The 72,089-nt window shown below is 42.2% G+C and overlaps 2 protein-coding genes across 2 annotated transcripts; both read left to right on the top strand.

Annotated features, from left to right (window-relative positions):
• The first annotated feature begins 47,711 nt into the window (after window positions 1–47,711).
• Window positions 47,712–48,169, top strand: LOC113176757 (myosin regulatory light chain 12B-like). Its single transcript, XM_026381290.2, has 2 exons — window positions 47,712–47,892; window positions 48,048–48,169. Exons 1-2 carry the CDS (start codon window positions 47,712–47,714, stop codon window positions 48,167–48,169), a joined length of 303 nt encoding a protein of 100 aa, XP_026237075.2.
• Window positions 48,170–53,548: 5,379 nt separating this feature from the next.
• Window positions 53,549–65,192, top strand: Ywhah (tyrosine 3-monooxygenase/tryptophan 5-monooxygenase activation protein eta). Its single transcript, XM_026381291.2, has 2 exons — window positions 53,549–53,865; window positions 63,735–65,192. Exons 1-2 carry the CDS (start codon window positions 53,779–53,781, stop codon window positions 64,386–64,388), a joined length of 741 nt encoding a protein of 246 aa, XP_026237076.1. The 5' UTR covers window positions 53,549–53,778; the 3' UTR covers window positions 64,389–65,192.
• Window positions 65,193–72,089: the final 6,897 nt, after the last annotated feature.

Here is a 72,089-nt window from a genome sequence, read left to right as displayed (position 1 = left end):
GTTTGGGGTTTTTTTTGACATCCCATATCTCTTGGATGTTTTGCTCGTGGTTTCTTACCAGCCTTTCTGCATTGGCTATAGTCTTTTCGATTCGATAAACTTTGTCTTTATTATCTGATGTTCTGACTTCTATTTGATCTAGTCTATTTGTAATATTCTCATTTGAGTTTTCGATTTGGTTTATGGTTTCCTGCATTTCTAGGATTACTGTTTGATTTTTTAAAAAAATCTTCTATCTCCTGGTAGAGTTCATGTTTTGCTATTTGAATCTGCTTATGTAATTCATTTTCAAAGCATTCTTTCATTGTTTGAACTTGCTGACTAATGACTTATTTAAGATTCCATTCCATCTGAGTCAGGTATGCCTTGAGTTCTTTCCCTGTCCATTTTTCTGATGCCTCTAGGTTCTCCTGTAAATTTAAGTTATCCTGCATTGCTTGTAATCCTTTTTTCCCTTGTTTTTTCTTGGTGCTCACGTTACTTTCCAACTCTGTTTGAATGCTGTGTTTCTGTTGTCTCCTATAAATTTTTTTTGGTTTTATAGCTCCAGGATCTCTCCTTTGTGTTGGGAGATAATGTTTAGAGATGTTGGATTTAATTGTGATTTAAGGTAAATTCATTAGTTTCATTAAATGCCTACAGATTTTGATGGCATATAGAGAATTGAGGTTTGAACTTAGGATTTTATGTTGAGGTCTGGAGATTTGATGGGATGGAGGTTAGTATATGTTAGCTTCTTTGGGGGATTGCTCAAATGCAGGAGGATATTAACAAGAGAATAGACAGGAGTACTTGGGGGTAGTTAAGGGCTTAGGCGGACTATAGACCTATTTGTAGTATTCATCTATTTGCATTTAGTAAATCAGGTGGTCATGCTTAAGAGGAAGACAGGGAAAAGGTAAGGAAGCAAACCAAGAAAGAGGGAGAGAAGAAAGAAAGGGAAAAATAGAAAAGAAAAAGAAATTATAAAAAAATAATAAAATACAGTAAAATAAAAATTACAATAAAAAATTAAAATTTTAAAAAAGGCACTGTTAGGCTTCTATTTTCTTCACTTCCAGTAGGTGGTGCTGTGCCTTCCAGGCCGCTCCCTCCTCCCCCACCTGGTGTCTCTCCAAACCTGTTAGCTTAGGTTTATTCCTGGTCTCTAGTCTCCTCACTTCTCCTGCCAGACAGGCCTTCCCCAGTGTGATACCTCTCCGAAATTCAAGCTACACTCTGGCCCTGCAGTTTCCTGGATGTGGAGCGAGGGTATTGGGAACCGGCCCCCTATTGTTTTGATTCCCTCCGATAGCCACTCCTCCTAGAGCTGGCGAGACAGGTTTCGTTTTCGCCGCTGGTGGGAGGGGGGAGTTGGAGGTCAGGTGCCTTTACCTTTCCCCATGCCTCTATTCACACTCATTCTGATAATCACGCCCTCGGAAAGCCGGGGAGAGATTTTATGCGCTTTCCCAGTTGTATGGGAGAAGGGCTAAATGTCACACACCTGTTCTATCGCTGAACTTGCTGAGATCTGTCGGAAACTGGCGATGGTGACATCAGCTCTCCAAGATGGTGGCCGCTGGCTTCCTCCGTGGGTTGTCCGGTGTGGAGGACAGATCTGGACTGTTTCTCTCCCCCGTCTCAAACCCAGAACTCAGCCTGGAGCACAGTGAAGGCACAGTTGTTAGGACCCACAGAGTCTGCAGCACCGTTTCTCTGTGTTGCTGGCATGCCATTTCTCGACTCGCAGTCTCTGGCTGCGGGGCAGGCCGCCGATCAATCAGCCTGGATCTCCAGGCGCACGGTTCACTCATGATTGAACCACAGTAATTGATACTCTGGTGCTGGAAATCCTTCCTCTAGGTTTCGGTGCACCCCAATTTTGCTGGAAATTCCTAACAAGATAGTTTTTGGCCGTTCTAACTCGTAATTCACCTGTGCAGTGACGCGGTACACGGGGGTGATGCACTCTATTCACCGCCATCTTCTCCCTCCCATGACCCATGTATTAAAGGTCCAGAAACAGATACAAAAAGACAGACAAGAGAGGATCAACAAAACCAGGGCTGACAGACAGGAACCATTAAAACAGACAGACCTGCATGTACAAATTAATTCCACTTACTTTACTTTTGACAGACCAACTCCAACTGCAAGTTTGTATAATAATCCAGAAAGCCAGACCATTACAATAAAACATTATCTTAGACAGGCTTATGCCTATAGGTATCCCTTTTGTTTTTAATATTTTGTTTATTTTAGTTGTAGTTGGACACAATACCTTTATTTTATTTTTATGTGATGCGGAGAATCAAACCTAGGGCCTCACACGCACTAGGCGAGCACTCTACCGCTGAGCCACAACCCCAGCCCCAGGTGTCCCTTTCTTAAACTCATTTACCTCTGTGAGACCAACTCCAATTGCAAGATTGTACAAAAAAGAAGCACAGAGACAGACAACTAGAGAGGACCTTATCTCACAACCCAAAATCATGGCCAACAGACAGGAACCTTTAAATTGACCAGGCAAGATCTTTCCCAGGAGACTATCTGTAGGATCAATTCAGTAGTGACCATGTCTTAAAAGGGGCAGTAACAGATACAAACAAAATGAAAACACAGACAAGACAACCAGAGAAAGTTCTCAAACCCAAAGCCAACAAATAGATGAGAACCTAGAACAGACCAGAAGAGAGTAATGTCCCTAGGTTTCAAATCCTGCTTAACTGTGACACCTACACCAGTGGCACCACAGATGTCCCCACAAAGAGGGACTATATGTTCCCATGAAGAAGAATCAGAAGTATAGAATCAAGGTTCTTGGCATGAACACTGAAGGACTTAACCAGATGGCCAAGAGTGTGGCAACTTTACGGAGTTCAGTTTCCTTTTTCTCAAAGTGGACCATGATGGAGTAACCTGTTCTTTTCAGGGAGAGAAGGCAGGAGTTCCCCAAAGCAAAAGGAGCTGTGGCAGCTGCTGAGATGGTCCCTCAGTCCCTCCCTTACTCACAGGAATAGCTCCTCTGGTTAGAACTGAGGCAAACTCATCAGTCTCCTAACTCTCCTACTGCTCTCAACAAGTTCACCAGCATCTTGCATCCTCAGCATGGAAGTGGGGTTCTTTGGACAGCCAGGCCTGCTCAAGAAAGCTGGAATGAGGGCTGATCTTGGGTCCCCTGTGGAGTGCCACATTTGTTGGCAAAAGCTTGGTCCTTGTCTCCAATAACAGAACATGGTTTTGAGAAAAAGGAAAAAGGTTTTGGCTTTGCTAGCAAAGGAGAAACACAGGGGACTCCTGTTTATGTGTCTGTGATTCTTAACCATCAGCAGTAACGGGGGGCTTGTAAAGAGGTGATTCAAAGGCTATTTTCTCTGTATTCTCTGATGTATTTGTTGATACTTTTTTTTCTTAAATTCTAAGTTTGACCAGTAGATACCTATTTTATCTTTGAATTGAAGTGGGGAGATTATATTCTCTGAAATTATGATTTTCAAATTGAATGATTTTTTTTTTCAAATTGAAGTTCATAATACATTAAATTAGGCATTTTAAGGGGAATTTGGTACATTTAGTACATGCACAACCACCACCTCTATCTAGTTTCAGACTATTTTCATCACCCCCAAAAGGAAAGGAAACTCTGCACTTTTAGCAGTCACTTCCAGGAAATCTCTTCCTCCAAGCCCTGGGCAACCATTAATAGGCTTTCTGTCTAAAGATTTGTCTATTTTGGACATTTTATATAAATGGAGTCATGTGGTACATGGCCTTTTATGTCTGGCTCTTACTTAGCATATGTTTTCAAGATTCATCCATGTTGTAGCATGCATCAGTGAGAAATCAACATCTGTGCTGAGGGATCCTTCTCTTCCCTCTACTTTTTCTAGTGGCTGTGCAGCAACCCACTGCTACCTGGCACATAGCAGACATGGATGACTTTGCCATCTTCCAGCACAAGTGGTTTGAGGTGGCCTTTGTGTCAGAAGAGCTCTTGCACTCCAAGATTACTGCCTTCCTCCTGCCCTGGCTGCCCAGCTGGCAGCCTCCTACACAAGCAGGCATAGCTCCTTTAGTCACAGTTTTGGAGGATGGAGCCAAGTAGTCACACTTTTGGTAAATGCTTGGTCCAGCTGGATGTGGGGATGTATCAAGAGGTGCCTGGGAAAGGGTAGCAGCTAACCAAGGGAATGATGCCATGCAAACTAGGATTAGACTTTTTATATCTCCATACCTGCCACTGGTTTTTTGGCACTTTGGACTCTTGTGCTCTCTTCACTGACTGAATTGATCCAACTTCATTGTTTTCCCAGCCAAGAGATATATTTAGCATTTCTCAAATCAGAGCATGGTGCCAAATTGCAATTATAGAAGGCAATAGAAAATGTGACCCTTAGGATACAGGGGTGTAAGCTGGTGCTCACTGCAAATTTAGTTCCTGCCAGATGCCTTCCCTTGAACTCTAGCATCTGAGGATCTCAGAAGAGGAAGGAACCTGAAAGGTCACCCAGTGCAGACACTGGATGCCTTCCTCCCCAGATGTACTTACCAAACTGAAAGATATCAGTTGGAAATATTTTCCCCTTTTCATGGTTCCTGAAACTCTTAAGATTTTAAGATAGGGGTGAATACCTGCTTATGAAAAGGAAATGATAATGACCTTTGATAGGAAATAGAGACTTCTACTCTGTAGGACCAGCCCAATGGGTTGTTTAAGAATCAAATAAATAGTGTTCTCTGGGTAAAGCACCATAGGACTTACCTCTAGATTAGGTTGGAGAGATCCTGGGAACCTGGAAAGAAGAAAGTAGCCATAAAGATCAAACTCCAATGAAATGCCTTGTTCTGCTTTATTTGCCTATAAAGGCCCAGCTAGTGGAATTCTTATCTGGCCGCTAGAATGGAAATGTTAATAGCCATCACAATTTCCAGAGCTTTGGATTTGCTGTGATCTGGGTGTGGCTCTGACCTTACCTCACAACATGTAAAGGGATAGGAGGACAGTGCACAGCCCTGAGAAAAGTAGCTTCTTCTCCTCTCACTCAGGCTGGCATGGCTTATCCTTCTCCCCTTTATTGTGTTTCTAATTCTCCATCTCTTAGAAATTATTTGGGATCAAAGAGAGGTTTATCCTGGGGAACTCATTTCAGCAACCTAAACTATGTAAAGTACTCTGAGGACTTGAGACCAAAGACCTGTGAGCACCTGGAACAGCAAGCAGCAGGCTAGTATGTTTTATCCCATGGAAGGGTCTATTAGAAGCAACAAGTTAAGGGGAGGAACTCTGATGTCAGTGGGAAACAAAGTCAATAGTCCAACAATAAAAAGGGAGGCAAGAAAACATAATGCAAATATAGCAAGTACAAGAACTTATTAAGTACAATTAGTCATTTATTTATAGCACTGGATTATATATGGGAAATATCTCAAGAAACCAGTTTTGATGCCGTTTTCCCATTAAATCAAGTTGATGGAGTCATGTTTTAAAGCCATTTTTTCTGTTTATATACAAATTAAGAATTCTCATCTTCTCAGAAAAGCAAGAGTTAAGCTAGAAAGCTAGTTATTTTTGGACATATACCAAAGAGAATTGAAAATTCAACTTCCCACTGTCTTCAAGGTTACTTTCTGAAACAAAGACACAATGAGTTACTTTAAATAAATATTGGACCATGTTTGGTGACATTGTGTTTACCTAAGAGCTGAAGGAAGCAAAAAAGTTTCTGAAGAGCCTAATAAAATAAAATGAGAGTCTCTCAACCAGCAAGAGCCTATTTACTGAGTTCCTTCAATTTTGGTTACAGGTCAGTCGATAATACCCCAGATGATAGATAGAGAATTAGTGACAAATGATGGCAGCAGGAGTACTAATCCATTTTGGCAAAATGTTTTTCAAAATATACCTATTACATTTCAGTCCTTTGAAGGTGGGAGATAATTTTCACTTATTTGGAAAATGTTCTTTTCTTGAACGTGATAAAATGAACTATTCCCATGTATATCTTCTCATGCAGGGCATACAAACCTTAGAGTAGGGTTTCTCAACTTTGGCACTACAATCAATTTGGACCAAATAATTCTTCATTCTTTTCTTTATTTCTTTATTGTGCTGAGGCTAGAACCCAGGGCTTCATACATGCTCGGCAAATGTTCTACTGCTGAGCTATACCCAAAGCCCCAGATAATTCTTTATTGTGGATGGGGTAGAAGGCTGTCCTGAACATTATGGGATATTTAGCAACATCCCTGGCTTTCCCCACCTGGCTTCTGCCCACTGGATGCCAACAGCACCCACCCACTGTGATAGAATGTCTCCTGATATTGCCACAGTGTTGCATGGGGGTTTCAGGATTGCCTCCAGTTGAGAATCCCTGCCCTAGGGTAATTGGAGGATTCCATGGAGGAAGCATGATAGAGAGCTCAGGATACCTGAGAGCTTTGAAGCACATCAGTAACTTCCCTAAGCAGGTATGTCAAGACAGCACATAATATGGGGGTGTTTTCAGAGCTTAAAAGTAGAATCAGAGCTGGGGCTATAGAAGGAAGCACTGTTCTCTGTTCCATCCTGGACCATGGGCTCTTCTTGTGTTTCCGTGGTGATATTTGTGGTTACTTCAGCCCTACCTGTAGGTAAATAGTAGTAACAGCACTAGTACCATATATATATATCTATATATATATCAGGCACTGTACCAAGCAGAAAATGATCTCATTTCAACTTCATCCCAGTTCTGTGACAGAAATTAGGGTGGTTTTGTTTAGAGTTTAAGGAACTGAGCCTTAGAAAGATGAAGTTGCTTGTCCATAATTCTATATCTATTAAGTACTAGAGTTTGAATTTATTCACAGGACTGCCTGGCCCTGAATCCTTAGCTTTAACCGCACTGTATCTAGCCTCAGGAAGACAAAAGTCAAGCCCATCTTTAATAAAGCATTCTCATTAAGCATTCCTGTCAGTCTACAACAGGCAGACTCTGTCCTTTTGGTCAAAGCCAAGCAAGACAAAACAAAAATGAGAAGCTCAAATTAGGTTCCACTCTATCCCTGCCTCTGGGACAGCCCTTCTCAAGCTTACCAGGGAGCCCCACATTGCTTAGTGTAGTGGCAAGTCCTTGGTCCTAGTTCTTTTGTCCTGTCAGCAGCATTTGTCTGATAACACTTGACTCCTCCTTCATATGATGTCTCCACTTGGCTTGTAAGATAGTCAGTGCTCCCTCTCAATTCTCCTTCTTGTCCAATCTCCTTTGCCAATTTCTTTTCAGTAACCTGATCTTTCAACATTGTAGCAAGCAAACCTCCTTCCATAGGCTGGTAAAGCCCTCTCTGGGCCTCCATCTCTATAGCCTAATATATCTTGTTCAGTCCAGTGTCCTTCATTACCCAGAGACTGACCACTCCTAAATTTCAATCTGTATCCCAGACATGCCATCCAGTTTGAGACATCTTTCTCCTTGACTGTCAGTTACATGGTGGATCTACAGTGTTCAAAGCTCTGCTTTACTGCCCTACCCCCATACATCTTCTCTCTTAACATTTCCTTCTCATTCTGATTACTTAGGCCAGGAAGCTCAGTCACCTTCATGTTCTTCTTTATCTCCTACCCTGTATCCATTCCATCATCAAGTTCTGTCTTCCTTTTATCTGCCTTTAATATAGACCCAGAATTGACCAGTTCTTTCCTTTGGTGTTTTACTAGAGCCAGCATCATCTCCTGCAGTTACCTTTTGACATCTTCATTCCCCATATTCTACTTTCCATGCACGAGCCAGAGAGACCCCACATTGTAAATGGGATCATGTGCCTCTTCTGGCATCATCCTCTTGTGGCTCCCATTTTACTGGGAATAAAAGCCAGTCTTAAGCAGCCCTCAGGCTCTACCCCATGTGGGCTACTCACTCTGTCCCATCTCCTGTGGACCTCTCATGCACTTTGCTATTCACACTGACTTTTATGCACATGGGCCAACACACCAAGCACACTTCTGATTCTAGCCCTTTCTTCTACTTGAGATACCAATCCCCTAGATGTCCTCAGGGCTCCCTCCCATCCTTCAAGCTCACATGTGAGACCTTCCATGACTCAACCCTATGCTCTTCAGGCCCCTGATACCCACCCTCTGTTTTGCTCTTATCAACTCTGGACATTGTGTATTTGTAAAGCTTGTGTGATTCTCTACTTCCACGAGGACTTAAGCTCTGTTATGATCTTTGTTTTATTCACTGGCTGTCCCCACTCCTAAAACAGTACTTGATGCATAGTCAGTTTCCATCAATACTTGTTGAATATATGAAAAAATATGAACAAATGTATTTTGTCAGAATTGGAAAAAATTGCATTTGGAATGTTAGGTTTAGAGTCTGCAAACCTTCTACATAAGCAATACATTCTCAGTTTTTCATAAAGATAATAGTAGTTCTGTCATTCATTCTATAGAAAACACTACCAGCCTGGGAACAGACAAGCTACCTATCCCCTAGATGTATGCCTGGTCCTTTCCCTGTGAACAGATAAGTAGAGAGGTGCATGGTTCCAGCCTGTTTGCAGCACTTGCTCCTTGGTTAGAGTTATTGCTTCTGGGAAATGCTTCCAATATTGCCACCTTTGCATCATTTAGGTTCTGGAGGCTCTCTTGACAGTGTCCATCCAAACATCCTCCTTACCAAAGTCCTCTCCCTTTTTTTTTAAATATTTATTTTTTAGTTTTAGGTTGACACAGTATATTTATGTGGTGCTAAGGATCGAACCTAGTGCCCCATGCGTTCTAGGCAAGCACTTTACCACTGAGCCACAACTCTAGCACCCAAAGTCCTTTCCTTCTGTAGGCTAGAAAAGTCCTCTCCTGAGTGCCACAGTCTTCTGCTCAAGACAGCATTCAGGTCATCTCAGATGAGCTTTGGTTCTTAGTGCTTAGAGAATGACAAAAAAAAAAAAAAAAAATTAAGTCACTATTCGAAACCAAGGAAGAGTAGGAAGGGAAAAGGATTTATCCATAGCAGTTAGTTGATTGGACAGGTATTGCTCACGGGGATCTATCAGTGAATCTGAAACTAGGCAGGATTTTGCATGTGTGTATATGTTTTCTAGGGATACATTCTTTTTTTTTATTGTTGGTTGTTCAAAACATTACATAGTTCTTGATATATCATATTTCACACTTTGATTGAAATGGGTTATGAACTCCCATTTTTATCCCGTATACAGATTACAGAATCACATCCGTTACACTTCCATTGATTTACATATTGCCATACTAGTGTCTGTTGTATTCTGCTGCCTTTCCTATCCTCTACTATCCCCCCCTCCCCTCCCCTCACCTCTTCTCTCTCTACCCCCTCTACTGTAATTCATTTCTCCCCCTTGTATTATTTTTCCCTTTCCCCTCACTTCCTCTTGTATGTAATTTTGTATAACCCTGAGGGTCTCCTTCCATTTCCATGCAATTTCCCTTCTCTCTCCCTTTCCCTCCCACCTCTCATCCCTGTTTAATGTTAATCTTCTTCTCATGATCTTCGTCCCTACTCTGTTCTTAGTTACTCTCCTTATATCAAAGAAGACATTTGGCATTTGTTTTTTTAGGGATTGGCTAGCTTCACTTAGCATAATCTGCTCTAATGCCATCCATTTCCCTCCAAATTTTTTGATTTTGTCATTTTTTAATGCAGAGTAATACTCCATTGTGTATAAATGCCACATTTTTTTTATCCATTCGTCTATTGAAGGGCATCTAGGTTGCTTCCACAGTCTTGCTATTGTGAATTGTGCTGCTATGAACATTGATGTAGCAGTGTCCCTATAGCATGCTCTTTTTAGGTCTTTAGGGAATAGACCGAGAAGGGCAATAGCTGGGTCAAATGGTGGTTCCATTCCCAGCTTTCCAAGAAATCTCCATACTGCTTTCCAAATTGGCTGCACCAATTTGCAGTACCACCAACAATGTACAAGTGTACCCTTTTCCCCACATCCTCGCCACCACTTGTTGTTGTTTGACTTCATAATGGCTGCCAATCTTACTGGAGTGAGATGGTATCTTAGGGTGGTTTTGATTTGCATTTCTCTGACTGCTAGAGATGGTGAGCATTTTTTCATATACTTGTTGATTGATTGTATGTCCTCCTCTGAGAAGTGTCTTTTCAGGTCCTTGGACCATTTGTTGATTGGGTTATTTGTTATCTTATTGTCTAATTTTTTGAGTTCTTTGTATACTCTGGATATTAGGGCTCTTTCTGAAGTGTGAGGAGTAAAGATTTGTTCCCAGGATGTAGGCTCCCTATTTACCTCTCCTATTGTTTCTTTTGCTGAGAAAAAACTTTTTAGTTTGAGTAAGTCCCATTTGTTGATTCTAGTTATTAACTCTTGTGCTATGGGTGTCCTATTGAGGAATTTGGAGCCCGACCCCACAGTATGTAGGTGGTAGCCAACTTTTTCTTCTATCAGACGCCATGTCTCTGATTTGATATCAAGCTCCTTGATCCATTTTGAGTTAACTTTTGTGCATGGCGAGAGAAAGGGATTCAGTTTCATTTTGTTGCATATGGATTTCCAGTTTTCCCAGCACCATTTGTTGAAGATGCTATCCTTCCTCCATTGCATGCTTTTAGCCCCTTTATCATATAAGATAGTTGTAGTTTTGTGGGTTGGTTTCTGTGTCCTCTATTCTGTACCATTGGTCCACCCGCCTGTTTTGGTACCAGTACCATGCTGTTTTTGTTACTATTGTTCTGTAGTATAGTTTGAAGTCTGGTATCACTATACCACCTGATTCACACTTCCTGCTTAGCATTGTTTTTGCTATTCTGGGTCTTTTATTTTTCCATATGAATTTCATGATTGCTTTATCTATTTCTACAAGAGATGCCGTTGGGATTTTGATTGGCATTGCATTAAACCTATAGAGAACTTTTGGTAATATTGCCATTTTGATGATGTTAGTTCTGCCTATCCATGAACAGGGCATATTTTTCCATCTTCTAAGATCTTCTTCTATTTCTCTCTTTAGGTTTCTGTAGTTTTCATTGTATAAGTCTTTCACCTCTTTTGTTAGGTTGATTCCCAAGTTTTTTTTTTTTTTTTTTTTTTGAGGATATTGTGAATGGAGTAGTTGTCCTCATTTCCGTTTCAGAGGATTTGTCGCTGATATACAGGAATGCCTTTGATTTATGCGTGTTGATTTTATATCCTGCCACTTTGCTGAATTCATTTATTAGCTCTAATAGTTTTTTTTGTAGACCCTTTTGGGTCTTCTAGGTATAGAATCATGTCATCTGCAAATAGTGATAATTTAAGTTCTTCTTTTCCTATTTTTATGCCTTTAATTTCTTTTGTCTGTCTAATTGCTCTGGCCAGTGTTTCAAGAACTATGTTGAACAGAAGTGGTGAGAGAGGGCATCCCTGTCTTGTTCCAGATTTTAGAGGGAATGCCTTCAATTTTTCTCCATTCAGAATGATGCTAGCCTGAGGCTTAACATAGATTGCTTTTACAATGTTGAGGTATGTTCCTGTTATCCCTAGTTTTTCTAGAGTTTTGAACATAAAGGGATGCTGTACTTTGTCGAATGCTTTTTCCACATGTATCTAGATGATCATATGGTTCTTATTTTTAAGTCTATTGATGTGGTGAATAACATTTATTGATTTCCATATATTGAACCAGCCTTGCATCCCAGGGATGAATCCTACTTGATCATGGTGCACAATTTTTTTGATATGTTTTTGAATCTGATTCGCCAGAATTTTATTGAGGATTTTTGCATCTAGGTTCATTAGAGATATTGGTCTATAGTTTTCTTTCTTTGAAGTGTCTTTGTCTGGTTTAGGAATCAGGGAAACATTCTTTTATTAGCTTTTCAACAGCTTCCAGGAAATAACTTTTTTTTTTCCTTTTAAACTTGATATGACCTTATTACAGCTAATTACGTCCAGTGACAGCTCTCTGTCCTTTGTGTTAGGATTTGGGATGTTTCTCCTAAATCTTTTTCCAGGTTAGAATATAGAGTTTACTTTGTCATTTACTTAAGTGAGAAAGATCTATTGTATTTATTTATTTACTGTGATGCTGGGTTTGAAACTCAAAAGCTCACACTTTAGGCAAGCACTCTCCCACTGAGCTATATCCCAGCCTAATCTATTGTCTTTAAATTGAGTTATCTTTCCTGGGGGAGGTGGGAAATAACATTATTCATGATAGGAAAACAGCCTATGTATCATATGTGACCTATTCATTTTTTTTCATGTGTGTTTATTTTTTATATCCTCCTTTTTAAATGCTTTTTATTCTCAATCGGCTCTTACTAGTGGAAAGTTGTTTTGAGATTCTTGATGTCAGCACATGGTCATCTCTGACTTCACCTGTGGTAGCTCCCACTTCCCTACCACTATGACCCTGTGTTGCTGAGCTGAGAAGCTCCAGGGGCATCTGACTCTTGATGAAGCAGCCACATGCCTTAAACCTACTCACGGGTCTTCTACTTCTCAATCTTTTCTTGATGACATGCTGGATATCAGGGTCAGGAGAGACTATAGAGTACCTATGTCCAAACCCTAACCTTGCTTCTTTTCCAAAGCACTCCAGGTTAGTGGGAGCTAGCTCCTCTTTGAAAACACCTTTGACATGGCACTCCTAAGACCACCCACTTCATTATCTGGTGGTTCTAGCAGTTGTACTGGGTTTCAGTCCCTTTCCCTGGATTATGTTCATTCTCCTCCAGTGACAGATCCTTTCCCTGAGTCATTAATAGCACCCTAGCTCTTACCTGGGTCTCAATCTGTTCTCCCCCTGAGTTTGCATATATTTATTGGACTGCACGTATCTCTATGTCCCCAAGATGAATAAGTTGGTTTCCATGGAACTTGAGGAATGACTTCATCTCAGGTGGTCTCACACCCTTGTCAACCCTGCAAACTTTATGGAAGCATCTGTACTGTCAGATCTAACCTCTGAAGAATGAAACCAGTGATATCTTAAACATATAACCACTTGGCTGAACAGTATACTGCCTTGGGCTTCTCTAGACCAGTCTGTGCTAAACTTAACATGCCAGATGAAAGAGAAGAGATATGTATGGTCACTGCTGATGATTATGGAGTATGCTTGTTTTTGATTGGTGCTTTTTACCTAAGGAGGAATACAGTGTTCAAGACTAGAGAGCAAAGATTTCTGTGCTTTGAACTTGAAATAAAGGGATACTCCAAAACAGTGTCATGAATCAGGAATATAAAGCAGAGACAGAGTTTAGCTTTGTTGAGCTTTTTAGAATCAGAGTGGCCAAGTAAATGTTCCAAGTGCCTTAAGTGTAATAGATGGTATTCATGGAGTCATGAACAGGCCTCACTGTGAACATTGGCAAGCTCCTGGCTTAAACTAGGAGCAGAGATAGAAGTGAGATGGCTGAAGGAGAAGGTAAGAGAGGACATCTCTAATCCCTTCTCTGCCATGTTTCACTTGGTCCTCACCCCTGCTCTGTGAAGCAACTGAGCTGTCACCTCTTAGTTTGGAGACAAAGAAATAAATCAGCGCTACATTTTCAGAAACATATGCAAGTAATTGGCAGGATTTTCTTCCAACTCCAAATCCAGATCTTTCCTCATTTTGTATGTTCTCCGTTTGAGGAAATGATAAGTGGTACACCTGACACTGAATATTAGTTTGACTAGGTGCTGTTCAGTGCCTTAGGTGACACTCTTCTGCCTATCAGCAGCAGCTCATTGAAACTGATGACTCAAGAGCTATTTTATCCTTGTCAGAGATAATGCCATTCAGTGCTTCTACCTGCAAAACCCAGGTCTAAGATGAGTTCTTCAGATGAGAGAAACCATTGAACACATGTGTATGGGGACAATGAGGGACAGACTTTCATTTATGTAAACCCTGGATGTGACAATGTCCTGGCAAGCAGAACAGAACCCTGGCCTTTTTTAACTTCTGACCTATTTCAGGCCTTTACTCTTGTCAGGAAGTTGATTTTGTGTCTCATCTCCAAAATATCACTATCTTGGGTTGAGCAGAATTTCTGAGCAGGGATCCCAGATAGGAGAGCAAGTTTGGTACTGAGTCAGAATCCTTCAGTGACATGTGGATGATGGAACAGGGTGTTAAACTTCAATATAATGTTTTACTTATTGAGAAAAGATTTTAGAACTGATGCCTTTCTGGTTGAAACCAAAAAAGCAAGACTTCCTCCTCATCAAGGCCTGAACTGATTCTCCTTGTGTTCTCTTATGGCTAACTGGAATCAGAAGATCTGGGGTTTCTGAGTTTCTGACTCCATAATTTTGGCCAAGGGATCTCCCCTCTTGTACTGCCGTTTCCTTCCTGTAAATGAAGGGATTGCATTGGAGTAAGTAGAGGCAAACTACAGCTTAACTAGCCAAATTTGGCTTACCATTTTTTTCTATAATTGCTCATTTTTTAAAGATGAATTTTAAAGCCACAGAAAATTTTCATATCTTTCCTACCTGCCTTCTTCCCTACAAGCAGCTTCCCCAAATATCAACATCCCCCACCAGAGTGACATTCCTTACAATCATGAACCTACATTGACAAATCATTATCATCTGAAGTCCATGATTTACATTAGGGTTCATTCTGGGTGTTGCACAATCTTCGGGTTTGGACAAATATATGACATTTATCTACCTTTATAATATCATAAAGAATGGTTTAAGTGCCCTAAAAGCCATCTGATTTTATAAATAAAGTTGGTTTTATTCCTAGCCATACTGGGGATTGAACCCAGGGTCTGGTGCATTCTAGGTAAGTGCTCTACCTCTGAGCTAAAGCCCCAGTCCTTTTTATTTTATGTAATCATTATCATTTTAATGCAATATCCACATTTATTGTGCATCAGGTTTTATAAAGATAAATATTTCCTAAAATAAAAACTTGTTTACTATCTTAGAAATTAATTTGGCTAAATCAGAGATTTTGGTTTTGTTGTTATGGTTGTATGTTTTATATTAGGAGGGTTTCTGGGAGGAAGAAACTAAAAGTAATTCCCTTCAGTTATTTACATAATCATATATAAGTCCAACTGCTTTTTTTGTTATTGCAGTGGTTCGTTTGGGTTTGGTTTGGTTCTTTCACAGATCTCACTATATTGCTCAGGCTAAGCTTCCAAATCCTGGTTCAAGTAATCCTCCTGCATCACACTGGGGACTGCAGTCATGAACTACTGTGCCTGCTTATATCTGTTTAAAATAATGTTGTACTTGTAGTTGTGAGCTACTTGGAGTCTGAGGTGGGAGAATTATTTGATCTTACGTATTTGAGACCAACCTGAGTAGCAACACACCCAGACCCTGTCTGAAAAATAAATAAACAAACAAACAAATAAAACATTTGACATAAATCCCATCTGTATCTTAGAGCCACATCCATATCCATCACTTTTTTTTGCCAGTACTATGGATTGAACCAGGGTCTCCAGGATGCTAGGCAAGCACTCAACTACTAAGCTATACCCACAGCCCCCACTTTTTCTTTTCTTTTTTAAGAATACATCAGTTTTTTATGTTATGTGCATGTACAAATATGGTATAATGAATTCAACTATTATGTACAATAATCACCATTACAAAAAAACTATACATCAGCTTTATGTTTAAAAAAAGTATCTCAAAAACTAGAAAATTGCCACTCTTCTGTAGAAAAATGATATTGATGGGAAGTTTGTCTTTAGGGCCCATTAAACTCTCGTTCCTGGTCTTCAGGCAGATGACTTTGGGAAGTTTCCTAAGAGTGGCTCTCATTCTGCATGTCAGTGCTGGTCACTTGTGGCCAGAGGCCACCAGTCATCTTCCACCCTATATCATGTTCTTCTCAGCAAATCTGAGTGAATTGTTTTCCTATTTGATGCATTGGACTTATTAAATTCCTGGTACAAGACAAAATTAGAAGGATGTAATCTGTATGCTATGATCTTCCTCCAACATCCCACAGAATATGAAGGGTTTCAGCTTCTCTCCAGTACGTTCTTTGCACAAGAAACACTGAAGTTGCAGAAATATAGGCCAGGAGGAGGAGCTTGTGTTCACCTCACATTTTTCCAAATGTTCATCAGGAAGTGAAACTGTACTTTTTTTCCTATCCAAGGCCTGTTTGGAGCCAGTGGACATGGATAAATGAATATGTCAATCACAATGCATGCCACTGCTCTCTAGGGTCTACTCCTTACAAAGTATTTGTCTTGTCTGAAAGAATTTAGAGATGGCACTGTTTCTGTACTTTTCACCAAGTCAAAAGTTGACATCAAAAGCCACTTCCGGTGGCTTTTTGTTGGTCCCAATTTTGGAGGGTCCTTTTGCACTGCCCAGTTACCTATATGATGATTCTCTTCTAGCCCAGCTCTTCAGCTACTTGCTCAAGGAGGGCAACAAGCCTGTTAGATACTAAGAGCTACTTCCCTCTGGAGGTTCTGTCTCAGTGAGTAAAATACTTCCCCCAAAGGATATCTCTCTGGGTATCTTATCAACACAGGCTAGTGAAAAAGGAGAGCCTTTGTATAAGGGCCCAGAGGCATCTGAATTTCCACTTTAGTTCTTCAATTGGTGGATAGGTAACCCCAGAAAAAAAAATCACAATATTTCTGAGCCTCGAATTCCTTATTCCTACAGTGAGATTAGCTAGAGCTGCCTTCCTAACGTAAGAAGGCCATCTTAAGTCCTGGAGCCATGGGTGAGAGAGGGTGTCACGCACTGTAACTCTGTAGCATTACTGCTGTCCTCCTACCCCCTCCCTTCATGTGCTCCAGCCTAACTGGTCTGGACTGCAAGGATTTGAACCTCCTGACAGGTTTGTATATACTGTTCAGTGAAAAAGGACCAACAATGGGGGTGTTGGGGAAAAAAAAACAGGAAATAGTGTCTTATTGTGCAAAGCTGTGATGTGTCAGCCCTTGAAATCCTGTATGTAGTTCAATTCCTGCATCTCAAGGAATACAAAGCACAGCAGGGAGGAGGCTCAGAAGACAGCAGGATCCAGTTCAGAATCATTCCCTCTGGAGCAGGGTTGTCAGTCAGAAAGGTGGCACATGGGGCCCATTCCAACCTATCATTCAGCCCTAGGACACCAGGTTTAGGACAGATCACAGGAGGAGCTCTGCTTTACACAGCACATCACTTTTTATATCCATGCATTCATTGCAGGTGAGCATATATATAGCTCCTAAAAATCCTCCAATGAGTTCATAGATTATATTTTTCAGAATGAAAAGTGAGAGTTGATGCTAATACATCAGAAGCCCTCAGGTATAAAAATTATAAATTTGAAATAAGTAACTTTTGATGTAAGGGATATGCTTTCTTCCTGTGCCCATGTAAGTCTCTGTCATGACTGGTAGCAGAAAACCAGCCCAGAAAATGAAGAGGTCTTGCCAGGTGGTGCAGACCAAGTTAAGTATCCCTGTACTTTTCATGAGACAGGCTGCCCTATAGGAGCAAACAGCTTTACTTCCAAAGGCCCATCTGTGTATATTCTTTGTTTACAACTTGGAAGACATTTTTGTATTCCAGGTGAGCCCCACAGACCCCTCCCTGCCAGAGACCATGGATTCTGAGATACATAGGGTTTATAGAATTTCCTTCACACCCAAATTCTCATTTAGCTTCACAACATGGCTGAGAGAAAACCATTTATTCAGTCCTGAAATGCAGGATGATTGTGTTCCTGTTAGACAATTTTAAGCCAGGCAGCTCCTTGTAATGTTATTAATATATTAGGGGACAAAGGATCTTCCCCCTATAGACCCTGGAGCTTCATCCCCCTTTAGACCCTGGAGCTTTCCACACTCAGTGTAACAGCACAGAATTGCTCACAGGGCTGGCAATAGAGGACATTTTTGTGCAAGTTGATTTTTTTTTCTGCCAGTTGTAACCCAGTCTTTAAGATCAGAATCCTCTGTTAGTTGCCATGGTTACAGCTGAAGAAAGGAGTCCTAGTTTAAAGGAATAAGAACTCAAATCTAAAAATCAATTTTCTTGCTTCTATAACTCTAATTCTCTATTTCCTCTAACAGTGAATTCAGAATTTTAAAAATCTGACAGATTTGTGTTCTGTGTGTATGTGATTTTCTATTAAATCTAAAGCCCTTTTCCTTTTATTCTTTACATGTCCAGAATCTTCAAATCTATATTAGATGGAAAGTTCCAAATATGGTAGAGTAATTGAGCCCCCAGAGGAATCCCTAGTCTTTGGGATGTCTGTGCAATAACCATCCCAGCCCACAGCATCTCCATCCCAAAGCAGCCCTGGCTCTGCTGCCTGTTGCTATGAGACAGCCTGCTCAGCCTTCTCACATCACTTAGCCCTTAGTCCATGGCAGCAGCCCTGCAGAAGGAGCAAGACAGAACAATGCAATGGGTGATGGGAGGAGACCAGCATGCTCTGTACCCTCCCCAAAAAAATTACTTGTCAAAAATTCATTTTGAAATTGAATTTGAATTTGAAACAAGTAGATTCAATTTGAAATTGAAACAAGTAAATTGTTTCAGTTTCCCTATCTATAAAGTGAAGCTTATAATATTTTTCCCTATAGGGAAATGAAAGATTGATAATATAAAAACATGCATAGTTGTTATTGTTGTTGTTGTCATTCCTTAGAAGCATTTAAGGTTTGTATTTGTACTTTAATATGCACCTTTCAGTTTTTGGCATAGAATGACATTACAGTTAGTCTTATATTGAATTCTGGCAGCTCACATTGGCTCCTGAGGACTCATTGCATATCTAAATCCTGCTGTAGCTTAAGGGAAGGGACGATGAACACACTTCTGTCCTTTCAATGACCTTGGGATGGAGGCTGCTCTTTCCCCAAGCAGGTAATGTGGGAAAACAGAGTATAGGCTCAGTGAGAAATAATTGCCAAGAGTAATGAGGGGTGCAGAAGCCCAGTTTCAGGCAGAATTACAAACCTTATGATCACAAGAATATTTTTTTTTCCTTTCAGGCTTAGAATCAGAAACTTTGGGATTGAAATGTACTTTTTTTCAGGAAGTCATTGCACACAGATTTGTTAGCAAGAAGTAATAGTAGGAAGGAATCATTGTTTATTGGATAGGAATAGCTGCTAACAAAGTGAAACCCTATTTGTTTTGTTCCTGGGGAAAGGATCTCTTCCACTGATGATAAATTAGCTGCTTATCTCCAACAGGATTCTTTGCCTTGGTTTCTGCCAGATTCTGTAGTTGTTTTTCAGACCTCATTGCCTTCTTCCCATTGAGGAAAGATTTTAGAGCTCTCTCCTTAGCCTTCAACAAGAGCCTGAGCCAAACTATCCAGAAGATAATGTGAAATTAAAATTTGTAAATTTTATCATGAGACCTTCAACCATATTGAAAAGACACTGAATGGTTAAAAAGCAATAGATGAACTTGAAGTTACTTCTTGACACCTAATGTGTGTCCCAGGGAAAGCCTTCCCTAAACTCAGCTGTCTCCCACAGACCAGACCAGCAAACCACACAGTCTCCAGGTTTCACCAAGTCAGTATCCAGTTGCTACTTCATATTAATCATGGTGAAAACAAAGCCTCCTATTCTTGCTTTAGTAGCCTTCTTGCTATAACTTCATCAATGTCATATCATCTTGTTCAGATATCTTCAACTGTTGTCACCCCTTACCCACACCCCTGCACTCACACAGCCACTCAATGAATCCAGACTCTTCAGCCTCAGTCTCAGTCTAAACCTTGGCTCTGGCATGCTTTAGACCTTATTCTGACTAGAATGTCTAAACCTAGTTCAGGTGCTTAGAAAAGACTGTGGGATGAATGTTTCCCTGACTTCCACCTTCCCATAAGAGGGTATAGATTTGCGGCAGAGCAGAAGGAGCATAGTGGTCAGTGGAAAAGGAACTTGAATTGGGAAGCAGACAGGCCTAGCCCATCCTCCCTTCCACCAGCATCTGCTTGAGCTGTGGAAGTTCCATAGCAAGTTCTGGAATTCAGAGCCTTCATTTTCACTCCCTGAACAAAATTATTGGGCCCACCTGTGAGACCGCAGAGAATATCAGTCATTAGGAAGACCCCAGCTCATTGAAGAGTTTGAAAGGAGCTTGACTGGTGCCTCATCAGGCAGTCATTGCACTACACTGATGATATCTCTGAGATGTGACCTCTGTGTGCCAAATCTGCCTCCCCCCCCCCCATCTTCACAATATTCTCTTCTGGGTCTCCCTCAGCCCAGATTCTGGTCATATTTTCTCTAAATTGTTGCCCTTTACTCTTCATCTTCATTGTCCCACCTCTGATTTCCCCATGTGTCTTCCAAGTTCCTTGTATTACTGTACCACTCTACTGGGTGTCACCTTGCACCTTGTAACCGAGCCCCTGTTCCTTCAACACCTGTCAGAATCTTCCCTCACCAGGTTCCTCCCCTCTGCATTCCTGCTTCCATTTCTCCCAGGCATTCTCTTAATCTATTACACTGACTTGAGGCTCCTAGAGGGCAAAGAGATACATTTTTCTCATTTTTTTTTTTGTTTCATTCTACAATGCTTAGCACAGTGCCTTGCCCAGAGTAGCTGTTTTTCTTGCCAGTTTTGCATGGAGTGGAACTCTTAGTGGGAATGTGGCTCTGAAATGACTCATTAGCCCATCCACAGATCTGAGGATGTAGACTGCCTACATCACTGACTTCCTTATATAAGCTCCTCATACACAGGTCCACCACAGACAAAGTAGAAGTGTCCATCTTCCCTGGATCCCCTCTGCTGTGCTCCCAGCTCCTTCATCTTCATCTGGGTAGTTATGTTTGATTGCTATAGCCTCTTCCCTGGCAGGAGCCCCTGGCCTTCATTGCAATCCTGAATTGCATTTTTCTCAAGTGGAAAGGGAGACAGAAAGTAATGTGATTAAATTATGTTGTTGTTTGTTTAAAATAAAAGATGTTCCTGATAATCTAACAAAGAAATGAGGGAAGAATACCCTGGTGAGGCTGATCCATGCTGAGTAAATCAGTAAGCTTGACTGGAAAGTAGACAGAAAGCAGAGACAAAATCCAGACCATTCCTATAATAATGGAAGCAGCCTGTAGATGAAGAAGTTTGCAGTGCACATTTGCCTATCCATTTAATTTGCACATTTGACTTCATGTGTTCTTTGGTAAATTCTTATAGAATATAAGAGTAATGCCAGCAGCTTGGATAGAGGCTACAACACACCCCCTCTTGGGGAGCTCAGCCCAGGGTAGGAGACAGGCAGTTTACCTCCTTTAGCTCTGCCTACATCACTGCCTTTGTTACATAAACTCCTCAGACTTAGAGGGCAGGAGCCACATCTGTTAGCACGTCCTTTTTACAGCTCTTAGCAGGTAGGTCTATAATAAATGTGCTTTATGGAAATAGAAGAACCAGGAATAGTACAAGCCATAGATGAGCAGGAGAACAGAACAAGTCACAGATGAATAATGGCTCCTCTTGCCCATTTCCAGAACACAGCAAAACTGATAGCCTCAAGTTGTTCTTCCTCACTTTTAAAGAAAGGATTTCAATTAAGATACTTCATTTCATTTCAGTTCAAGGCCTTTATTGAGAAACTTCTACATGTTAGCCTGAGAACAGTGGGAAGAGGGAGAGAGGTGTAGTTAGGTAAATTAAGATGAGGAATGTATGTGGGTGGATAGATTCCAGCAAGAGGCAGAGGGAAGGCCCGGGGTGACACAGGGGAGAATGCACAGTAGGGAGTGCTGTTGGGGCATCTGGGGAATATGGCAAGAGAGATTTGGCTGGATGAAGAATAGAGCAGGTAGGAGGGCTTTCATTCACTGAAGTGACACGGAGGACCCGGGAGATGAAAGGTGGTGAGCAGGAGAATCACAGTGTCAGAAGACGCAAAGGTTAGAGAGGGTAGAGAACAAAAATAAGCAGTCTGCAGAGTCATCTTAAATGAGATCATTCCAGATTCCTTTATCTCAGGCAGAGAGTCTGATTAGCCTATAATATGTGCCTTTCTGTCCTTCCTTTAGGACAAGATAAATATTCTACCTCTGCTTTTAACTTTCTGCTGAGGACAAGCCTTGGGACACCCATGTTACAGGTGAGGAACTATGGATAAAAAGTTGATTAGGTGGGACCCTGAGGCAGGTGCATGAGCCCTTGGGTGCCTGGGCCTCTTCACAGAAGTCTCTTCCCCTACACCAATTCTGTGGTGGAAGAAGCACCTCAGCCATCTGCAGGTGCCCTCCTGGTGTCCTTTCCCTTTAGGAACACCGTTTCTGCAGCTGCCCTACTCCAAACGTAGGTTGCTTGGTTGAGCTGCAGTGGTGGGACTTCACCATCTGCACCAACCAGAACATGTTCCATGTGGATAGGTCAGTTACAGCTGGAACTACAGAACGATGCTCACCAAGACAAATTGTTTTTGCCCCACAGGGACCAAGAAGTTTGCTGATAAGCTACTGAAGAAGTTCACTGACTTCTGCACCAACTGCAATAACTGGCTGGTTATGTTATGAACAAGTTGCCTGAACAAGATGCACACCAGTGCTCCATGAATCCAGGCCACTCGGCCCAAAAGAATCTGGGCCACTCAAGGGCAGAGGATTCCTGTCAGGCTCTAAGGATCAGGTTATCAGTTTCTCTCTGCTAGTTAGTGGGAGCCCTTGCTTCTTTTTGGCCCTCCCACAAGTATTCTATTCTACTCAGGAGAAAGACTTGGGAAGCAGCTGCTGCTGCTACCACCACCCAGATTCTGTCAGCAAGTGCCCAGAGCAGGTGGGAGGCACAGATTTTCTGTGGGAGGGCTTCAGTGTCTGGGAAAGGGGGCAGGCAGCCCCCATGAATGTCTTCGGAGAAGGAATGGCTCCTGTCAGCATCCTTTTTCTCCACTGTCTGTGGAGTAATAAGAGCAGAATCTGCTGCTTCATGTCCAGGAGTGTGCGCAGTATGAATAGAATTAAGTGAAATAATGTAACATAGACTCATACAAACTGTATATACCTGAACTTATTAGAAGCTAATGAAACTTCACTTACAGCCTCTGTCCCCAAACTCATTCCCAACCACAGCAGTCCCACTCTGGGCTGGGCATCATTCCAGGTCAATGCAGTAGATGCAGATCATGAAGACTTCAGAATGTACTGACTTTGAGAGTGGCTGTGAGCTGACAGAGATTTGATTTCATAGGCCCTCAAGCAGGAGCAAGGCTTCTTCCAGTCAGGACTAGTGAGCAGAAAGTACAACACACTAGGTAACTTACCATAGGCTTGTGCTGTAGATCTTGCCAAATGAGTGAGCCCAGTTCTTTAATGCAGACATCATAACATTCTGAAAAATGATTAAGGAAAGCCTCTGTTTAACTCAACTTCGGTTTAGGTCCCACTGTTTTAATAGAACATGACTCAGCATGATGCCTCAACATCAGCACTCTGCACTAATCTGCTCAGGTGATGAGGGTCATAGGCCAGAGGGGAGATGGTTGCATTTACAAACACTTCTCCCTCTTCCTCTCTTCACCTGGAGTTAAACGCATGCCCTGTTGATTTACCTCCTCAGTACCTTGCAAATCTATCCACTTCTCCCAGGCCTTGTGTTACCACTCCAAAGTCCAGCCTTCCTTTGCCTCTACTTTCACTTCAGGTCACGTTCACTAGGAAATTGGGGGCATATTTTTAAAAACTACTCCAATTTTGCCTGCCACTTATTTAGGATTCTTTAATGACATGAACTTCAAAAATCTTAGATTCGGGGCTACAGTTGTACTAAGTTCTTGCCCAGCATGCTTGAGTCCCTGGGTTTGATCCCTAACCACTGCTAAAAACAAGAACTTAAGATGCAGCATACCCTGTACAACCAGGTCCTATGGGCTCTTTCTGTATCCACCCTTGCTATTGTTCAGTCCCTAGACCTTAACAGACTTTACCAATCCTGATCCTTTGCACACAAAATTCATCTGAACTTTTTTTTGCAACTCCTAAGATGCAGCTATTGATGCTGCACATAGAGACTTCAAAGGAGTAGTTTTGTTAATATATATGAATATGGTCTTGGGTCATGGCTCAGTGGTAGAGCACTGGCCTGGCATGTGTGAGGCACAGGGTTCAATTCTCAGCACCGCATATAAGTAAATAAAGATCCTTTGACAACTAAATATAAATATATATATATATGAATATATAATGGTTGATACCTGGCTTGCAGTCTTTTTACCATCCCTTCCCTCAGAAAAACCATTGCTCATTTCTAAGTTTCATTCTTCTCATCTATAAAATAGGAAACTCTATCCTGGGGTAATTGGAGGATCCAAAACAGATGTATATGAAAGGATATACTAATAAGAGATAGTAACAGTTATTTACTCTCTGGTAGCTGTTCTCACATTCCTGACAGGAGTCTTCACCATGCTCTCAAGTCAGCCTCCTGAATGATAGGGCTGGCACAGACACTGCCTGCTATTCATACCATATAACATGGTCATTGGTGTTCTTCAGTGTCCAGTGTGTAAGGCCAATGTTTGCCCTCACTTACTACTTACTACTCTTCCAGAAATGACCCAGCTGAACAAGGACCAGAGAGTGATCTGGGAGAATAACGGGCAGCTGGTGAGTTAGAATGTTGGGTCACATCTCTGTCAGAGCTGGACCCAAACTGAGTGTAGAACTCAGCCTCAGGGAATGGATGATTTGGCTAAACAGTGATATGATTTGAATATATCCCCCCCCCAGAATTTTATGTAATTGAAACTTAATCTTTAAACTCATATTTGTAGTATTTGGGAGGTAGGGCCTTAGGGATATAAGGATTAAATGAAATCATGAGGGTGAGGTCCCAAAGATGGCATTGGTGACTTTGTAGGATAAGCAAGTCAGACTCTGGAGAGCATGCTTGTTCTGTCTTGCCATGTGGTAATGCTCTTTGCCCTGTTGTAATGCAGCAAGAATGCCCTCACAAATTGCATGCCATGTTCTTGGACATCTCAGTCTCCAGAAACAGGAGCCAAATAAACTTCTATTCTTTATATTATGACCTGGTCTCAGGTATTTTGTTACAGCAACAGAACACAAACTCCAGCAGCTTGGGAGGCTGAGGCAGGAGGATTGAGAGTTCAGTGCCAGCTTGAACAGCTTAGCAATTGCAACTCAACAAGACCCTGTCTCTAAATAAAAAGAGCTAAAGAGCTAGGAACATGGCTCAATGGTTAAGCACCCCTAGGTTCAATCCCCGGTACCAAAAAAAAAAAAGAAAAGTGAATCAAAAAGTGATGTGTGAATCAAAAAGTCCACCAAGCCATGCTTTGGTATAGGGGGAAGAGCAATAGGATCAAGACCAAGAGCAGGGTTTAAATTCTAACCCTAACATTTGTTAGCTGTGAAAATTTGGGATGGCCTATCTCTTGAGTCTATTTCCTCATCTGATGATGTGGTCTGACCCGTTTCCTCAACTTGTGTACACATGCGTGCGCGTGCGCACACGCACACACACACACATACACCACACACGGACACCTCCTATTGTTGGTCTTCTGTGCTGTGACACTGTATTTATCTGCTGCCTGTTTCAAGTCACTAGGCTGGGAATTCCTGAAGGCAGTTACCAGGCCTCCAGTCTCTGGCTAGCCCCTTGCACTATACCTTCTCACATATACTTCAGTCAACGTAAATTGAGTAAGTCAGTGAAGTCAAAGGAGCACGTACACATGACAGGACCACTCATAAGGTACATAGGAGGGTCATATGAACTGTAAGAAGGACTTTAATGCGATCCCCCAATCTGACAACAGACCAGATACAACCTCCTGCAGTGAGAGTGGAAACAGATATATAAGGACTTCTGAAGGCTCGGGACTGCCAGAGGCTGGCCAGGACCTGCTAAGTACTGTCCTGGTAAGTACAGTCAGCTAATGAAGTTCTAGTATCCCCTAAGGATCCCAAAAACCACAGATCTACACACTCGTGGTATTTGCCTGTAACCTATGCATGTTTTCTCAACATACTTAAATCATTATATTACTCATAACAGCTAATAAAATGATAATGTTATATAAATAGTTGTTATGTATATTGGTTAGGGAATAATGACAATAGAAAAAGAATATGAATAGCTGTTCAGTACCCAAAAAAAATTTCCCAAATACTGTCAATCTGAGGTTGGTTGGATTCAAGGATGTGGACCCCAGTGATACAGAGGGCCAACTGTACTATGATGGATAGGTACATAAACCTGCATCTCATTTGTAAGTAGAGACCCATCGAAATAATTAAAACAGAAGCTGAGGTTGAAGCTTAGTGGTAGGGTGCTAGCCTACCATGCATAATATCCTGGGTTCCATCCCCAGTTCCACCAAAAAAAGACACTTTGGGTATTAAATATATGTTATATGCCTGAGACACTAAGCAAATTTCTGAGGCTTTATTGGAATGGATAGAAAACAGTGGGAGAGAAAGCTAAACAGAAGCCAATTTACAGGCCTCTCCATTTACTCACAAAACTTCAGATACATGCAATAACAATGGTCACTTCATTTTTTGATAGTTTTGCTCTGTCTGGGTAATGTGTCATACTTTACATAATCTTATCAACATAGCAGATGGGAGGCAGAGGCCTCAGGAAGTGGAACTAGGATGATACAGCTAACAAAGAGCCTAGGGCTTGCTCACCGTGCTGCCCCTTTTACCTCCTAGTGATGTTAAGTCAGTGAACTACCATCTGCTGTTATGTCCCAGGGCCTAGGCTCGGGGCCTTTGTTCTCAGATGATTATAATTATATGTATCTTGCAGTTCTCTGGGAGCACAGATGCTGTATAATATCTGGACATGGCCTCATATACAGATTATTGGCAGGGATTGGGCCATAACTTCATTCAGGGGCCAGTCATCTTTCCCCTCCCACAGGCTCCTATCTGGAAGGCTTTATTTAGTTCTTCTCTTTGACTTGTAAGTGCTGGCTTCAGCTTGGCACATGCTTCAGGCAACTCCTGGTGTTCAGGCCATGGCCACATACTTGCCCTAAACCTAGCCTAAAATGCTTAAGTTATAATATTTGTTTGTAGCAAAACAAATGTCAAGAACTCAGTCCTACCAACCTTCAGATTTGACCTCCATCTGATTCTGTGGCTGTGATAAGATTCCTGTTTCCTCACTGAATCAGAACATAGACCTTCCAAGAAGAAACACAGTAATGCGGGGAGGGGGATTCATGAAGAGTCAATCTTCCCTAAACCCCTTTCTCTTTTAGCCTTGGAACTTTTACCTGAACTTGTCTGGGGGAAACCTTAGAGACCACAAGATTACAGACTTATGTCCTCTTTAACCAACAGGAAGACTGACTGCAAGAGTGAATTCAGGTTTGTTATGGTTTAGATATTAGGTGTCCCCCAAAAGCTCATGTGAGAGACAATGCAAGATCACTCAGCAGTGAAATGATTGAGTTATGAAAGCCTTGACCCTATCAATGAATTAATCCCCTGATGGGGATTAACTGAGTGGTAGCTGAATGCAGGTAGGATGTGGTTGGAGGAGGTGGGCGTTAGGGTGTGGCTTTGGGTATATACTTTATATGTGGTGAGTGGAGCCTCTCTCTGCTTCCTGGTGTGATGTTTTGAACCACTTTCCTCTACCACCCTCTCCTGCCATGCTGTTCACCCTCACCTCAAGCTCTGAACAATGTAGCCAGTCACCTCTGGACTGAAATCTTTGGAAACAGTGAGCCCTAAAATAAACTTTTCCTCTAATTGTTCTTGTGAGGTTCTTTAGTTAGAGCAGTGAAAAAGCTCACTAAAACAAGATCCCTTGGGAAGTTTATGGTGGTTACAACTGGAACTGAGTCTCTCATCTCCCCCTCTGTTCTCTTTGAATTATACCAGATTGCTATCCAGACTCAATTCCTAGCCCCAACCCCCCAATATTCCTCAAATTCTAAAGAGAGAAAAAAAATTGTTTTGAAACCCATGGCATCCTGAAAGACATTTTCCTAATGCCTTTGACATTTGTCCAGTTCTAGTAGCTCATGCTCTGGATCCTTTTCATCCTCCCTACAGTATGAAAGCATATTGTAGTCATGATCAGGTGCGGTCTTGGGAAAGTAGTCTGTTTTCAAGGTGAAATGTCCTACAACTCCTTAAACCATTAAGAATGGACCATATCGAGTGGGTGCTTAGCAGGGGCTCTGTCAAAGGCAAATCTGAAAAACTTTTATCTCCGTGCTGTCTCAAAAAACCTTGACCTAGCCATGTTCAATGGTGCCATCAGTAGTTCCAGCTATTGGGAGGCTGAAGGAGTAGCACTTGACCCAGGAGTTCAGGGCCAACCTGGAAAACATGGAGAGATGCAGTCTCTTAGAAGTCAAACAAAACAAAAACCACCTGACTCCTGTTCTAAGACCCTGGATAAAATGCCAGAGAACCAGAAGCTAGCCAAGGGTTCTCAACTGAGGGTGATTTTGCCTGCCAGGAGACATTTGGTAATATCTGGAGACACTTTGGCTGTCACAACTGCAGGGAGTGGTACTAGCATCTAGCAGGTACTTCTAAACACCCCCTATGCACACAACAATCCCTACAACAAAGAATTTGTTAGCTTCAAACATCAAGTGTTGGGTTAGACACCAAGAAGTAGACTGTGATCTGGTAAAACATCCAATTGGGGGGACTCTCCTCACTATGACTTTGGAAGAAGAGGAACCTGCCACTTTGCTCTGGATGTGAAGCTCTGAACCCTCTCTTGATGGCATCCCCATCTCCAGTCTACAGATGTGTCTCTTGCTAGGTTTCAGGGCCAAAGTGACAAAGAGACCTGCTTAGAGCCACACAGCAAATTATGAACAGAACCAGGTTTAGAATCCTGATGGTATTTAGTGTTCACATACTGTCTTGTTCTTACAGTTTGTCCTTCCAAAGCTCTTCGAGGACAAAAATGGCTCTCTTCTTTGTATCCTGCACTAAAAGTGCCCATCTCAAAGTAGGTGCTCTTTCAAAATTGCTTGAATTCCCAGTGGAGGGAAACAGACAACCATGGTGCTATCGGAGAGGTCAGTACTGGCAGAAGGTAAGTGACTGCAGGATTAAAGGAGAGAGCCTAATTTTGTGCAGGGGAGTTAGGGGAAAGTGAAGAAAAGGATAGTGGGCTAGATTCACAGCTCTCCTAGCTGGAAAGGAAGATGTAGGGGAGGGAGAGGATGCTTGAGGACTGGAGGGCATTGGCATCGGGTTAGTTAAGAGAAGGGGAATGAACACTGAAATCAGAGAAAACTGGGGGAGAGAGTTCTCCAAACATGCACCACTCCGATTATACTTAGAACAACTGATTTCTAGAGGGAAGTTAGTGTTGTCAAGTCCCTGGGTACAATCTGCAGTGACAAATGGCCCATTGTCTGGAAATACTGATTGGGCCTGTCTTCTGGGGTCACGCCAGGTGGCGCCTCGCTCACCTGTCAGGCTTGCTCTTCCTGGCCCCGGATGTGGATAAAACAATGGGCTCTAAACACATCCATACTCAGAGGCAGTAGCTGGCATCTCAGATAGGGCAAACAGGGAAATGATCCTCTTTCATGACCCCCTTTCTCTTCAGAGATCCAGAAACCCTGCTCCCAGGTTCAGCTTCCTGTTTCTTTGTCATATGACCCTGCACAAGCTCCTGAAACCACCCCAACACACATCAGTCTCCATATTGACAAAATGGGAACCATTTGAGTCTTCATTGTGTAACTTAGAGGGTTTGTGGGAGAACCAGGGTGATCAGGAGTGTGAAAATATTTAGAGAATTGAGCCTCGACCTCTAGAGTCCCTGGGATTACAGGAGTATGCCACCACGCCCAGCTTAGTCCTGTGATTCTACTTACCATCTACATGCCCCTGAGTTTCAACTGTCCTCACCTCTGAACTCCATCCACTGCCTTCTTGGCTTCTGATCAGAGATCTAAAAGGAATAACAAACTTATATCATGAAGTAGAGTCATTTTTTTTTCTAATCTGAGATTAGTAGAGCTACCAATGTGATCCTGAGCAAGTCCATTCACTTCACTGGACCTTGACTTTGGGGTATAGATGATGGTGGTATTTCTCAGGCTTCCTTCAAGGGGTCATAGTGAGGATCTGACGCAGCTAACCTTGTGAAGGTATCTGGGTGGTGCAAAGTGCTCAGTAATTTTAGTTTCATTTAATTATTATTATCTTGCAGTGCTGGAGATCAGACCCAGGGCCTCATGCATGCTAAGCAAGTGCTCTACCATTGAGCTACATCCCCAGCAGAGTAATTTTAAGGCATCACTATTTACACTCCCCTCATTAGAGGCCAAATGTTCCATTTTGAATGTTCTTGACAGGTGCATGGAGAACCTGGCACCCCACAGCTAGTTGAATGCTTGAGAAAGGATAGATAGAAAGCAATAGAAAGATAACAGCAAGAATTGACTTGTACATTGAATATAAACAAGTGTGTGGCCCATGTCCTAGAGCCAGAGGACAGCCCTATGAGAAGTGGATGTGTATCAGTCCTTCACATCGCAGAGAAGAAACTAAGTCTCAGGGTAGTGAAGGAAACCACCCAGATTTAATGAGCTCACATGGCACAGGAGGGATTGAGTCTACCTGGATTCTTCAACCTCAAGGCTCTCCCCTTTAGAGAGAATGACACAGGGTGTGGGAGACAGAAGCAGTAAATTGGCTTCAATGATAGGGCAGTCTGCTGGGAATGAGGGAGGACAGGCTTGGGACCTGGGCTCCCTATATTATAATGAAACCAATGTTCTGTTCCTGGTCACCACATTGGCGTCTGTGAGTGGTTGGCACTGGGAGGACAGGAGTGCTCCTTAGATCGTCTGACATACAGGATATGTTCTACCTCAAAGCAGAAGTGAAAGACGAAACAGTTTCCCTTGAGAGACAAGAGGCAAGTCTGACCACCTCTGTGATATTTCTCTTGTGCAGGAACAAGGAAAGTGACTGCCACCACTGGGAGCCAGATTGGGTGGATGACAAAGAGAAACCGGTACATGCAGGGAACTGGATATCCACCTCCCTCCATGCACATCTTGGGATTACATTAAGCCTGCCTGCTTTTTTGCAGTAACACAGTGATTGGAGAATACTGTTTAAGTCAGGTTTTATGATTTATATTTTAAGGGCCATTGTCCCTTATACAAGTCTCTGTGTCTTGGCTAAAATGCAGTTCACCCATCTTTAAGGGAGATTTATTTGGGTGTATTGACTCAGTATTCATGTGTTAATGCTCTTTCTCTCATCAGACTCGTAATTCCCGTTATTAGTTGTATAGTATGTGCTGGGCAGGATACTGGAGCCCTGGAGTATTATGAGTATTAACAACCATCTATGCACCAGGTACTGTGGATACAGGAGAGAGAAATATATTTTTTAAATTACACAAACAGTGATTAGTATGGATGTGAAGTAAGTATAATTATAATTAGGAAGTGTTCTAAAGGCACAAGGGAGGCTACTATGAGAGGAACAATGGGAACTCTACCTGTTCTGGGGCTCAGGGAAGCCTTCTGGACATTTTGATGATGACCCAAAGAATGGCAGAGCTGGCAAAGGGCAGAGACATTGAAGGGCAGAGAAATTCAAGACTGTGAGGACCCTGAGATTGTGAGATGGAAAGGTGTATCCAAAAGGAGAGGAAGGGGCCAGTGTGGCTGAATAAGGAAGAAGAGACCAAGACCAAGTGGGTGCTACTTACCATCTCTGCACCCACTCTCAGTCTTTGCAGACTCATAATTCCCATTATTAGTTGGGTAGGGCACATGTAGGGCACAGAAGGACTCCCTTCTCTTTTGTGTATGAAAGAAAAGGAAGCTGGATGACCTTGGGCAAGCATTCCTCTTCTCTTGGCCTGTTCCTTGTCTTTTCAGTATCAATATGTTCTCCCTCTGTGCTTAGTTATTGAAGAGCCTTTTTATAAAAAGCACTTAACACAGTGCCTACCACGTTGAAGGTGCCCAATAAGTGCAGATGTTACGCTAACTTTTGTGATAAAGGCAGGCTGAGATTCCACATTGCCTGTTCAACCACCCTTCAATGGGTGTCTGCTGCAATTTCTTTCTTCTTCCCAGGGCTGTTTCTAGGAGATACAATGAGGAGCCAGGAGTTGAACACATTGGCCCAAGTTCCAACTTGCTCTCTGCTGAAGCATTTCCCTGCTGTCATTTCACTGCCTTTGCCAGTCAAGTTAATGCACACTGGGAAAAGGTTCAGGTCTGCAGCTATGGTCAGCCTTAGAAGCTGTTTGACTTCTTCCCCTCCTCCCAGGACACTCCTGCCTTCACAGATCCTCAGCATTCCACCTCGATGACCTACCTAGTCAGTCTTTGCAGACTCGTAATTCCCATTATTAGTTGGGTAGCGTATGCTGGGCAGGATACTGCAGACCTGGAGGCTGGAGATGACCAGCAGCAAGAATGCATTATTCTGTAAGGGTAGAGACACTTTGGATTCTGTCTCCTGCAAAGAGGTCACATGCATAGATCACACCTAAAGAGGTGCAGGATACTTTGCTTGCGCTAGGTGTAGTTCTAGCATCAATCCTTCATGACAGGTATTACTGGCTAGCTTTTACACACACTCCCAGCCCTTTTAAATTATTTTTAAATTTTGAAACAGAGGCTTTCTAAGTTGCCCAGGTCAGCCTCAAATTTGGGGTCCTCCTGCCTCAGCCTCTAGAGTCCCTGGGATTACAGGAGTATGCCACCACACCCAGCTTAGTCCTGTGATTCTACTTACCATCTAATGCCCCTGAGTTTCAACTTAAAATCTTTAACACTGACCTCACTTTGGAACTCCATCCACACTGCCTTCTTGGCTTCTGATTAGAGATCTAAAAGAAATAACAAACTTATATCTATAACACGACTCTTGATTTAGCTCTGCACCCACTCTCAGCTCCCATTCAAACCTGTTCCTCCCACAATCTTTCCTAATTTAGTAACTGTACCATCATCTACCTAGTTATTCAGGTGGAAAACCTTGGAATTATCCTATATTTCCTTTTCTCTCAACCCCCACATCTGATCTATTAAAAAAAAAAAACATTGTAATACAACCCTTCTCCCCATGTCCTCCTTCATCAAATGCAGCACAACCAAAATGGTCCTCCTGTATCCCTTTTTCTCTTCAAAATCTATTCTCCTCACAACAACCAGTGTGCCCTTTTTAAAACATATATCAGGACTGAGTGTATAGCTGAGGAATGGAGTATGTGCTTAGCATGTACAAGGCTCTGAGTTGGAACCCTGGCACCAAACCAACTAACCAACCAAAAAAACATATGCTATGCTTTTGTTACTCCCCTGCTTGAAAACCCATCAGTGACTTTCATGATTCATGATAAAATCCCAATTCCTGGTCAGGGCTTGCCAGGACCCATGGGGCCGGGGTTTATAGAAGTTTGCCTCTGTTATCATCTCCATTCTAGTTTCCTCTTACTCACTCAGAATGATGCAGTGTCTCCTCTTTCTGTTCCCTGAATACAAGGTTGCCCCTGCCTTGGGACCTTTCCCAAGGACCTCCTCTCTTCTTGGAAGCCTCTTCCAAAGACTATGCCTGGGTTGGTTCCTCATTGTTGGCATCATTTGTTTCCATATCAGAAAGGCCTTCCCTGACATCTTTATTGAATGGTCACCACCTTCTGCCTGTCCCTGGCCACCATACAACCCTGTTGTCTCTTGCTCATAGATATTACTGTTATTGAAATTATTTGCATTCTCTACCTGGGCGTTATCTTTTCTCCTCACTAGAATATAAGTTCTGGGACTGTTTTGTTGTTGTTGTGTGTGTTTGGATTTTTTTGTTGTTGTTGTTGTTTTTGTCCTGCCACATCCTCATTACTTACACAGTGTGCCTAGCATGTGATAGATGCTCAATAAGTGCTCATTCATAGAACAAACCTTAAGGATTAAAGGCCTAAATTATAGGACAATTTTATTCCAGACTGTTATACCCATACTCTCTAATAGGGAAGCATTTTCCTGTCCTGTGAATTCTTTAAGGAAGTAATTTCTTGGGCTGGAGATGAGGCTCAGTGGTAGAGTAATTGCCTGTCTGAGGCCCTGGATTCAATCTCTAGCACTGCAAAAACAAGAAGAAGTAGAAGGAGAGTATTTTTTTAAAATACTAAGAGGTCACTCGCTTGTCTGGCAGCTCTACCACCTGCTAGTTTAGCTGTGTGACTTTGGGCAAGTTTGTTAATCTCTCTGTGCCTCAGTTTTTTCAGCTATAAAGTAGGGATAATAACTGTCTACCTCATAGTGTTGACATGAGGATTAAATGAAGGAATGTAAAAGGATACTTAAAACAGTACATGATGTTCAGTAACATTGGCTCTATTTTTTAAATCACCATTATTATTGCCACTACCCTTGTTGTCATCAGTTTAACTCCTTGAAGAAGCAACTGGGTTTTCCTCTCCACCTTCAAATAATAATATGCTATACCAAACCATTTTTCATGCTCAGTACCCTTCAGCGGCTTCCTATTCCACCTAAAGAAAGGGGTCCTCCTGCCTCAGCCTCTAAATACTTTGTGAGCCCTCACTGACTTCCCCAGTCTTATCTTGCAGGCCCTTCCCTCTTGCAGTCATACTGAACTCACTGCAGTTCTTCGCATGATTTGTGCTCAGTCACACCAAGCACTCTGCCTGGAATATACTTTCCCTTTCTTCATCTGCTTTATGTCTGCTCTTCCTTCCCATCTCAACTTTGTAATTAGTGTCTGAGCCTTCCAATAACCAGCACATTGGGGGGTTGCCCATATTTCACACTCTGGGGTGTCCTGTGCCTCTGTAGTAGCACTTAATCATAGAAGTAAGTTTACATATATTCCTTTCCTTTGGATTAAATCTGTTCTTCCTAATAGATTCTACATTCCATAAGAACACAGACCAAATCATCCTTTGCTCACCTTTGTACTCCCAATGCTAGTACATTATTTTGCATATCACAATTATTTAATAAATATCTAATGAATGAATGAGTAGTGAGAAAGCCCATGCTCAGAACTGCCCCAAAAGAAAAGTTCTGCCTCTGCATACCCACTAGTATACTGTCATGGATCCCATAAAGTTCTCCTCTTTCCATAGGTTCCACTTGCTAGAGAAGTGGCTTCTAGTGGTCACAGGGCACCCATTAAGTTACAAGAGTAAGGAATAACTTTGCTCCTCTATGCCGAGACAGAAACTGGACATGAAGCCACAACACAATGGAGAAGTCTGTCTTGCTTCCTGCGCTCTGCTGTCTCACTGTCTCAGAGTGTTAGACACTTTCAGCTTTTCCTTCCCTCTTGAAACAGGGTAACCACCGTGTTCTGACACTGGAGTGCTCTGTTCTGTTTTTTCTGGATGACAGTGTTTTCTTTAATGGGTTAGAGCACAGGTCCTTGCAGGCCTGGGCCAGTCCCCCACAGAGTCAACATCAGGACATGGCGAAATGAGAACAACAGGAACAATATAGGGAGTTTTCATAAAGCTAAATTAATTCTGAGATTGTCTGCCCTACTTTTTTTCTGTGTCAGCCTGCCCTTTCTTTTATGAAACCAGGGTGAGAGGAGTTGGTGACTTTTATGTCCTTGCTTATCAAAATCACCTACTTAATTTTCTTTTGAAATTTACTGACTATAGACAGTGGCTGGGCCAGGATAAGAATCCAGATTTGCTAGTTCCTAGTGAATGTTCTCTCCCGCCCCCCTGGAGAGGATAAGATGCAAGGGACACATGAGAACTGGCTGTGAATTATTGACAGACTGCCATGTGGAAGAGGGAACACACTTGCTCTGGTTATAACCAGGGGCAGAATCAGGGTCACGGGGTAGCAATTTCAGATAGACACATTTCAACTGGTTTAGAATAAAGCCTTTGAGAGGCAGGTAATCAGCAGGAGCATGGGCTGTCCTACTCCCGCCAGTGTTCAGGCACAGGTGAAGGAGACATAAGCAGGCTATTAGGATATCTGGGCCTGGGATACTAGTTAAGGATCTTGACTTTGGATTCAAACAGACCTACATTTCAGCACCAGTTTTACCATATATTGTTTCTGGGATCTGGGGCAAATCGATTGTCTGCTATTCAAAATGGGTGCAATCATGTCTCCTTCTGGGTCCTGTGAGGAATAAAAGAGGCAGTATGTGTGCAATACCCACCCTACTAACTGACATTCTGTGAGATGTGAATCCTCCTAACAGTCCCCAGGGAGCTTCCTGATAATCTGATGCAGAGCAAGAGAGAAAGGATAACATGAAGTAGTTTATAATAAATGGCCAGCAAGACTGCCCCAGACCTATGCACTGGGGAAGTTCTGAGGATGGGTGATCAGGCATGGACTCACTGATCAGGGACAAATTCCTGGGAGAGGCAAAACGTCAACTGAACCTTGAAACACTGCTAGGCTTCTGGTCTCTGCTACTGAATAAGTAGAGAAAAGAGAGTAGGAGCTTCAAAGGAGGAGAGATCCAGTGGTCTCTGGCACACAATATTAATTGGAACTACTGTTATTATTATCTAAGTTTCAAGGGCATGGAAATCTCTCTCTCCTTTGGATTCCCACAGTATTTGGGCATATTCTTTGCACATCTGAGGTGTTTGGTGTACACTGAGTGAACATGAAAAGACTGGCTAGTCACAGACTAGAAGGAAATGGGGTATCATTAGATGGGCTGGGGTATCAAAGTCAGCTGAGGTAGACAGGAGTATCCTGCAATCTATATACATAGCCATCCATCCATCTGCATGTTTTAGGCAGAGAATAAGACAAACTCACTGCCTTCCTGAAGCTAACATCAAGCAGAGAAGAAATTAAATTTGTGAATCAAATAATTACACAAATAAGTACAAGACTGGCTGTGATAAGTGCTACAGATGAAAGATGTGCTAGGAGAGCCTGTCAAAAGGCAAATTGACCTGGTCATGGATGTCAGGAAAGGTTTTCCAAGGAAGTGACCATCGACCTGAGAGCTGAAGGATGAGCAGGACTAACTAGAATAAGAGGGAAGAACATTACAGGCAGAAAGGAAGTAACATGTGCAAGAACAAGATGAAGTTGGGGACAGAAGGTAGGCCTAGTGATGAAGTACCTCTTGGCTGGGCTAAAGATTTAATCTTTTATCCTTAGAAGTTCTAAGCTGGGCACAATGACACACACCTCTAATCCCAGCAATTGGGAGCCTAAGACAGGAGGATTGCAAGTTCCAGGCCAGCCTGGACAACTTAGTGAGACCCTGTCTCAAAATTTTAAAAAAAAATGAAAAGGGATGGGAATATAGCTTAGTGGTCAAACAACCCAGTATCAAAGAAAAAAGCATTAAGCAAACAGCAGTTAACATGATCACATTTGTATTTTTAAAAGATTGTTTTAGCTATGATTATGGAAGATAGAAACAGTGATGGGATGGGCCAGTGTGAAAGCCAAAAGCCTGTGGAAAGCCAAGGAAGCTGCCCAGAAAATTAATGATGGAACTTTGGACTGGAGAAGTGGTATAGAAAGGAGAGGAGTGGATGGACTCAAGAGCCATTTAGGAAATAAAGTGGACATGATCAAGTGATAGGTTTTCCAGGAAGGATGAGGTTGAGAAAGTTGTTTAGAATGACATCCAGTTTTCTGGAATAGAACTGTTGCCAGGCAACAGAATAAAAGCCAGAAGGGAATAGGAGAAGGATGAACCACATTTTCCCTTGCAGTTGTTATTATGCCCATGTTTTCAAAATAAAGGGTGTTGGGAGTATGGGCATGCACAGCTCCTTGATTGCCTTCCCAATGGTGCTTTAAGAAGATTGCATGAAAATGCAGAGAAAAAGAAACATGCTTACATTGTTGGTGGGATTGTAAATTAGTACAACCACTATGAAAATCAGCATGAAGGTTCCTCAAAAGACTAGGCATGGAACCACCATATGATTGAGCTATACCACTCCTTGGTGTTTATCCAGACTAATTAAACTTATAATACTATAGCAATACCTGCATACCCATGTTCATTGCAGCAGAATTCAAAATAACCTAACTATCTAAGTGTCTGTTAATAGATGAATGGAGAAAGAAAATGTGATACATAATGAAGTTTTATTCAGCTATAAAGAAAAATGAAACTGTCATTTACAGGAAAATGGATGGAACTTGAAAACATATTATGTTAAATTAAATAAGCCATATTTGGAAAGTCCAAGGTCATATGTTTTCTCTTATGTATAGAAGCTAGAGAGGAAAAAGAAAAAGGAAGATGGGGAGGGGGAAAATATCGTGAAAATAGAAGGGAGATAAGTAGAGTAAATGGATCAGGAGGAGGGAGGAGGGGAAGGAAAAAGTGTAATACCGGAGTATGATATTGGCCAAATTATACTGTCATATTGTGTTCATATACAAATATGAAACAATGAATCCCACCATTCTGTATAATTACAATGTACCAATAAAAGTATGAAAAAAGAAGAAGATTGCATGTTGAAGGTGAAAGGAAGTTAGGGCTTCCTGTCTTGAATCTGCATCCAAGTAGCTATATGACTTCAAGGGGCAACTTCACCCCTCTGCGCCTGAGCTCTGGAATTGATGTCTCTCCTAGTCTGGCAAGTTAAGGCCACAAAAGTGGTCTGAGGCTTATTTGTGTCCACTGGCACTATTTTCAGGGCTCCCCCTTGGGAAGTTATTTCTTTTAGATGTACTTTATCCAGAGCCTGAAGATAAAAAAGCATTAAGTCTAGGATGTGAAATCTGAAAGGAAATACAGTGCCCCATTTGCCCACCTTTCTAAATTTACAGAGTGGGGCAGCATATGAGTTTTGTCTCTATCTTCTGCACTACCCTTCCCCTAGAAGGAGAGGTTAAGCAGTTTGGCCAAAGCCACAAAGCTATAGGACAGAAGTGTACCTTTTGGAGGTGAGTCTCATGTTCCTTTTCTTAATTTAAAGATGATTTGGTTTGGTTTGGTTTTGCAGCATACTGCCATTTCCTAGGACAGAATGGGCTAGTTAGAGCGTGGGGATGGCCTAAGACCAGAGACAAAAAAAAGGTCTAAGACCTAGCTGCTAAGCTGAAGTCCTTTCTGATTCCTCAAAGATGCCTCTTGTCATGTACCCCTGCTGTGACTCTTGAATATCTTCCTGGGGCTGCAAGAAGCTCTTTGAAAAAAAGCGGGGAGGGGACAGAAAACCCAGCCTACTCCCTGCAAATGAGACAGAGACAAACCACAGTTTGAACCTCACTGCTGAGGTTTCCATGGTGGCTCCACTCTGCTGCTCTTCCTATTGGCTAAGATGTCCTGCTCCAGTTTTAGCAACAGAAGCTTGGATATGGGTCTCCTTCCTGATTGGTCAGCCTGTGCTGCAGTATCATGGCAACAGATGCAGAGGGACCAGTCTCTGCAAAATGATTTGAGTCATCATCTTCCTTGGGTGGGCTAAGATGCAGAGGGCTGCTCATAGGGAATGAAAAGGGAAACAAGCAGCCCCCCATCTAAGCTCACAGACAGATAGCAAGCCCTCCTCATTGGTTGCCCAGGAATTTGTTAGGCTGATGGGCTTCTTGTCACCTTGTCCATCCTGTATCTTGCAACACCTATTCAGTCTTTCTATTTCCCCAGGGTTACTGTCTCCTGTAATTTTTACAAAGTCATGCAAGCTGCAAGTCAATAAGAACCCATATTGTATTTCAGGATTTAAAAACTTTCAGTAAAGGCTTAGATAATCCAGGAGTCCTTTCAGTTTCAGTAGCCATTCCTCTTTCACTCATCAAACAGTGAATGCTTTCCAAAATTCTTTTTCATCTGGATTACTGATCATCTCAACAACCCTAGGAGTTTAGTAAATTAGGAATAAATGACCCATTTTGTAGATGAGGACATCAGAGCTCAGAGAGCAGGTAATTTGTTCCATGACAGATAGCATATTACTGCCAGATTTAGGTCTCCAACCCTTCTGAACCTTTCTTACCGTTCTACCTTCAAACTATTGACTTATCCATAGTATATAAGATAACTATTGACTTATCTGCTAGAAAAGCCAATTTGAAGTAGGCACTTTTGAACTAGGTATATAGCTCAGCGGTAGAGTACTTGCCTGACATAGGTGGGGCCCTGGTTTTGAATTCCAGCAACACAATAAAAACAAATAAACAAACAAAATAATTAGGCACTTGTATACCCCTAGTCCCTGATGGTCAAGTCCTAAATGTGGCCCTAATTCCCAGGAAAGATTTGTGATAACTGCAAACCCTGCTCTCTTCCCATCCCCTATTCACCAACAAACAGAGAAAGAAATATTCATAAACTTAACTACAATCAATTTAACTGTTTCTATGTGCTCAAAAATGTGCTGAGCATACCTGATCTCACTGAATTCTCTTAGATGTTAATATAGGCATTAGGTTTTCATTATCTATTATTTATAGATACAGAAACTGGTGCTCAGGAAGATTAAGCAGCATGCCCAAGGTCACCCAGTAGTGCAGCCAGAATTTCAATACAAGTCACCCAACTTCACTGTAGCCTGGCTTGAACCTCAGTCATGCTTTCTCTGCTCCCACAGAATGCAGAGAATGGGAAGTTCTAAGAGGCATCTCAGAGTGGATCTTTTCTGCTTGGATGTGCATTTTTCTTCAGTTGAGGCTGTGCCTGGATCAATTTCTTGGTGCTGGAAAAAGCAGACTGAGGACTAGCTTTGTCTTAGGGACTTGAAAATAGTTGGTTCCCAGAGAGTGACTCAGCATGCCCAACAGTGTCTCCCATCTCCCAATTTCTCAGCTTTGTGATATTGCAAGAGGCTGTGACTGGTCACAGCTGAAGTGGGGGAAGAGAATCACCAGTAATTTCCTTGCTCTGAATTTGAGCCTCTCCTGAAAACAAACATTTTAGCAGTTTCTTTTTCTTTTTCTTTTTTCCTGCTCAACTTGGGCTCCCTGAAGCTCTTTCCCTTGAAACAGACCCCAGCCACCTGGCCTGCCCTCATGTCCTCCTAAGGGCATTGGTTTTGGAGGACATGATCAGGTGAGAGCTCACACCCGCCACTGTACTCCCTTAAGCACCACCAGCAAGGGACAGGAATACAACTTTTCAACCAAAAGCAATTCAAGCTGTCTTCCCTGCACCAGTCACCAAGGCATTAAGGAGATGGAAGGGGACAAACCATATGGCCACTGCTCTCATGAAAACTGCATCCTAGTAGAGGAGATGGCTAACAAGTCCCTAAGTGAATCAGTCACAATTTCAGATTGTTATAAAAGCCTTGAACAGGATGAAAGAGTTGGGGGAATTAATTGGAATAGAAGGTACTAGATTAGCCAGGATGGTCAGAAGAATCTTCTCTGAGGAGGTGATGTCAGAGCAGATTCCTGAGTGAGGAGGCAATTGCATGTAATAAGGAGGCTATAACCCTATAATAAAATTTTAAGAATGCCTATAATATAATAAAACAGAGCCTAAACTTACTGGCTTACAAGAACTGTTGCTCATGGCTCATACATCTGTGGTTGGCCTGGGTGGTTTCACTGTCCACTTCCTGGTCACACATGCAGCTGCATTCAGCTGGAGACATAGTAGAGCTGGAAGATGCAAGAAGGTCTCACTCATTTTGTAGTTGGTGCTGACTGTTATCTGTCTGTCACATGGCCCTTCATCCTTCAGTTGGCTAGACTTGCTGCCTTATGGGGGAATCTAAGAGCAGCATCTAAGAGGGTAAAGGCAGAAGCTCTCAAAACCTATTAAGGGTCAGGATCCCAGACTCAAAAAGGGTCATTTCTACCACATTCTATTGTCTAATCAAGTCACAGGCCAGCCTGGAATCAGGCATGGAGAAAGAAACTTGTCCTCTTGATGGAGAGAGAGGTCACTAAGATATTTGTAGCCCTCTTTAATCTGTCATATCATCCACATGAAGATATTTAGGAAGTGTGTTCTAGGCAGAGGACTAGCAGGTAAAAAGGTCCTGAGACAAGCCCTGAACATTGAATTCCTCTAGTTTCTCAGTTTCCTACTCTGTAAAATTGGAACCAAGGATGCCTCCCTGTTTCCTCTAAAGGCAAAGAGAATACTTTCAGGATGGGTTTAGGATTTTTGTTATTGGCCACTGGGTGGGAAGAGAATCAAACATAAGAATTTGGTTTGGCATACTACAAACTCACCAGCATTTTTTGAACATCATCTGGCAGGAACAAACAGTTCTCAGCACAGCAGGAGAGTCAGAGTTGCTGATCTTGCTGAGTATGGGATGAAAAGACTGCTCACTGCCCTGCATGGTAAATGAGACATGTCAGGTACATCTCAGAAGAGAACTGGGACCCAGGTATGGTGGCACACACCTGTAATCCCAGTGACTCAGAAGGCTGAGGCAAGAGGATTGCAAGTTCAAGGCCAGCCTCAGCAAAGATGCTATCTCAAAATGAAAAATAAAAGGGGGCTTGGGATATAGCTTGCTGGTAGAGTGCCCTGGGTTTAATCCCCAATGTCACCGCAAAAAAAAAAAAAAGAAAAAAATCCCACAGGGGAACATAACCTGGGAATCTCAAATAAAGGTAAAGACTTTTATCTGAAGCAGAGTCCATGTGGACAAGAAGGGAGAGATGAGCTTAGAGCTAAAATGGGCCTTATGGGCCAACTAGAAACTCTAACCTTTTCCCTGAGAACAATGTACACAAGATTGCTGGATTTACCAAATAAAAATACAGGTTATCCTGTTCAATTTGAATTTCAGATGCACAACAAATCTTTTTTTAGTATAAGTATGTGCATGCTATATCTGGGACATTCCTATACTAAAACATCATTCGTTATCTATTGGAAATTGTTTTAACTGGGCCTCCTGTATTTTCTGTGGCAGTCCTTAATGTGCCATCATAGAAGGGTTTTAATCAGGTTAAATGAAATGATTAGGATTTTGAGAAGCTCCCAGGATTTGTGGAAAAATAGACTGAAAGGAGACCAGAAGTGGATGGGGGATAAACTACCTGCTATTGACCAGGCCAGAGGAGTTGCAAAGATCCCCATCAGAAAATGGGGCATTTTATCACATCTGCCAATCCATCTGCCTTTCCCTTCAGGCAGATGGCCTTGGTAAACCCATCAGCTGCTGAAATCTGGGGGGACTGTTGACCAGGTCAGGCCCCAGCTCTGCTGTGTGAGTCTTTGGCCTGTTCTGTTCTATCCAGGACCCTTAGAATCCTTATCATTTAAATGAAGGGATCAATCAGAGAGATGGTCTCTCTCAAGATTCTTCTGCTTCTGCCATCCTGGAGCTCTCTGCCCATCTTCACCCTGATATCTCTCCTGGTGCAGGCCTACTATGGTGAAAAGTTCAAATCTGGGACATCTGACTCCAAGTCCTTCTTAGCCATTTCTCTGGCCAAGGAATGTGTAAAGAGTCCCACTCGGCTAGGCATGTAGCTCAGTGGTAGAGCACCTGGCATGTACCAGGCCCTGGGTTCCATCCCCAGTACTACAAAAAAAAAAAAAAAAAAAAAAACCCTACTACATCTTGCTCCAACCTCAGGTTCCATGCCTTGTTTGGGAGAAAGGACTCAGTATTTGTGGAGGGCCTACTATGCGCTAAGCAAGTCCTCTACATTTTCTGTCTTAGTTAATCCTCACAGTAGCCCTGCAAGGAAGATATTAACTCCATTTCACAGATAAGAGGACTGAGGCTCAGTGACCGGGTTATTCCCCCAGTCACACAGCTGTGCAGGGCAAACCTGGAGTTGATTCCAGGTCAGGCTGGCTGGCGTCAGTACTCTGTCCTCCCACTGTCTCCAGGAAATATCCCCTGGAGCCCCTAATCCCTCATTTATTTAGGGCTTGGGCTCTGTCAGCAGCCTTCTTGTCCCACTGCAGGCACATGCTGCCCTGGTTCTTTCTGAGTTAAGCCAGCGGCTAAAATGGGCTGGCATAATGTTCATCCTGCCGTGGGCTTTATGGTTTATGAAGCCTTTTCCCATCTGTGTCCTCCCCACAACCTCATGTAGACTTGACATAGCCCCTTCAACTTCTTGCCTGCAGCTCTGCCGCAATGAAGACCACATTAAATATTAACAGGGAAGCTCCTTGGCACTGCTGTGATGTCAATTATTGCTTGGTGAGGGCTGTGGCTGCCTTCCCAAGGTGAAGCAGTGACCGGAATTCAGCTGGCTCCAGTGAAGTCCCAGGAGGCTGGCTGTCGGCATTTGGAGAAGATGCTGTTAATGTAAGGTGTGGCGGGAATCCAAAAGCTTTTCTCTGATCTCCCTGGCTCTCCCCAGGCCTGGGGTGGCATCGTGATGCTGGCACGGTGCATTCAGTTACTTGGCAAGGATTCACTGAGCACCTGCTGTATGCCAAGTACAGTGCTAGGCTCTGGGGATGCAGCTGTGAGGGTGACAAGGTTTTTATGTCACAGAGCTGCCCTTCTGGTGAAGAAGAAAGAAACCCTGCACCGAACGTCAGCAGATGCCTACCCCAGCCTGAGACCAAGGATACTTCCAGAGGAAGTCAAGAGAAGGAGCCTGAGTTAGGAAGGCAAAAAAGAAGGAATGTGTTTCAGGCAGAAGACATAGAATCAGAGCTCAGAGCCTGGTTCTATCACTTCTTAGGAATTTATCTGCAAATTGGGTTCTTACCTTATAGGGCTGCTGTGGGGAGTAAATGAAGCCATTACTAGGGTTAATGAATCCGCACACACAGTGGAGTGCACAGAGAGCGCTCAGGGGTAGCTTTATGAAAATAGCTTTATATGATTCCTTTGTCCTCCCAGGAATTCTTACCGCCATTTGGGGGGCAGAAAAACTGAGGCTCGCAGAGGTGAGCTGAGATGCTTAGGTCATATTGTGGATCAGATGGTAAACTGGATACCTGACTTCAGGCTCTGATTTGCACTTTTAGCCACACTCTAGCCACAGGAAACCCAAGCAGTGTTTCAGCTCGGTTAACAGTGAATCCCAGCTATGATCCCAGTATGAGTTCAAAGGCAGCCTCAGCCTTTTTTGAGGGAAGATTATCTGTTTTCCTGTATGAGAATAAGCCTATGTCTGGTCTTTGGGAGGTCTGGACACAGCCTTGGTTTTGCTGCTAACCTGTTCTGTGACCATGGGTGAATTACTTCCCCTTTCTGAGCCTCAGTACCCCACAGGGCCAGCTGAATGACAAGCTGTTATTGTCTGAGTTTCTGATTCTCCCAACAGTGCTATGGCAAGGGACCCACTTTTTATTCCATATTAAAGATAAGGAAACAGTCTGAGAGGAGCAAAAAGTGATATGAACATGGCTTCACAGTTGGCAAGTGGGGGGACAAGATATGGAGCCAGGCACAACTGCTGGCAGAAGTATCCATCAGTCAACCACACCATGCTGCCTCTTGGAGCAAGACATGCCAAATTGTCTTCAAGATCCTTTTGTGGCTCTCTTGATTCTGTGAGTTCCCTGTTGCCTCCAGGCCTTTGGGTTCACAGATCTTGTGGGAAGGACATTTCAGGTTGAGCTGATCCTCCAACTGTCTCCATTTAAAGGAGTTAATAGCACTGTCACAGAGTCTTGTAGGCAGCACTCCCTTATTCCCTCAGTCACTGCCTCATTTCTTCTGGTTACAGCCCAGAGAGTATAGTAAGAAGAGAACTGCCACCATATCCCCATTTTATGCAAAAAGAAACTTAAGAGAGGCACATGCTCAGGTTTCCCCAGCTACTGTGAAGAACTAGGCTTGGAGGCTGAGTCTGAGTGAGTAGTTGCAAACTGGCCAAATTCAATCTGGGAGCCCTTCCTCCTTTCAGCTCCTTCCAAGTTTCTGCAGTCTTGCCTTCTTCTCTCTTTTCTCTCCCTTTTATCTTCCACCCAACTGTCAGTTAATCAGTTAGCTGTCAGCAAAATTAAGGTGTTCCCTTTCCTTGGAAGAAGTATCTTGGCCGTTCATAAAGAGGGCTCTAGTGGGAGGTGGGGTTGTGGCTCAGCGGTAGAGCCCTTACCTAGCACATGTGAGGCCCTAGGTTCAATCCTCAGCACCACACAAAAATAAATAAATAAAATAAAGATATTCTAAAGAAAAAAAAAGAGGACTCTAGTGGTGGGACCTGTGTAATATGCAGAAGGTATAATTGGATTCAATGCTGCATTTAGGGAAAGGTGCCTGAGTTCAGGAATCTCAGCCAGTCATCTCAGGGTGAAAATATAGGTTCTGTCCTCAGGTGCTTCCATTCTACTAGGGAATTGGTAACTTCCTAAGGAAGTGGAAAGCAGACAGTTTAAGTGACAAAAAGCATGAACTGTATAGTCAGAAAGACCTGAATTCAAATCCCAGCTCTTCCTCCACTTCCTGAAGACCCTTGGGTAAGCGGATGCCCACCTAAGCTTCAATTTCTCCATCTAATTAATGATTTCAAGAGAAATAGTTGTCATAATGATTAAATTAGATCATATACTACATAAAATAATATAGCATGTTGATTTTTGCCTACAAATTGACCAGGAAATATCAATTCTACCGATGTCACACTATGCAGATGGCTGATGCCACGGTGGTGTAGGCAAGAATACTTCTTTTTGAAGAAATTGGGCAGGCTCTTGTGAAAAGATAAGATTTCAGCTGATATCAAAGGACACAAAAAAACAAGAAAGAGTTAGAGGGGATGGGAAAAGACACCTTAGTTGGTGGAAACTGGCAGGAAATCTGGGAACCTGGTGGGGCCAGGATGATCAAGAAGTGAGTGATGAGTTTAAACGTCTGGGCTAGCGTCATGTTATAAAGGGCCAGGTGGAGGAGCTGATGTCTTTTACTGAGGAAGGATCCTACCCTCAACCGAAGGGGCAGCTCAATGTTTTGTCTGCAGAGACCAATCCCTTGAAGTCAACCCTCTTATTGGCATTGCTCCTCCCACATCTCTGTTTCCTGAGTTGGGCCAGCCTTCTGCCGGTCTGGAAGAAGCCAGAAGGCTGCAACAATCTGTCTGCCTCCTACTAACATCCTGGGGAGGAAAAGATTTTTTTTTTTTTTTAGCACAATTGCCTGGCAGAGAACTGGTAAAAACTCAGTGACCCTCTCCTTTACTTCTCAGGGTGTAGTTTAAGCAGCAGTTGGTGACAATTATGATCACAGCTCAACAATCAAAAGAATGTTCTGAGACTCTCAGAAGGCTGGGGCAACAGCGAAAGAATGGTAAAGACAAGACAGGATGGGTCTAGAACCAGCTTTCTGTTCATTGTTCTCTGTGCTTCAGTTAAGCAAGACACTTAGCTTCCCTAGATCTCAGTTTCTTCACCTGTAAAATGGGAATAATACTACCTTGCCTTAAACACGTGGAAAAATACAGGCAAAATGCATTCTGCTATAGATTAGGAGGAATTCATTTTCTTCTTCACTTCATTGATATGGTCCCATAACTTGTCTGTGTGTGTGTATGTGAGTGTGTATATGTATGTTTACTTAAAACTAAACCCAAAGCCTTATACATGCAAGGCAAACACTCTATCATTGAACCACACATGTCTTTTGAAGCATCCCTGTTTTACCTCGTGAGTGGGCATGTTATTGTATGCTGATCTTCCAACAATGAAACATAGTAGATCTTCAGAGTGGAAATAAGAAGTAACTTAGTGCACAGACCCATGCTTGTGCAGGGCAGCCCGAATCTGGTGCCAGAACTAAACAGCTCTCATATCAAGCAAAAAGTCAAAGACTAAGAACACCAAGAAGTACCCACAGCATGCAACATCCAATGTGTTTGCTATATTTGACAAGTCACAAATACAGGAGTTCAAAGAGGCCTTCAACTTGTTTGGCCAGAACAGAGATGGTTCATCAACAAGGAAGATTTGTATGATATACTTGCCACACTAGAGAAGAATGCTACTGATGTGTACATTGATGCCATGATGAATGAGGCTCCAGGACCCATAAGTTTTACCATGTTCCTTATCATGTTTGGTGAGAAGTTAGATGGCACAGATCCCAAAGATGTCATCAGTAATGATTTTGCGTGGTTTGATGAAGAATCCACAGGCACCATTCAGGAGGATTACCTGAGAGAGTTGCGGATCACCATGGGTGATCTTTTTTTTTTTTTAAACAATGATTCTGTGTTTTTTTTTCCATACAATATCTTTATTTTATTTATTTACATGTGGTACTGAGGATTGAACCCAGGGCCCCACACATTCGAGGCGAGCACTCTACCACTGAGTCATAACCCCAGCCCCATGGCAATATTTTTACTGATGAGAAAGTGAATGACCTGTATAGAGAAGCCCTTATTAACAAAAAGGGAAATTTCAATTACATCAAGTTCACATGCATCCTTAAACATAGAGCAAAAGACAAAAATGACTGAAAGAACTATAGCTAAAATTTCCCAATTACATTATCTTTCTCTATTTTATTTCTCAGACACTTCCTCTACCCTCACAGAACCTGTTGCGGGCAACTTAGTTTCACAGCTTTGCTTTTTTTTAAATAACTCTCTGCCACTTAGAAGTTGTACAATCAAGACTGGAAATGGGGATGAGGTTATAAATTGTATTGAAAAAGAAACTGCAAATAAAAGTCAACAAATGTGAAAGCCCAGGAAAATATGTTCGTATTTCTGAGTTTGCTGGATTTTTAATTTTTTATATAATAAAAATGCTATTTTGAAATTTAAAAACAACTTAGCCATTCACCAACACAGCCTCCCATCTCACAGTAAGAACCCCAAGGTTCAGAGGCAAAGTAGCAGCATTCTCAGGCCCTGTACTTTAGCTGTCCTAGACCAAGATTCCTCCTCCCACCATGCAGAAGCTGGAGGCAATTATCTAGGTAGATCTAGAAAATTCTTGCTAAGAAACACAATTGCCTACCATTTGCAAAACTGAAGCAAAAGCCTTTTTTCCTTCATTATAGCGGAAATTCCATTGGTGACAGCTTTGCCTTCTCCCCAGAACTGAGTTCCTCTGAAGGAGCCTGAAGGAGGTGGAGGTTGTAATGGGGCTCTGAGCTCCACGGGCTCAAAGAACCAGCTCACAGATTGCAACTACCAGGACATTTTCTCACTTCTTAATGCCAAAAGCTGCCTTGGGTGGGGGTGGTCTTCCATGGCAGGCTTTGAAAGAGTGACAGGAGGACCTGGATGATCCTAAATTCCATGTGCTTAGGCCAATCTTAGACACAGGGAGAAGGATTTGGTATCAGCAAAAGAACACCGGGGTCAAAGCAAATGGCAGAAAATAGATGTGAGGGAGGGAGGTTCAATACCCTTCTTATAGCTCTCAATTTCTTCATCCATACATTGGAGGTAAGAATCTCCCTCCAAGTGGGGATTTGATGAGATAATTTCTGGGGGTAAACTCAGGAAGAGAGTAAATGATTAATAAACAAGAGCTGCTCTTGATGCTATTGTTGATGGTGTTATCACTGGCTGGGGAATCAGTAAAGTCACCTTAGTAACAGGCAGCCCTACTTTGAGGAACAGAATTTAAAATCTTTTCTGGGTGACACTAATTTGTGTGCAGCAGCCCCTCCAGCTCAAGATGGTAACCATGCCAACAGTGCGAATGCCATCTCTCTGGAACAATACCAGGTCTTCTTTGTAACATGTCCCTTGGTGTCCAGATTCTCAAGCAGCTCAGAGTATCTAAGAGGAAGGAAAAAAAAAAAAAAGGACATACCTTTTCTAGGTCACCTCTTCATTGAACTACAGTGGAGGATTTTGACAATGCTTTGGAAATTTAGTCCTACATGAGGAGCAGTCATTCACACTGGGTGAGGATGAAATGCAGCAAGGAATTATTATACAGGTGTGAGGGATGGTGCTTTTCCTATTCCAGCACTATGCAGATACTAACATACATGCATATGCTGATCCTTACAGCAACACTAAGAAACAGGTGTGGTTAGACCTGTTTTACAAGTGACTTGTCCAAAGGTACTTAGCTGGTAAACTGGCAGATCAGAATTTGAACCCAAGTCTAGAATCATGTTCTTTTCCCCCATCATAATACACACATCCTCATGAAGCCAGGTGGGTTTTTGCTTGGTTCCCTGAGACCCTATACCAGGTGAAGACACAGACCTGGTTCTTGCATATTTTGATGTTAATCATCAGCCCCCCTCTTCATCTTACTCAGGGGCTCTCTTGGAGTTGTTCCAAGCTCATGTTGTGATGCATGCTTGTCATCCCAGTGACTCAGGAGGCTGAAGCAGGAGGACTGCAGTTTGATGTCAGCCTCAGCAACTTAGTGAGGCCTTAAGCAACTTAGCAAGACCCTGTCTCAAAAAAATAAAAAGAGCTGAAGGATGTAACTCAGTAGTAAAGATCCCCTGGGTTCAATACTCAGTATGGGAGGGGGGAAAAGTTATATTTATTGATGGGACTACTTATAGCATCCTAGTCTGACTTCATAAGGCTTTGAAGAGTTGACAGGTCTCTTCCTAGGGCAAGGAAGATGGGGGAATTTTACAATCAGAATGACTCTGAAAGGGGAACCATAACTTGAAACCTTCTCATATCATGGAGCAGCATGATGGTCATCAGGCTTGGAACTCTGAAGAACCAGAGTTTGAGTCCTGGCTCTGCCAATTCCCAGCTGTATGACTTTGTTGAAGCCATAGAACCAGTTTCCTCATCTAGAAAGTGGAAATGGAAATTGTAACTATCTTAACAGGGATGTCTTGAAAAGAAAAAACAAATCTCCATCTCTGCAAAGTAACTCACGTGATCCTGGAAACATGGTAAAGGATCACTTCCCCTCAAGAGTAAGCAAGTATACCCAGGATGAAGCAAACAGGGCCTGGAACAGAACCCCGAGGAATATCATCACTTTGGGATAGGCTAGAAGATAAGTCTATACAGAAGACAAAAGAAGAGCAGCCAGAGAAGCAAAAAGGAGCCAAGAGGAGTTCAGGGTCATAAAGACTAACAGAAGAGCTAGACAAGGAGGGATAGACAGTTGCCTTATCACAGACAAGAGGGCAGAGAGATAAGCACTGTGAAGTATCTTTGGATTTGACAAAAAGGAGGCCTCTGGTGGCCATGGGGAGCTGTCTCAGTGGAAAAGTGGGGCAGAGCCTGATTATACTAGGCTGTTAGGAATGAATGGGAGGTGAAGAAGTTTGATGAGAAGAAAAGCTCTGTGAGAGAATCAAAGTATCATTTATGCCATTTCTTAGCCATTTCATGCTGCTATATCAGAATGCCTTAGGAAATTTATATAGAAAAGAAACTTATTTACCCCATAATTCTGAAGGCTAGGAAGCCCAAGGGCCCGGCATCAGCAGGCATCTACTTGACCTCTTGTCATACCATAGCAGAAAATGAAAGAGAAAAAAACAAAACAAAACAAAACAAAACGGGCTCAAGACAGTGTCCTCCAGTCCTTTTATAACTGTCTTTAATCCCCTTAGGACCCACCTCACAATACTGTTGCACTGGGGATTAAGCTTCCAGCACATGCTTTTCAGAGGATATGTTCAAATTGCAGCACAAGCCCAGCATGGTGGGGCATGCCTGTAGTCCAAGTTACTCAGGAGGATTGCAAGTTTGAGGTCAACCTGGGCAATTTAGGAAAACCTTATCTCAAAGTAAAAAATTTTAAGGGTTGGGGACATAGCCCAGTTATAGAACACTTGCCTAGCTGGCCTGAGGCCCATCATTCAATCCCCAGCATTGCTAACGAAAATACCAAATAATAAATCATATCATATGTCAAGATCAATTATTCAGAATGTTCCAGCTCTACCTTATTTTCACTATTTGGACATCAATTTCTGTCCAAAAATGGTCTGAAAAGCTTGAAGGGCTGTAAGCCTTCTAAGAGCTAAAAGAAACCCAGGAATTTTCCCCTTGCTGTGCTGGTCCTCTTCCCAGCTCTCACATGAACCCCATCTTTATGGAGGGGGTGGGTGATTAATTACTACCTTTCACATTTTCATAAGATATTCACTAGGGGGAAAATCAGCCTGGTTTGTTAACCTCAATTCCACCAGCAAAGGTGACTCTTCAAAGCATAGTGAAGGCTGGGGTGAGGGCCTCACTCAAATCCAGCTTCATAGGTAGAAAGGTCCCCATTTTAGCATCACAGAAGGGAGAAGAAAGACTGGGAAGCAAGAGACCTGGTATGGAGGTCCTAGCTCTGATCACCAACTGCACAAATAGGGTCAGTCATCCTTCTCTTCAGAGCTCAGTTCTCCCTTATGTAGGATAAGTAGTTTGACAAAAGTAAATCTAAGGGCCCTGCAGGCTCTGACATCCAGGATGTGGATTTCTAGAGTATGATGCTTTCAACAGTTCAAGTCCAGTTTCCCAGATGGCAAAACTGAGGTCTGGAAAAACGCAGTCTTCAGTTTTTCCCTTCTCCTTTCTAATGCATCTTACTCTTCAGAGAAAACTTCCTGGCCTGAAATATGGTTTTAGTGGTTCTCAATTACCTAAGGACAAAGCTTTGACTCTTCAGCCGGCATTTTAAACACTCCATAATCTCATTTTATCCAACCTCCTTTCCCACAGTTAGGCCTGTGTTCTCATCTTCATCAACATTTTTTTTCCCTATCCTAACTGTCCATGCTGAACCCACACCCTAGTATAATTTTCTGACTCATGTATCCTTCTCTTTTATATTTAGATCTCAGCTTCTCAGGAGCTGAAGCTGTTATCTTACTTAATCAGTGATGAGCATGCAGTAGTTGCTCAATAAAATTCCCAGCAAGCCCAAGGCCCTGTCTCTTGTGCTGTCTTTGGCATACTGTATTTCAGATGTGTTGTCTTTATCACTGGGATTTTCCTAGTTTGTCAGGAGGTTAGAGGGCTCCCCTAGCACGTGCTGGGTTCAATCCTCAGCATCATATAAAATAAACAAATAAAATAAAGGTATTATGTCCAACTACAACGAGAGAGAGAGAGAGAGAGAGAGAGAGAGAGAGAGAGAGAGAGAGACTGACTTTTCTTTGCCTCAAGAGGAAGCCCAGAGTTTTAATTCAGCCTTATAACCTTGAGCATTTTCCTTTGCTTTGTATCATCGCTGTTGTGCTTAGTCGGGGTCGGTTGTGAGGCTTAAACAGCTTTGGGCCTGCTCCTGGTAGGTGTGTTGTGAATGTTTTTCATCTCAACCAGGTCACCCAATCCCTCCTCCTCACAGAAGGAACCGTAGCCCAGGGGCACTTCTCACTTCGGCAACCAGGGGGGTGCTTTTGTTTGTGTGTGTGTGTGTGTGTGTGTGAGTGTGTACTCAAAGGTCCTGTCGGATGCTGTCATTGCCAGGGCAGACCCAATCACAGGGTGTGGCCCTGAGAACATCCTCACTGGGCTCTGGCGGTAAGGATAGCAGGGGAGGACTCAACCCGCCCTTTGGGGCAAGCTGCCTCTCAGCTTCTCCACGTCGTTTATTTGGTTTGGGGGCCCTTCTCAAGCCAGGTCTCTAATGTGGAGTGAAGGGCACTTCTCAGGGTGGGGCTGTGACAATGCACTGCCTGTGCCGCCGCCATCACCGCGGTCCCTCCTATTGCTCTGCAGTCTCCACCCCGGTTCGGCTCTCTCCCACCTCCACCTCTGCGGCGGTAAAATGCAGTACTCTCAGGGCGCGTGCGCAGGTCTGTAGCGGGGCGGTGGCGGCAGCTATTTATAGTAGGTGACGTCACCTTGAAATAGACCGTTAGGGCTGGCCCGCCCTTCCCTCCTCCCACTCCCGCCGCTCGGCCCGGCCTCTCCCACTGCGCAGGCGTCGTTCCGTCCACCCATCCCCCCACCAGGCGGCCGCTTCTCCTCTCTTGGCGGCGTCCGGGGCGCCAGCCACTGCGCGCGGAGCGAGCCAGAGAGAGGGCGCGAGCGGCGGCGCTGCCTGCAGCCTGCAGCTTCTGGCAAGCCGGGGAACCAGTGCGCGTGCGCGGCGGCGGCCTCCGCGGCGACCGGGGAGCGGACGGGCGGGCGATCGAGCGGTGCGGGGCGCGAGGCGAGGCCGGGCCTAGAGCGACATGGGGGACCGGGAGCAGCTGCTGCAGCGGGCGCGGCTGGCCGAACAGGCGGAGCGCTACGACGACATGGCCTCCGCCATGAAGGCGGTGAGCGCGCCGCGATCCCGGGCGGTTGGCCAGGGCATCCTAGCACGGGGCAGGGATGGGGCGGCGGGCAGCGTCTCCCTTTTGGACTGGCCCGGGGAGACCCAGCTGGGCGCGGCCACCCACAGCTTGCGCTTCCCGCGCCCGCCTTGCTCCCCGCCATTTCCTGAGGCCTTGGCCAGGGTGGGGTCTCGGGGGGCGGGGGCAGGCGTTCTGGGTCGCCCTTGCAGCCCCGCCAGAATGAGCGGCCTGGGGGGCGTTGCATCTAACAGTGCTCTGGGTTGCGGGGGAAGGGTTATCCGAGGAAACACGCGGGAGCCATATTCTGCTTCTAGACTGTTCTATAGGACTTGGGGGCTCACTAGCCTTCCACTCTATAGCCTTCCACCATTCACCAACTTCTAATAAAAGAATCACCTAGTGAGTGGCGCGCTGTCTCTCCTGACTTTCTCTGCCAGGACTTGAAACCTGTGTAATTCCCATCAGTTTGTTTAGATTGCTCGAATTGCTCTTCCCCTACCTTTTCATGCTTGGGGTCTGGCTTTGTGTTTGAAGACCCCGCTCCTGCAGTCTAGGCGTGGGTGAGGGCTGTGGGACGGAGGGTGTGTAGCCTCATTATAGCCCCAAGTTCACTGTTGCACCGTCTGCCTGGAGATTAAACTGAAACGTGACTACTTCTGGGTGAAATGAAAGCTTATGTCTTTGCATTCCCAAGACCCTTGTAGATTCTGCAGCTTGATTTCCTGTGAAGGAGTCGTGACCAGCCACGCCCTAGCACATACAGTGGATTAGACACCACCTGCTTTTCTGAGACTTTGGGTTCTGGTTACCATCTCACTGGTCTTGTCTCTCTTCATATTATCTTAGAAGTGAACATTACTTCTGTGTCCAGGTCACTCAGTGGTAGAATTAAAACCAGTAGCCACCAACTTGCTATATGGTCCAATATTTAGCCTCCCAGGTCTCCACCTTAAACCGCAAAATTCAAAAATTCTGGGAGACATCTGCATTTTGGCCAGCTTTGGGGCAATTTTTAGGTGACTTTTAAGTTTGATAGTGACTGCACTGGATTATAGCTCATTGTCTTTTGGCTAGGTTTTTGAAGTGATTTCTAAACGAAAAAACTACAACCCAGAGACACCCCCAAATGTTAGACTCATTTGAAAATCTCATTTTAAGGCTTTTGATAATAATATCAGATGAAATATAGTTGAGACCAATATTTAGGATTATCCAGGTAATAGTTGGGTTATCTTACATAGGGTGTCCTTGTTATACATCTAACCAAGGTGTGATTGGAAACCAGCAACACACCAAGGCCAATTTGTTAACAAATTGGGATCCTCATTTCAACACTGTGGTGTGCCTTTGTGGATGGATGGGAATTTTTTTCTCTGAAGTAGGGGATAGTCTAAGTTAGAGGCTTGAACTTTAAATTCTTAAGGACCTTGTTAAAGAAAAAATCAAAATATGAATTTGTAAATCTTAAATGACTGAGTGTATGAATGCATTTCCTTGGAAGGGGTCCTAAAATAGTTCTCTTTGGGAAAAATCTACCTCTTTCCACGTCAGCAAGTCACACTATGTGTGCCTCTTTTCCCCAGTAACTGAGAACTTATAATTGGAATGTGTAAACTGAAGCTTCTCAACATATTGGTGAGGTCCATGCATAGCCTGGGAATGGAACTTGAAGCTGCAGGGTTAGGAGGAGCCCTTTGGGGAATGATGTTTTAGAAAGAAGGATAGAATTTGAAGTTGAATTAAGGTTAAGAAAAAATGGCTAGAAAATACTTTGTGGAGCTATCAGAAACTTGAGATGAGAAATAAGGAAAAAATGGAGGGATATTACCAGAACAAAATTTAATTGGGGGGCGGGGGGACGACACTGCCTTTCTGGTCTTCATAATCAGACTTAAAAAATACTTCTCCATAACTTGCTATTTTTGTCCACAAATGTTCTCTGAGGTATTAAAGTAGCATTTTGCAAACTAATGAACCCTTCAGTGTATTGGGAATTAATAATTCATATCTGAAATGATTGATAAGTTAGAAAAGCCATGCAGTTTTGAAAACTCAGTCCAAGCTGTCATCAGATTTGTAATAAACTATTCCTTCAAGGTAACTCCTTTAAAATAAGATTTTTTTTTTTTTTTTGGCAATATGCCTGTTTCTTATGTTAAATATGTTTTGCCATCTAAATTGATCAGGGAGAATGGTTTCTTAACATTTTGCCTGTTAAATTGGCATTTGTAGATTAAATTCTTAATGTTATTAGAGCACTAAGTCCTTATGTTTTTAATACAAACCTTAACTAAAGCTTTTGGGAAGAGTGAATGCTAGATCCTTCTGGATTTATGTGGGCTTTTTTTAGGGCAGTGGAGGAAGCAGGTAAGTAAACTAGGGAGGATGGATCTAGGCACTACTCTGACCTTGAAACTTCTATCTCTTGGTTTCAGGACATCTGAAGCATCAAACTAGGAATATTGGTGTTATTAAAAAATTACTTTCTACCCTGAATCTTCTAACTTGTTCCTGCTGCCTTTGTAATTTAAATAGTCACTTAATATTGCCTACATGTAATGATTGACGTTCTCTATTCTACCAGCATCACCTGGAGGACAGTGTTGGTAAGCTTTGAGAAAAATCATGCAGGGCTGGGGTTTTGGCTCAGTGGTAGAATGCTTGCCTAGCATGTGAAGCACTGGGTTTGATTCTCAGCACCACATAAAAATTATAATAAGTGCTGGGTTGTGGCTCAGCGGTAGAGCGCTTACCTAGCTCTTGCTAGGCCCTGGGTTTGATCCTCAGCACCACATAAAAATAAAGTAAATTTACAAAAAACTATGAAAATAATGCATTAAAAAAAAGAAAAATCAGGGCTGGGAGTTGTGGCTCATTGGTAAGAGCACTTGCCTAGCATGTGCGAGGCCCTGGGTTTGATTTTCAGCACCACATATAAATAAATGAATAAAATAAAGGTCCATCAACATCTAAAAAATATTTTTTAAAAAAAATCACGCATATTGGAAGCTATGATGCTGCCTCAAATCATTGAGATCTAAAATTCCCTGCCTTATCCCATAATTTGAAGAGGCAAGAAATGTTAAAGAGAAGTTAATAAAGGAGTATCTCCAAGCTTGCCTTATCTCATACCTAGTAACATATATAGAGAGTAATAGTGGGAAGAAACATTGTGAAAGATTTTAAAAACCAAATCCTTCCTAGATCAGGCATTGACTGATTTTATACAATTTATAACTTATGTAAAATATCTGAAATACTGTGTGTTATGAGAACTATGAAGTATAAATGGGATTAAAATGTTAACATTTAAGAATAAGTGATTTAAGAAAAGGGAAAGTAACCAGATAGATTTCCAGGGAGTATGCATTGGTGGCCACAATCCAGTCATACCTCTTAATGCTCTAATTCATCTATTTTTCTTTTGAAACGTAATTAGTAAGCATGAAGTTATAAAACGTAAAAATGATGTGGCATGTTTTAATACTGATGTGATCATAGTGTTGATTGAGGACAGGAAGAAATGTGTTCAAAGGATTTGAAGAATATCTACAGAAATCTTTAGTGCAGGAAACATATCCGCAGCTAGGGAAACAAGAGTCTGACAGGGAGAAGCACTTGGCCCAACCAGTGGCAAAAGGCTCTTATTCCAACAGCTGTGAGATTGTGGGAAGTAGGGAAATAAGCAGGTGGTGTGTAAAAGGAGAGCCCCACTGAGTGGCCCTGGGTAAGACATAATCCATGTTGCAGATATTAAGGGTAATTTTGAGGTATACCAAAATTGTGGTATGAAAGCTTAAAGCCATTATTGTTAAAATATATAAAAACCAGGGGAGCTCTGTTTCCTATCATCTGGTCACTTGAAACGTAATTTTCTCTTGTCATGTATAGAGCTGAAAAAGGAAGAAAGCCTTGGATGATTTTTGAATAGTTAGAATTAAAAGGCACTTTAAGTGGCAAACACACTGGGCTTTGTTTTCCTGAAGTGGAAATGATGACCATCTGGGTTTGGGTTCCTGAATTATCCTCAGAAGAACTTCCAAATAGCCAAGACCTCCACTACTCATTTCCTTGAAGAAACAAAAAATGTGTTTTCCTTATCTTTGGGATTTTATATTAGTGATAGCCTCTGTAATGTTACATAGTTTTGGGTGGAAGTATACCCAATGTTTTCTGTATTACATTTAGCAATTTTATGGAATTTATTTATTTATTTTTTTTAAGTTTTTAATTTTAATGAAGTTCAACTTCTCAATCTTTTTTTCTTTATGTTTAGTGTTTTTTTTTTTTAAAGACAGAGAGAGAGAGAATTTTTTTTAATATTTATTTTTTAGTTTTCGGTGGACACAACATCTTTGTTTGTGGTGCTGAGGATCGAACCTGGGCCGCATGCATGGCAGGCGAGTGCGCTACCGCTTGAGCCACATCCCCAGCCCCGGAATTTATCATTTTGTTTATTAGGTAGCTGTTATTTCATGTGCAAATTCTGATTTAATTTTTTGAACAATTATGGATAGATATTGACTCCATTGTGCAAATAACACTCAGTTTGATTTTCTCACAAACTTAAGTTGTCAAACCATGATTTGAACTTGGAATTCATAGCTCTGATGGTAACCACTGTATGATACTACCACAGGAGGCTAAGGGATAATGTTTCCTGTATATATTCAGGTATATTAACGTTTTTCATCATCCACAAACACATTCCAGTTACTTTATACAAGTGGGCTTTTGAAACAATTTTATTTATTCGATATAGGAAATTTTAACCCAATTTAATTATAAACAATCTGTCATATAAGGGTCTTAGCTATACCAGAGAAGCATAAGAGGGAAAACTCAGATCTAGATTTGGCTTATTCTTCTGAAGGTCAGGAGTATTTTTTTAGTTTAATAAGTCAAATGTTAGTTGGATTTGAGTTCCTGCTATGAAATGAGTATAGGACTGTATTAGCTTGTACTTCAAGAAATTGTTTCATATACTTGGCACTAGTTGTTTCTCCATCTTCTTTTTTTTTTTTTTAATAGTATTTTGTAAGCCTATAAGGTCCCTAAATAACATTTTCTTGATTGCAGGTAAAATTCTCCCTAGTGTCCAGGTAGAGGCAACTGGTCTTCCACTCCAGCATTTTGGTGCTTCTTCTACTCCTTGCTACAGTGGCATTTCCTTGGTGTTGACACTTCCTGCAGTCAGAACCTGGCACAACTTCTGAAGCTGCCTATCCTGGTGCCTCCAGGGATGGCAGCATTCAGTAATGCATTTCAAAAGGGGTTGCCTTTAACCCCTATAGATCCCTGTGAAAATGTTTGATAATGTCAAAAGCAAGGCAGAGACCGTCTCAATGATAATGAGGGTAAATATTTTATAACATTAGCTTAGAGTGGAAGTTGATTATCTGAGCTTGAAATTTAGCCTATCTTGTAGCCTAACAGAACTTGCAGCCTTACTCTAGTGAGAATACTGGGCTCAGCCTGGCCTTGGCTGATGATGTTTTTGTACAGTGGCCTGTAGGGAGTAGTCTGCTACTTTGGATCCAAGTGGGAGCCTCACTTCCTGGGAATTAACTTGGGAAAGACCCCCCCCCCCAAAAAAAAGCCATCTTTCTGGCTTGCTTTTTTTTTTTTTTTTTTTTTTAAATACATAGTGTTCTGTCAAAGAAGCTTAAAGATTTCATTATATGATTTTGTTAACTTAATTGCCCAGGAGAATTGTTTTCTTCTGTTATAAACTCAACATCAAAATGGAGCTGGTCAATAATGTGGGCAAGATAACTATAAATGATGGGACAATAATGTGTGTGTGTAGGCAGGTGTAGCTGTGAAGGATGGGAAAGGTGTTCAGAACAAGTAAAATTACCCCTAACTGGAAGTATGGCCTTGCAGTCTGGGTGGCATTTTTGTTTGGTAAGTATTACTTTTGATGTTGAATGTTTCCCAGATTAATAGCTTAAAATTTTCCTAAATAGTCACTGTTCTATTTTTGGCATGGATCTATTTTTACTCAAAAACACATAGTTTATTGCCTTATGAGTTGCTGGAGGAGGCCCCTGGGGATGTTTGAGTAAGCGAATGGTGTCATGGGAAGATAAATGAATTAGCAGCAGGCTGGGTTATTTGTGACTTTCAGTAATGCTGTGTAGTCGCAGCACAGAGAAGCTGGGTAAAAGTTCCCCAGGGTTGAGAGTTAGTATAGCCAAAGGCTGTGGTAAAGACATCAGGAAAATGGCTGGTAGTCCTTAAATAGAAAGGGGGATCTTTATAAAATGGGAAGGCTTAGTCAATTTAAAGTTTTCAGTAAGGATGTAAATAGGACAAAATAAATTGGGGAGTTGTACAAGAAAGCAGAGATTCCGAGCAGAAGTGGGACAACCTCTTAGGTGCCTGGGAACTACATGAAGACTTAGTGGCCAAGGAGGCTGCTCTGAGGGCAGCTGATTAAGTGGTGGAAATGAGTATTACACTGGTATTGGAGGGGAAAGAAGATTGAAAGCCATGTTCTTAAATCTCTTCTACCTAAATTCTTTGTTTTGTCTTTGCTTTGTATTCCTAATTAGAAAATATTTGGAAGCCTGTGATTGCAGAGATGCAAAATCTCATCTCCATAGGTTCTGCAGATGATCATTCAGCTGATTTAGTATGTAAAGTATCTGCTTCTCCTTGAGCTTTTTTTGTGGGGAGAGAGCAGGGATGATGCCAGGACCCTCAACATGCTAGGTAAATGCTCTACCACTGAACTATATCTCCAGCCCCTAGGACCGAACTTTTGTTCTGGCTGCTATATTTTGGTATTTGAAGTGTTGGCAACTAGTGCTAACTAACATCAGTGGAGGTTATTTGAAGTATGTATTGTCAGTCAAGCTTAGTTGCAAATCTGTTTTGGGTCTCATTTCCAATCTGGGGAAATTCAGGGGTTTTTTTAGTAACTGATCAAGTGATAAATTAATTTTCTTTTTACTAGCTGAGTTTTGACCTAGCAGTATTAAAAAATAATATATTTAAACATATCCAGTTAATTCCTAGTTAGATCTGGCTGGGGTTCTAAGAACAGTGCTACTTAGTTATGTTAGTCACGCTCAGCTGATGCAGATTGTGATTCATTGAGACTGGCTGGCAACCAGATGATTGTTACATAAACACTGATGCTCCTAGTAAATTATTTTCTTGTGAAGGTATCATAAATATTACCCAATACTTATTTTTTAGCAATTTATCCACAATGGAAAAGGGATATTTTTTTGCATGAATTCCTAAAACTTATAGATTATATCTAAACTTCACTTATATTAATATGGTCAACCTCTTGCCTTACCACACCTTTTATTGGTGCTTATTAGGAAAAATGGTGAAGCTGAAATGGACCTTGGAGATCATTTGTTCTAATCCACCTTATTTTACTTTTGATGCCTAGAAAGATTGTGTTTGAGGTCACATGCAACTAGCTAGACTAGCCCAGATGTCTTAGGTTTCAGTAATTAATAATTACATTGTATAATATATGTATTTCAGATATGCACTCTATCTTGATATACTCTGGGAAATTACCTTGGTGAATCTTTAGAGCAGTCTAGGAGAAACAACTTCATTAGTCACAGGATGAAATATATTGGGACTCTTGGATATTATTTGCATTTTAATGTCTAGTGGCCTTACCTGGATTTTGTTACTACAGAATCTAAGGAGCTCTTCAAATTCTGTTCTTTATATTTTATTTTATTGACTCTTGCCTATAGGACTCAAGCATTCTGTGTTTGTCAAAATGAGATGGAATTTTGATTTAGAAGGGTTGCTTCCTTAAAAGACTTAGAAATATTTACAAAGTCTCTTTGTCTTTCTACTAACAAATGCAAAAGTGAATGTTTAAAGGCTTACTAGAGGAGAAAACTGGGGTGGGGAGTATCACTGGTCTTCAACTGAATTTGAAGGGAGCATGAATTTTGGATTAGTAAAAAGGAAAAGATTGTCCTGGACTATCGCAGGTTTCAGAGGTATGAAGGCTACTAAAGAACTTGTGAGGAGGAATGAGGAACCCCACTTGACTGGAGTTGGGGCAGCCCCATGGGAAATGACTGAACTGAAGACACACTGAAGAATGAAGTGTGGGTTTGGTTTGATTAGAGTAGGCAAAGGAGGGTGCACATATTCCTGGGTTGAGGATTTGTACTGAAATGTAGATGTCCTAGAGATAGGGAAATGGGGAAATTAGAATGGGGAGCTGGTGTTTTTATTTTGTCTGGGGTTTGGGGCAGAGAGACTCAGGTAGCTGCTTGATTGAACTTGTAAGAACTAGGTACAACTTCTCTGATTTTTAAATGTAATAATTACATTTGTTGCTTATGTTCTTGGATCACTTTTTCCCCAAATAAACTATCATTGTTTCTGATTCTCTGCTGCTCATTCTTGAATGTCCATTAGAATTTGCTTTGGTGGCGGTTCCCTCATTAAAGTTCAGTTTAAGTAATACCTTTCTTTATTTTATGGTTTCCCAAGTGTTTTGCTTTCTTCCCTTTTTTCCTTTTAAAATAAAAGATATTGGGGTTGGGGTTGTAGCTCAGTGGTAGAGCACTTGCCTGGCAAGTGTGAAGCACAGGGTCCGATTCTCAGCACCATGTATATATATAAATAAAGATCCATTGACAACTGAAAAAAATAATTAAAAAAATAAAAGACCTTTACCAATGTTAAGGAGATATTTTGTGAAAGGGTTACAGGCTCTTTTGAGGGCCTAGATTACTTTAGCAAGTTAGCTACTTTGCTGGCCCCAGACCTGGGTTTTTTTTATTTTAAAGACCTGTGTTAGTTTCCTGGGGCTGCTGAACAAAGTACCACCAACTGAGTATCTTAAAACTATAGATTTTCTATAGTTTTTCTTATATGTATTTTCTTATAGTTCTGGAGGCTAAAAGTCTGAAATTGGGGATTTGATGGGGCTGCCTTCCTAGGGAAGAACTCTTCCTTGCCTCTCTACTAGCTTTTGGTGGTTTTTGGCAGCCCTAAGGTTCTTGGCTTTATAGAGGCAACATCATTCCAATCTCTGCCTCTGTTGTTACATTGTTCTCTGTATGTCTGTCTCTTTAAAATCTCACTCTCCTTGTGAGAACACCAGTTACTGGATCTTGGACATATCCTACTCCTATGTGACTTCATCTTAACTAATTATATTTGCATAGACCTTATTTTCAAATAAGGTCACATTTTCCATACCAGAAGGTAGGACCTTAACATATCTTACTGGGGACACGATTCAACCCACAACAGTCTTACTAACTATATAGCTGATTCACCTGGAGTTGGCATCATAGAGAACTAAGGGAAATTAACAACTGGTGAACTTTAACTTTTCCATTTAAAATAATTAGTGCTTCTAGGGCCAGTTAGGCCTGGGCTCCTATCAGGTCAGAGTAAATAGGGCAGCTATGTAGCTTTGTTTCCCTTGAGCAGAGATGGGGACATTTACTATCACTAATGCATCATTTATTTTGACTTGAGGGAGGGCTGGGAGAATCTGTAGGAAAATAATCAAACAGGATAAAGTCTCAGTGTTTTCTTCCTCATGATTATCCCTTTCCGTAATCATCCTTGTCACCATTCCTTCCAAGATGAAAGCAACATCTTACATTCAAGACTTGATGACTTCTCTATTCCTATTTTGAGTTTCCAAGTATTTAACTTTTGTACTATAGTCTTCCTTTGGATAGGATGTATATTGATTTTGCCCATGAATGTTTTTTTCTCCAGAGTTGGCTTGTCCATAAGTCCTTTCTTGAGAAGGATTGTTAATTATGTTGGAGAAAGAATTTTCCAAGATTTTTGGGTTTAGCTCTCAAATGTTTCTCTTTGGGGTTTTACAGGTGACAGAGCTGAATGAACCTCTCTCTAATGAAGATCGAAATCTCCTCTCAGTGGCCTATAAGAATGTGGTTGGTGCCCGGCGATCTTCTTGGAGGGTCATTAGCAGCATTGAGCAGAAAACCATGTCTGATGGAAATGAAAAGAAATTGGAGAAAGTTAAAGCTTACCGGGAGAAGATTGAGAAGGAGCTGGAGACAGTGTGCAATGATGTCTTGGCTCTGCTTGACAAGTTCCTCATCAAGAACTGCAATGATTTCCAGTATGAGAGCAAGGTGTTTTACCTGAAAATGAAAGGTGATTACTACCGCTACTTGGCAGAAGTGGCTTCTGGGGAGAAGAAAAACAGTGTGGTAGAAGCTTCCGAGGCAGCCTACAAGGAGGCCTTTGAAATCAGCAAAGAGCACATGCAGCCAACACATCCCATTCGGCTGGGCCTGGCCCTCAACTTCTCTGTGTTCTACTACGAGATCCAGAATGCACCTGAGCAGGCCTGCCTCTTAGCTAAACAAGCCTTCGATGATGCCATAGCTGAGCTGGACACATTAAATGAGGATTCCTATAAGGACTCCACACTCATCATGCAGTTGCTTCGAGACAACCTCACCCTCTGGACAAGCGACCAGCAGGATGAAGAAGCAGGAGAAGGCAACTGAAGATCCTTCAGATCCCTGGCCCTTCCTTCACCCACCATTCCCATCATCACCAATTCTTCCTTGCCACAGTCACTAAATATCTAGTGCTAAACCTATCTGTATTGGCAGCACAGCTACTCAGATCTGCTCTCCTGTCTCTTGGGAAGCAGTTTCAGATAAATCATCATGGGCATTGCTGGACTGATGGTTGCTTTGAGCCTACAGGAGCTCCCTTTTTGAATTGTGCAAAGAAGTGTGTTCTGAATGAGGCATTTAACTATGCCTATTAATCTATGGCAAATCTAGGCAAAAGTAATTAGGGAGTTTAGAGAGGAGAATTAGCCAACACAGGCTATGGTTGATATTTAAAACAAGCTGATAGTGTTTTGTTAAGCAGTACAATCTTGTGCATGCAAAAATGAATTCAGCCCTTTCACCTCTTTCTTCAGCTAATGGAAAACTGTTAGGGAAAGCTGATACAGAGAGACAACTTGCTCCTTTCCATCAGCTTTATAATAAACTTTGATGTGAGGTTTCAGTAGCACCTTGTTTTGCCTCTTTAAATTATGATGTACACAAACCTTTTAAACGCAATGCATCTAAAGTTTTGATATGTGTAACTTTCCTTTTTTTTTTTTTGGTTGCAATTGTTTAAGAATCATGGATTTATTTTTTGTAACTCTTTGGCAGTTGTCCTTGTGTATCTTGACAGCACCATGTGTGTCAGCCCCATGTCAATCAAGACAGGTGATTATGAAATGCCAGACTTATAAAATAAATGTTTTGAAATTCAAAGGGTAAATAAATGCTGCTTTGGGGATATTATCTCTGTGTGTGGTCTTGATTTTTTTCCCTCTCCCAAGGAGCTCTTTAACCAGTCATCATTTTGAGGCTCTCAGAGCATTGAAGTATCAGCAGTACAGTATCCAGGCTTTCCTGCCATCTAATTGATTCCATTACATATTTTGTAGCACACATTTAAGGGTTGTGAGTTTTTTAAATAGTCTTCTGTGAACCCAGCTATTAGCCTCTGTGATCCACTCTAACCAATAATTGATGTTTGTAAATGAGCCTAAGAGTCCCTGTACAGCCATGACCTCAAGGCTTTGGGTAGCCTTGGCAAGCCATGCTACTTCTGAGTCAGTTTTGGATTATGTTTCAACTCCAACTACTCTGAAAATTGGGTATAGAGAAGTAGGAATATGCATAATTAAAGTGTAGCCCCATCAGTGGTGACAAATGGAGTTCTTGAGAGAATTTAGGAGGAAGCAATATAAATTGCATGTGGCCTAAACCTGGAAGGCTTTTCTACTGCATGATAAAGAGGTCAGGGTAAACTAATGTCTAAAGAAATAAAATAGTTTTTCTAGGTCACAGCAAAATTAGGGACAACCTAGAATAGCATTCAGATACCCTAAATCCTTGCATGCTTTTTACTGTGCTATGCCCTTTGGGTTAAGACTAGGGGAAAAAAAGGATGTGATGTTCATTCTGAGGATTATTTCAATGCTTTGTTTTTTTGTTTTTCTGGTGCTATATGGGGAACCCAGGGCCTTGGGCATGTTCGACGGGCATTCATCACTTAAGCTATGTGGCAGCTTACTTATTAGCCTTTTAATATTTTCACTTAGAAACAAAGTTGTACTTTAAATTTTTAAATTGATGACTTCATGTTTCCAGTAGCTCCTCAAGCCTTGCTCAAATATCCATTTCCTTGAGTTTGGGGAATGAATAGCATTCTTAGTTATGGAACTTTTGTCAAATAAATCACTTAGTCACATTACTTGAGATGGGGAGGCCCAAGTCCTTTAAAAAAAAATTTAGTTGTAGATGGATACAATACCTTTATTTTATTTTATTTTTATACGGTGCTGAGGATTAAACCCAGTGCCTCACAATGTGAGACGAGTGCTCTACCATTGAGCTACAACCCTAGCCCCTCCCAAGTCCTTTTGGCTCTATGATAAAGTAGGCTGTTTTCAACTTGTTAGGCTCTCCATGCATTACTTGCAATCCACCCTTAGAGTATTTATGTCCTATAGAGTTTGAACTGATTCCTCAGTTAGGAATCCCAACTATCAGGCAAGCTCCAACACTTAGGATTTCAAGCATCAGTACTATAGTGGGACTTAACTCATCTTCTGTTATATACCCCAGTAGTGGGACTTAAATCATCTTCTATTATATAGCCCAATAGGTTAGCTGATGAAAACCACCATTGCAAACTATGTTCTGAGTACTTACTTTTATGGTCTCTGAATCTGTACAATGACCCTGGGAGATAGGAATGTTAATATTTTTTAACAGGAAACCACATACCAGATGCGGCTTATGGTACATGGCTATTAAAAGGTAAAGCTGAGCTCAAAATGGGCTGTTATGCTAGGTACGCTGATGTATAACTGTAAAACAGGAGAATTACTTGAGCTCGGGAGTTCAAGGCCAGCCTGAGCAATTAAAAAAAAAAAAAAAAAAAAGATGGGATGTCCTACTTCAAGACTATTTCAACTATGCCATGGTTATTTTGAACCCATCTTGGAAAAAATTAGCCTTGGAATTCTTCCTTCAAGACCTAATGAAATACTTTCATTTACAATCCTCTGATCTGGCTGGAAGCTTCCTCTTTCCTTTGAACTGCTAGGTGACTTGGGGTCAGTCTTTGTTATTATTCTAAGTTTTTCAGCATGTTATCACCTCCACTGGAATATAAGCCTTATGGCACCTAGCAAGGTTGGATGAGCTAAAGGTTGAAGGAATCTATTGTCAAAGTCATTTCCCAAAGCACAACTCGTTGTCATTCTGGAGTACAGAAACTATATCAGAAAGGGAAGAGTAAATAACATTTTCTGTCCTCTGTGGGCTGATCACCTTGCTGAATGAGGCTTTACATACATGTTTAAATTACAAACTAATACTCTTGTGATCTGGGTTGTAGCTCCAATTACAAGGCTCAGAAAAAGTGACTTTCCTGAGGTCAAACAGGAAATGGAAGAATATATTTTTGTGCAGGACTTAAAAGTCCTTTATTATTATTTTATTAATGGAACTGAAGATTGAATCCAGGGGCTCTACCTCTGAACTACATCTCCAACATCCCCACTTTTTTGGTGGGGTGGGTGCCAGGGATTGAGCAAGAGACACTCAACCACTGAGCCACATCCTCAGGCCTATTTTGTATTTTATTTAGAGATAGAGTCTCACTGAGTTGTTTAGTGTCACTATTGCCGAGGCTGGCTTTGAATTCATGAACCTCCTGTCTCAGCCTCCTGAGCTGCTGGGATTACAGGTGTGTACCACCGTGCCTGGTGACCAACTTGCCCACCTTTAAAAAAAAAAAAATTGAGGCAGGGTCTCACTAAATTGCTGAGGTTTGTAATCCTGAGCCTCCTGAGTAGCTGGGATTATAGGAATGTACCACCACCATGCCTGGCTTAGGATTCTTGTTTTTTTGATAACGTCGCTTGCAGATCTGGATAGCAGTTTAGAAGAATAATGCAAAGCCTGACCAAAGTCACATAGCAGTTCAAAGGGGAGAGATTACTTTCTCCTTTACATTGGCTCCAGCTGGATGGGTCTTTTTTATTGTACTACTCCTACTCCCAGGCATACCCTGGACCTTAATGGGGACCTTAATGCCTTTCTTTCTCCTAAGACTTGGAGCTCCTTCACTTCAGAAAGTGCATTACTTGTAGTAATACACTAACAGTTGTAGCTTGATATGGACTGAAGTACCGCTAGTTGAAATCTATCTCCAGCTGCATCCAACTTGTTCAAACTGCTCTTGTGTTTTGCTCAAGTTCTTACTCTCCTTCTGGAAGGGGTTTCTTCTCTTGCTCTATCCAAATTCAATCTATGAAATCCCACCTGTCAGTTTCTGTGTGACCCTGAACTGGTTCTATGGGTCTGTACCACACAATGGCATTTATCACTTCTTTGTTTATTCAATAATCCCATTGAGCTGCTACTACATGGTACATGTTGGGTGGGGGGCTGGAGATACTTGGTGAATTGACACAGACCGGAGTCTTGTTCTCCTAGGGTTAACACTCTAGTGAGGAATAAAAAAATGAAAAGCAAAGAGTAAAATTGTCACTTAAGTTCCTCTCCAGGCCTAACTTACAATGCACAATAAGAATTTCTTATTCAGTCAATTATTCATAATTTGACTAATTTGAGGTCAGAATTTTTTAAAAAGAACAACAAGAATCCTTCATTTCTCCACCCAAATCTACTGATGAGCCCTACAAAACAACTGCAGTCTTTTCTCTTTACACTTGCAAATTAGTAGTGTGATCTAGAGCAAGTCCTCGCCTCTTGGATGTATCTGTAAAAAAAATGAGATTGTTGCTTTTGGTGGTCTCTGGGAACTTTCATTTCTGAGATTCTGTATTATTTTCAACTGCTCTGGGGGTGGTCTGAATCCTGTTCTTGGTCTTTTCCCCTGTACTTCTCTCTTCCCCTTTTCCTTCCACTCTTCACATTTGTTCCTTCTGCATCTGCCCTCCATACTCTTCACTTTCCTAGCTACTCCACATCCTACCCAGATGGTTACCATGGGAATCATCTTCTAGAAGTGACATCAGTCATTTCCTAGGCAACCATTTCCAGGACAGTGACATCATCCAATCACCATGGCAACACTCCAGGAGGACACTTCTGAAGTGAAATGGGCAAACAGAATTCTTATGTATTTCTGAGGGTTGGGAGCAATACAGGAAGAATATTAAAAGAAGAAAATATCTCAGGAGCAAGAAGCTCTGGTCTTTTGGGGGAAAAGTTGAATGACTGTGGGGCTCAAAAAAAAAAAAAAAAGTAGAACCCTTCCCTTTCTAATAACCGGGCTGATTCAGTAACTTGTCACCATATTGGAATACTTTAGAGTGAACAAGGGCACCATTATTATTTTTCATGGATAACAAAAGAACACTGGGTCTCCCCAAGCAAATCAGGATTTGTGGCCCCCTGCCCATAATCAGGCAGATGCCTAGCTTCTCTCCCTTATCCATGACTCATCCCACAAGTGGTGATTCAGTATTTCCTGTGTAGGGATATTGGGGATACCATAGTGAACAAAACCCGCCCAGCTTCTAGTGAAGCACACAATTGTGTATGTTGTATATGTTTTAGAGTGAGGGTAATCCCATAGTCACCCGAATGCATGCTATGGTGTAGACTGAGCATAATGTTCAAAAGGGAAAGTGTCAAACTCCAGGAACATCTAACAAGCTACTGGAAGCAGCTTGGGCAGGAGGGTCCAAAAGCTCTGTGGAAGGCAGTAGGATGGGGATGAGTTGGGGAGAAGACTGGCAGAAGAAACAGCATGTACAGAGAAAGCATGTAGAATATCCAGAATGGAAAGGTAGATGGGGAGGCCAAGCAAAAACCAGGAGAGAGCTGAAGGTTGAGAGGGCAGGGCAGCAGAAACCAAGCCTCATAAGACCTTGGAGGTTAGAACTTTGGCCTTCATTTTCCTAGCACTGGAAAGCCCTGTGGGAGGATTTTGAGCAGCAGGTGACAGGATCTTGTTTGCATTGTGTTAAAAAAAATCTCACCCTGAAGGTCTGTTGTGTGGAGCAGTTTGGGAGAGCAGTTTGTTTAGGAGGGATTTTGGGTGGTGATTTAACTGTGAGATGGAGTGACATAGGTATATTTGGGAGCTGACAGGATTTGCTGAAGGAATGAATAAGGGTGAGGGCAAGGATATTCAGGCTGATATTCAGGCTCCTGATATTGAGTGACTTGGGGTAGAGGAGAGATACTGATTCAGATAGATGAGGGTGGTGGGGCAGACCTAGGACTAAACCAAAGCAAGAGAGTTGCCTTAGGAATATTTACAGAGGCTTACATCTTCAGGGTCAGGCTTAGAAAGGAGTACCCCCCTACCACCACCAAATGCTGTACTTAGGGAAGAGCAAGTTTTTTGTTTGTTTGGGGGCAGGGTGGAGATGGTGAGGCATGATCATTCAGCAGTAACAATGGTAATCTCTTGTATTTGTAGCTTAAGGTCTTCACTGTCATCAACCCCCTAATAAAGGTGAAGAGATGAATGCAAATACATGCTTTTTCACTGTGTCCATAGGCCCTCATTTGCCTATCTTGCAGGTGAGTAAACCAATGCCTAGATAAATTCTAGAATTTGCTGAAGGTTCCATACTTTCAGGCAGCAGCAGCAGATCTCAAACTCAGGCTGACTCGAGCCTACAGTTTTCTCACCAGATGACTTTTCATCAGTCTCCCCAGTTTTCTGGGAGAAGGAAGGAAGGGAAGCCAGGTACCTATAAAACCCCAAGCACTCTTAGACTAGCCATCTTCTCATTCTTCACTGTCATTGTATGAGGTGAAGAGCAAACAGAGGGCTTGAGAAGCGATGAAACCCTTCAGCTTAACAAGAGCTTCACACCAGAGCTGCTATTTCTCTGCCACAGATGTTCTCAGACCACCTGGAAGGTTCTACCAGGGGCAGGTAAAAGAGGTGGAAGGCTAAAGGAATAGTTTGATGCTTCAGCTTCCTCATCTGTAAAATGGGATGCTGACAGTAACAATTCCCATCCCACAGGTTGTAGTGAGACTAAATGAGATGAGTGAAGAGTGTGGCATTGTGCTCCAACATAAAATGTAATTGATGAATGTGAGTAACTATTACAAGTAAGATGGGAGGGCAAGAGGTGTAGGTTTGTGCATGACACATGGACTTGTGGGATGGAGGTGGGGGAGGCATGGTACAGAGACATGCAGGCAAGCTGGTCGCTGTGGGAGAAGCCTCCTCCTCACCAGCTGGCTCTCAGGGATACAGCATGGTTCATAGCCCTCATTCCCAATCCTACATCTATTACTGGAGAAAGAGGATGAGCCTTGTCTCCCTTGGGATGAGCTGACTATAAAGAAAGCCCTGGAAACTAGCAGGTTACATTTGTGAGGCTGAGGCCTGGGGATAGGGGTGGTAGAAGGGGCCCTGGCCCCCTATCTACCTCAAAGCCCTATGCCCAGCCCTGACAATAAACAATCATGGTTTTGTTATATCTTCCAACTACTGGACCCCCCCAAAGGCACAATTTTTCCTGGGGCTTAAAAAGGGATGAATAACATGAAGATTATGGGCCCAGTCCCTCCCTCCCCCAGCATACCCCCCCCCACACACACTATACCTCAATGTATTATTCAGGGTTCAACCAGAGAAACAGCACCAGTAGGATATACCTAATAAGAGATTTGTTGCAAGAAGTTGATTTGAGTGATTTGGGGACTGGCTAGACAGGTCTGAAATTAGTAAGTGCAGTCTGGAACTCTTACTAAGAGTTGTGCACAGGCAGAAATTTACCTTCTACAGGGAAAGCTCACTGATTTTAAGGCTTTTCAACTGATTACATGAGGCCCACCCAGATTACTTAGGATACTCCCCCTTACTTAAAGTCAGCTGATAATGGACATTATTTAAATCTACAAAAGAACTTCACTGGAGGTATTTGATGGAATAACTGGGGCTTGTACCTACTCAAGTTAACATTAATGTCAAGAGGTATCACACTCAGATGCCAGCCAGGCATGGTCTTGGCTTATGGAATGTTGTTTTACATTTATTAATGTGACTACTGGGTCACAGCATGTCAGACATTGGGCTAAGCAGGTATCCTTCCTGTCCCTAATTTTATAGGAAAAGAAACTCAGCCTCACATACTAGGAGACTCCCACTATCTGGATGGCCCTATGAATATACCTGTGCTC

Source organism: Urocitellus parryii, chromosome 3 (genome assembly GCF_045843805.1).
Source record: "Urocitellus parryii isolate mUroPar1 chromosome 3, mUroPar1.hap1, whole genome shotgun sequence".
NCBI lineage: Eukaryota > Metazoa > Chordata > Mammalia > Rodentia > Sciuridae > Urocitellus > Urocitellus parryii.
This window is presented reverse-complemented; position numbering and strand designations above follow the sequence as displayed.

Excerpts from the sequence above, each read along its gene's own strand:
- LOC113176757 (XM_026381290.2), top strand. The coding sequence starts at position 47,712 with ATGATGAATGAGGCTCCAGGACCCATAAGTTTTACCATGTTCCTTATC. Across the intron at positions 47,893-48,047 it reads GCGGATCACCATGGGTGATC|TTTTTACTGATGAGAAAGTG; the intron begins TTTTTTTTTTTT and ends CCCATGGCAATA.
- Ywhah (XM_026381291.2), top strand. The coding sequence starts at position 53,779 with ATGGGGGACCGGGAGCAGCTGCTGCAGCGGGCGCGGCTGGCCGAACAG. Across the intron at positions 53,866-63,734 it reads TGGCCTCCGCCATGAAGGCG|GTGACAGAGCTGAATGAACC; the intron begins GTGAGCGCGCCG and ends GGGGTTTTACAG.